At 41.3% G+C, this 72,089-nt stretch overlaps 1 protein-coding gene across 1 annotated transcript; it reads left to right on the top strand.

Moving 5' to 3' along the window:
* The first annotated feature begins 29,055 nt into the window (after positions 1 to 29,055).
* On the top strand, positions 29,056 to 55,878 carry LOC126412544 (uncharacterized). The gene is made up of 2 exons (XM_050082189.1): positions 29,056 to 29,263; positions 53,726 to 55,878. Exons 1-2 carry the CDS (start codon positions 29,099 to 29,101, stop codon positions 54,035 to 54,037), a joined length of 477 nt encoding a protein of 158 aa, XP_049938146.1. The 5' UTR covers positions 29,056 to 29,098; the 3' UTR covers positions 54,038 to 55,878.
* The last annotated feature ends 16,211 nt before the right edge of the window (positions 55,879 to 72,089 follow it).

Below are 72,089 nucleotides of genomic sequence, written 5' to 3'. Positions count from 1 at the left end.
AAATATTAGAACAGGAGCAAAATTTTAAGTATCTTGGAAGCAGGATAGACACTGACTGGAACGGCAGCACTGAAATTAAAACAAGGGTAGCAATGGCAAACGAGGCATTTTATAAGAAAAGCAGCAGTCTGGACAGAGAACTGAGGAAAAGAATCATAAAATGTTTTGTATAGAGTGTTCTGCCATATGACACTGAAACATGGACTTTGAGGAAGAAAGACAGAGAAAGGCTGGAGGCTTTTGAAATGTGGACGTGGTGGAGGATGGAAAGAATAAGTTGGATGGACAGAGTAAAAAAACAAAGAGGTACTGAGAAGAGTGGGAGAGAAAAGACAGTTAATAGATGTAATAAAAAGAAGAAAAAGAAATTGGATTGCGCATATATTAAGTAAGAATGACAGACTGATAAAAACGGTTTTAGAAAGTTATGTAGAAGGGAAAAGGAAGTGAGGAAGGAAGAGATTTCAGATACTGAATGACGTGACGGATGGTACAACGTACAGCAGCTTCAAGAAGGAAGCAATGGATCACAGAAAGTGGAGAGGCAAAAGACCTGCTAATATAGCAGAAAACTGATGATGATGACCAGTACCAGTAGTACACTCACACTGCCACAATATTAAGCAATAAAACTGTAGTGTACTGCTTATATGGAATGATTTTATTTCACTCTATTAGTTGAACTATTTTAGTATTCTGTTCCTTGCCACTTTGGTATAGGATGATGTATGTTCAAGCACTTATCGACCTTAAGTAGATTTGTGTCTCTGTGATTTTCTCTGGTCTGTCTGTAAAAATAATGAGCACATGATAGTTCATTTTATTTTAAAGAATCTGAATACTGTTTCCAGATAATTCAATGTGTAAGAAGATGACCTATGCTTTGTCAATGTAAAATGTAAAGCAGATGTCTGAAAAAATTAGTTAACAGTATCGCAAAATGACTTGGACCAGAAAATTATGGTGTTAAAGCACATATGTGATATAGGACCACAAATAAATCTATAGTGAATAAATGCTTTCAGTGAAAAGAAACAGTGATCTGTAAATTGGTAAAGAGAAGTAACTCAGCGTGTCTTGGCAGGAAGTAAGTGCAGGACCGTAAACGTGGTTCCTGGTGATGTGTTATAAAGACTTCCTCCAAGCGAATGGTATTTTTAGCAAGTTTAAAAGTTGTTTACTTTTCTCAGAAAACTGAAAACCTTTCAAATGAACAGGGCATGACACTGAATGGATCGGTGCATTTGCCAGCACAAACATTTCAAAGAGGACACCAAGACAAACTATCTAAAAGAGAAACTTTGTGTGAGTAATTTACTTCGTTTCCAACCACCACACGCCATCTAAGTTACCAGTGTGGCAAGAACAAACTTAGCATTGTCGATTGTCACTGAAGCAACATACATGATTGTACATTTAAATAACTGTGCTACCATGTGATTTTGGAAGATAAGTTATGATTCAGAGACCGTTATGTGGCTTACTGATCTTTAATTATTCTTGACAGAGAAAAGACTATCACATTCCAGCAGCGAGAATCTCAAATTCCACTGAAGACAAGTTATACTTGTACAGTAGGCAAGGTCAAAGTTTTGAAAATTAACTGCATAAGACACAAGAAACATGTTTTATTGTAAATAATTTTAAACTTATAGTTATAGTAACAGTAAAGAAAACTTTGTATGACTTACCTGTATGAATGTAAATAACTTTATGTATTTCAATTTATTATGTATGCTGAATTGTGCAATGCCTTCAAAGAGATTGATGCAGTGCTACAAATGTTCCATGTATTCTTGGAATCTGGCACCACTATAACTGTGCACATGAATGCTTGATAAACAAATCTATGAGATGACACTCCCCGTGTGGATGCAGAATCGCCAACGAGGCAGCTCCCCACCATATGGCTGATGATGCGAGACTGATGTCACACTTTGTGCTGTGCTGCATTATGCAACAAGAGGTCACAAGTGTTTAGTCTCCAATATGAACGAGAACTAATGGGTCACTCTTCATTTGAACCAGCATATACATGCCTACCACTGTTAAAAAATAATCCCAAACAAAAATAATACATTGAAACTACGAGGGTGGCTTGAAAAGTTCTCGGAACAGAATGAAAAAAAAGTACTTACATCACTGAAACTTTATTTATTTTTCAATGTTGTCTCCTTGTAGGTCAATGTATGTGGTCCAACAATGTAGCAGTGCCTTGACCCCATCTCGAAAATGAGTTTCCTCCAGGCCTGCAAAATAGTTGTCAACTCTGGCTATCAATTCCTCGTTTGAAGTGAATCTTTGAGCACCAAGAAAAATTTTCAGCTTTGGGATGAGATGGAAGTCTAATGGAGCCAGGTGAATAAGGCAGGTATGGCTACAATTCATACCTTAGTTCGGGTAATTTTGCCATAGTGACAGCACAGGTGTGTGGGCGCACATTGTCCTGATGGAAGATGACTTTCTTCCTCACTAAACCTGGCCTTTTTTCACGCATCTGTTGTTGCAATTTGTCAGGAGGTTAGCATAGTATTCTGTAGTAATTGTTTGCCTAGTGGCGAGATAATCTACAAACAGAATCCCCTTCGCATCCCAGAACACTGATGCCATGACCTTTCCTGCCAAAGGAATTGTCTTTGCTTTCTTTCGTGGTGGAGAATCAGCATGTTTCCACTGCTTTGACTGCTGTTTTGTCTCTGGGGTATCGTAGTGCACCCAAGTTTCATCCGTGGTCAAAAACCGGCACAAAAAACCTTGTTTGTTTCTCCTAAAATGGGCCAAGCAATGTTCCGATATGTCCATTCTTACGCGTTTTTGATCCAGTGTCAAGAGTCACAGCACCCATCTTGTAGATTTCTTTCCAATTCTTTAATTAAAATGTGATATACTCTTTCAGATGACATCTGACAAGCATGAGCAATTTCATACACTTTGAATCGGCAGTCCTCCATGACCATTTTGTGCACTTTTGCAATGATTTCTGGAGTAGTGACACATCTTGGCCGAATACCGTGAGGATCATGATTTAAGCTCTCCTGACCAAATTTAAATTCATTTGTCCACTTGTTGACTATTAAGGAGCAGAGTCCCTCAGTGTATTCCGGAAATCAGCATGAATGTCCTTTGCTTTCATACCCTTCTTTACAAAGTACTTAATCACTGCTCAAATCTTGATTTTTTCCATCTTCGCAAATCATTATGCGGGAACAACAGAGTCATGCCATCACCCCAACTCTCTTCCAAGAGCTCTGATGTGGCACATGTTTACAGAGAACAGTCCAATGGATATCATGTGAACAACTTGTTGCCCTAGCCCTGATCTTTCGTGGTGATTCCGAGAACTTTTCAAACCACCCTTGTAGAACCTCAAAGGTGAAATCAGGACACTGAATGGCTCCTCATCAAAACATGGACTTCATAGCCATTCAAGGGGTTATTTTCCCTTTTGCTGGAATTTAAAATGTTTGTAAAATGAATGCCAAAGATTAATTTGTATCTTAATAAATAACAAAAGGTCAGCTTTCACATATTTTGGGAGACAGCAAGACAAGTGCTTGCTGTCCTTCTACCTCTGCTGCATCTGATCAGCCATTTGTAGGTATTTGTTTTTTGTACTGCTGTGACTTCGTGATTAACTATAATATTTGAAGACAATTCTACTGTACTCATTATGTTACAGATACAGTCATATTCTCCTAAATTTTGATGTATTAATTTGTCAGTTTCAGAATATTTTTCAGATCAATTACTGAGAATATGCAAAGGGCTGATGTGGCTTCTGATCCACCATAGGCAGGATTTGTTAACTTGTTTAAAATTACCTTTTCATAGTACAACTGAACCTGAATCTTTAGCGAAAAAGTTGGAACATGTATCACGATTATTACAGCAGTAAACGATTAACATGTTGGGATTAGTTATTTACATTAACCCCATTCTAAATTACAATAGACCACATCAGGAACTTGTGTGTTTTTGAACACTTACTTGGAACAGCCACTAGTGAAAAGGTAAAACAACTTTCATATGGAGTTCAGAAATGGATAATTATTTTATTTTATTGAAAGGTAACATACGTTGAACAGAAGTACTGCCTAATCAATTACTCAGGGAGCTTCTGATTCTGTCCTCCCTTCTGCTTTGTTATCATTTGCAACATTATCATGAGGAGGAATACTCCTTTCTGTTGCATATTGTCACAGGTGACGAAACATGGTGTTACCATTTTGAACCGGAAAGCAAGCAGCGGAAACATGCAACTGCAAAGGCCGTGCACACCAGTTCTGGTAAGGTCATGATATCCTTCTTTTTTTGACCATAAGGGCCCACTGCTTGTCAAGTTCCTGGAACGGGGAACCACCATCAGTGCTCAGCATTATCAGGCCACTTTACAGAACCTTAGATGAGTCATCAAGTAGAAATGCTGAGGCATGTTGTCCAATGGCGTTATCCTCACTGTGTGAGTTTCATGTGTTCGGACCTCTAAAACAAGCTGTACTTGGACATTGATTCGCAATGGATGATGAAGTGTGTGAGTGGGTCCAGGTCTGTATACGACAGCAGCCTACTAGCTTCTTCAAGGATGGAATCGACCATCTAGTGTCGCAATGAGATAAATGTGCCAACAGTTTTGGCGACTAATTTTGAGTATGTGTACTGTGTATAACAACATTTTTGAGCTAATAAAATAACTACTGTTACTTTACACTAGTGACAGGTTTCATTTGAATGCCCCTTATATTATAAGGTTAAGTGTAATGAGGTATCTCAAACAGAATGACCTACTCCACATCAACCAGAATGGATTCCAAAAACATTGATAATGTGAAACCCATCATTCACTTTTTTCACATGACATACTGAAAGCTTTGGAACAAGGCATTCAGGCAGATGTGGTATTTCTTGATTTCTGAGAATCACTTGACTCAGTTCTGCATGTATGCTTCAGAGAAGATCGTCTGGTATGGGACAGCAGGCTGTACCACATAAAAGCAGTCTTCATTATTTCCTGCTGGAGGCAGAACCTATCAAGCACGCAGTGAGTTTATCAAAATTAAATAGCCAATCCCATGCCATACTGGAGTTGTACTATGAATAGAGTGTTTCATGCTTTAGTTTTTTTTTTTTTTTTTTTTTTTTTCCGTGAGTGATAAGATGCACAGAGATAGTTTTGTGGTGCAGCAACTTATTACAAAGTAAGTGTATTTATATATTATTGCTAGCACAACATTTATTAGAGCTTACATATACAACTCACGTGCTCTAGTTTCATTTGTGTTATTACAAGCTGGTAGATAGCCATCCATAGGTTGTGAGTTGTTTGGCTGGTTTCAGACAAAGTGTAATTGGGTGGTATCAGACCTCACACTGGTAAATAAACTTAAAGTTTTGTAATGGTTTCTGGTTCTTCCAGGAAATCATGGGGAAAATACAAGGCAGTTGGGACAGAGAAGATATAAAGCTGGCCATGGACAAAGTTATTTCCAAAGAAGTGACAGTAAATGCAGCCAGTGCTAGTTGTGGCGTTCCTAAGACTACATTTGGAAATTGTGTCAAAAAATCTGTTGGAAGGGAAAGAGGCAACAGCTAAGCCACACTGCTTGGCAATGAAGGTACATTTACTAGAATGTTCGATCATTAACAAAAGAAGATACTGTACAATCATGTTATGGCTTTGGGTAGTCAACTGATGCCACTAAGCAAATCTGAATTTTTAGAACTAGCTTACAAACTTGCTGAAAAACTAAAAATCAAACACTGCTTCAATGAAAAAAACATGGATGGCTGGAAAAGATTTTGTAATTACTTTATGAATTGACATCTGAACTCAAGGTGAGAACAGCCAAGTCGACAAGCCTGCACTGTGCTGTTGGTTTCAGTAGGGAAAAGTTCACCATATTTTTTGATAAGCTAAATCAGCTTATGGAAAAATACAAGTTCACAGTGTCATGGATATTTAATATTGATGAAAAAATTGTATCTTGTGTGCATGACAACAGACTTGTACAGCCTATAAAAGAGAAAAAACAAGTTGGGAAATTAACATTTGGGGAGAGAGGATGGAATGTGACTGTTCTGCTGTCAATAAATGCAGCAGGAGATCGGTTCATCCCTCCTTTGTTTGTATCCCTTCATGCAAGGATAGCCAATGACTTAAAAATGCACCCTCCACCACGAAGCACATTTAATGGGCCAATGAGTGAGTGGATCATTAAAGACAGATTCCTGAAATGGATGGAAGGTTTTGTTGAATGCATAAATCCTACTGAGAAGAGATCAGTCTTATTGATCACAAATGACCACAACAATATTGACATAATCCTCTATGCAAAACAAAATTGTATTCGCATGATGTCTGACACCTCGCATTTCCCATAAGATGCAGCTATTGGATCAGTCAATAATGAAACCATTTAAAAGTGCATGTAATGAAGCACATGGTTTTTGGATGAGGTAGTACTGTAACATGAAAATAACCCTGAAGGATATAGCTGGGTTGGTGAATTCCACTGTTCCAGAGTCTGTGAAAGGGAATTGGTACAATCTGGGTTTGAGTGCACTGGAATGTATCCATTGAATCCAAATGTGTTTTCTGACTTAAACTTTGTGGGGTCACTGACCAACTCAACTCCAGAAGCAGACGAGAGACCAAAAACTCAAGTTCAGACATCAATCAATCCTGACCAAGAGCAACTTCATTAGTCAGCTGATGCTTCAAACATGCCTAACAGACAAGAGCCTAACTCAGACAATCCTGCTGAAGAAAGCCCAATGTTCACCCAGACTTCAAATGCAGGACCCTCTCATACTTCACACTTGCCTGAGGCTCCATACCAAAACTGTGGCCAGTGCAAAGAAGTAGCTACTTTGATATTACTGAATACTCAACAGATATTGGCAGAGATTTCACCATTACCAATCAGTTCAAGTGTAAAGTACAAAGTAAGAGAAGTGGAATCCTAACATCTACACATTACAAAAACATGCTTGTAGCTAAAAAGGCACTTATCAAAGAGAAGGAAGCTAAAGCACAATGAAGGGAGATGAAACAAAAAATAAAGAAGGAGAAATTATAAAAATAGTGCAGATAAGCAGAAAATTATAGCTGCAGTGTTACATCTTCTTCATGCAGGAGAGCTCCATTCTTTCCAACTGTTACTACATCTTCTTCATGTATTCCCAACTGCATAATCTGAGGGCAGTGTTACAATGAAAATTTCATTCAGTGCAACACATGTAAAGGCTGGGACCATGAACAATGTGTCAATGTTGAAGACACATTATTTTGTCATTGTGATTTGTGTAAGAACAAAAAATAAGCACTACTGACTATTGTTTTTAAGTTTTTCACTTTTATTTTCAATCGTATTTCAAAGCCTAATAGAAAAGTATTTTATACGTTTGAGAATTCTTGTAACCCGACAACCAGGAAGAATCAGGAAGTTTTCTATGATGGAGAGTCATCGACAGATGCAGAAGAAAATTTGATTATGCCCCAGGGAAGTGGGTTGGGACCCTTGCGAACAATATTAATAGTAACCTTGTGTAAGAACATAAAGTAAGCACTACTGACTATTGTTTTTTAGTTTTTCACTTTTATTTTCAATTGTATTTCAAAGTCTGAAAGAAGCTGCATAAATATTCAGTCAGATCAGTGGTTTGCAAAGTATAGATGTAGATACAGATACTCAATGGTCTCTGTAAATCGGTACATGAGGTGATTACAATGGTATCATTCTATGCAAAGCAGTCTAGAGATTCCAGCATGACCATCACGGATTTGTGTGAACATTTACACATGTTCCCAGTGAACAATGGTAAGGTTTTACTTTCACCAATATAATACTTAAAGAGATGTATAGTCATTTGTTTGACCATATACAGCAGCTGTCAAAAGTGATTCCCTGAGTTTTCACCAATTTTGAGTCATAATATCTCTATCAATATTTTCTTGTAAGAAACAAAACTAGGCAGTCTTGTGCAACTTTTTGTGCTCTCCTAAGCAAAATACTAAAAAAAAAAAAAAAATCTTTGAGAAATTTTAATGTAGATAATTTGAAACAAAGTTGGTCAAAAAAATAGAAGCTTGGAATAGTTGAAATTTAGCTTTTTATATCACCAGAAGTAATTGCATAATAAACTTGAAACTTTTCATGTAACAATTTACCAAGACAAGGTCTTAGACTATAACTCTTTACTCTCTTACAGATTCCAAATAGTTTACAAATTGATGGCAAATTTGAAAATTTTTGTAAAAATGCAAAAAATCAGTATTTTTATCTCACTTTTACAAATAAGAGTCTTTTGCAAATTGTTTTAAATCGTTTTCATTAGAAGGACTATGTTCTAAAGCACATAAGAAACTAGGCTTGGTTTTGCACTGCAAGCATATCAGGCCCTAAAAAATAATGACAAGATGGTTATGAACTTCAAAATTTAACTGTGCATTACCAAGGCACCTGAAATCTTGGTAGTGAAATCATTGCATAACAGCTGCAGCACATATCGTATAAACTGCCTTCAGGTTTACACAATTGTCACATTCTGTAAATTTTGGTGCAGTTCATAGCAGTCCGCCTGACAATATTGTTGTTCCGTGTATCCATTCTGTTTAAAAACAATCTTCACATGATCAAACTCTTCTTTCAAATGTTCCTCATTAGAAATGGCATAAGCTCTTTTCACCAAAGTCTGCAAAACTCCACTACGTTGGTGTGGTGGATGACAGCTGGTCGCATGAAGATACTCATACTGACTGCTATATGCCATGCTCTGCAGTTTGGTCCATCGTGCAAGCCAATAGAGAATACTTTTGAAGCTGTTGCTTATTTACCTTTTGCGGGAAGTATATCATCCAAAATTTCAAGAATTTTAAGGAAATATGATATTAAAAGTGTTTTTATGCCAGTGGCCAAGACTAGAGCCCTTCTTGGCTCAGTTAAAGATAATTTGGGCTTGAGGAAGCCGGGGTTTATGAAATTCCGTGTCACTGTGGAAAGAAGTATATTGGTCAAACTATTCAGGACCGGTGTGTGGAACATCATTGGCACACTCGGTTGTTCCAGCCTGAGAAGCTGGCAGTGGCGGAACACTGCCTTAACGAAGGACAGGGGATGATGTATGACAAGACACAATTGATCTCTCCTGCTTCTCGCTATTGGGAATGTGTTCTTAAAGAATCCATTGAAATTAGAAAAGCAAGTAATATTATTAACAGGGATAAAGATTTTCCTCTAAGTAAGATATGGAATCCGATTTTGTCTGACATTAAACAACAACGGTCTTCTTTTTGATCATTGGATTCCTCTAACTAGTGCTGTTGCGATTTATCATTTCCACCATCTTCTCCCACCGGCGTGCAGCATGTCTACTTGCCGCCAGGAGACACTGCCCATCATCTCTCGTATGTGTGGTGCTCTGTCCGTGGTGTATAAAGGTTTCTGTTGTTGTGGCTGGAATTTAGTTCTGGCAAGGCAGTGCATGAGCATTAACTCACCTGAAGATGGTGGCCAGCTGGTCCGCCGAAATATTGTGTCTGGATGATGAAACGATCTGGCTGCAAACCTGTGAAGAATATCATCCCTTGCTGACGTTTTTCGATTTCTTTTTGACTTGATCTCATTTCTTAGTCATCAGGACTTTCGATGTTACCTTCTCCAGAGAGTATTAAACAACTGCTGAACATAATAAAAGACGTAATTTGATTACCAGCAGAGTAAGGGCACATTTGCAACGCACCTCCACCTTGTTGTAGTTGTTTAGGGCTCCATATGCTCTCACTGCAAAGCCAAATATAGTTATTTATGTAGTTTAGAACATGGGTCTTCTAAAATGGTTTAAAAGAATTTGCCGAAGATTCTTTTTTGTAAAAGTGGGCTAAAAATACCCATTTTTGGCATTTTTTACAAAAATTGTCAACTTTGCCCTCAACTTGTTCATACTAAGACCTTGTATTTGTAAGATTTTACAGGTTTATCCTGCAATGACATCTGAAGATATGAAAACCTAAACTTTACACTTTTTCAGGTATCTATTTTTTCAGCCAGCTTTGCTTCAAATTATCCATATTAAAATTTCTTAAGAAATCTTCTTTTATTATATTGATAATGGGAGTGCAAAAAGTTGTAAAATTTGGTCTAGTTTCGTTTCTTGTAATAAAATATTGCTAGAGGTATTATGCGTCAATTTTGATGAAAACTCAGGGGTTTAATGTTGATAGCTGTGCTATGGGGTCAAACAAACGACTAAATCTTTGCAAGTATTAGATCAGTAAAAGCAAAACTTTACAAATTTTCAATGGGACATATGTAAATGTTCACACAAAATTTTGACAAAATGACTGTGATGGTCATCTACGAACTTTTCCCAAAATTAGGCCAATTGGCATGGGATGGCCCTGCCCTTAACTAGAATAACAAAAAGAATTAAATATTTACTTACTGCTATCATATTCTTGAGGTTTAACATCATTCACACTTAGGTGATGCTTAAACATGGTTAGTATAGCTAATACATCTTCTATTATTGTTATCATATGCTTCACTGATTTCTTCTGCGAATGGCTGCCTTCACAGTACTAGAAAATTTAGTGGTTACATGGGATAATACAACAGTCAAAATTCAGCAAGATGTTTATTGACATGTACAAAATCATAAACAACAAGAGAAACTAAAGTGGTGAGGGTGACAAGCTGCCTAAAAAATTAAAGAGTACAACTCAGTTATGAAAATCTAAACCATAAAAAGGAGTTAATGGTAAAAACATATTTTTGATGCATTTAAACATAAATGGATTTTATATGAAACATATAAATGGTGGAGAAGAGGAGAAGAGGATCTATAAATTTATTTGATAAGAGGGAAAAATATATTAATTGTTTGCCCAAATCTTCATTTGGTAACAAATGGCTGCACCAAAATCCTTGATAAATTGAAGAGGTATGTTGTATCCAGTTGTCTTTGTATTAGTAACAAAATTCATGGGGGTTCCTGCATACTAACTAAAAATTTTCTAAATGATGAGGACATATTAGAAAATTGCTGTATGGAATTAATGAGATAAAATATTCTAATTATTTTGACATACAGAATCCCAGATAAAGAAGTAACAAAATTACTTATTTTTAAACTAAGGAATCTCTTACAGAAAGATGCTATGGTAATATTGGTATTCTTTGCAAAATGGTATTTATGACCCTATAGGGTCAAAATGGTAGAAGAGTAACTTGTCCAAACCAGTTTCTGATTCATAGTTGAAGTCTTATTTCTCTTAACAATTTGTTTTGTGTCCTTGTGGCCACACTTCAATATCTGACCTGCTGTCTAGGGGAAAATAAACATTAATGGCTTGCTTATGCCACACACACTTGGATATATGACCAGCCTAAAAACATGCTATTTGTAATAGTTGTAGAAATTCTTCCAGTCCATATGTGGCATACAGCAAACCAGTGCTTAACAGTATTGGTTAAAAACAGTCTTGGTTGCAATTTTTTCGCCTTATTTAGTCATCTTCAGGCTGATCTACATAGAAAACAGAGAACAAATGCATCTGTTTAAGAAATGCGATCACGTTGTGCAGACTTAGCTAACCTAAAAGCATGTATAAACAGATCAAATACTGAAAGAGCAAATACGTTAATTTGGTATTTCTTAAAACTATCCTTTAGGGAGTGTAGCCAAAGGGCATCATTGAAAAAATGGAAATCCGGAAAAAGTTTACTCGCATTACGTCCGTCTTCCATATCAGTGTGTATGTATAAGTGTAATAATTTTACTTGTATTTTATAAAAAAAATAGTTTTCTTGTTAGGTAGAAGTTATAGCTCCGAATGACGCAGTATTGAGCATTATATGGGGGGTTTCTTCATCTGAAATTACAGTCCTGTGTTTTTAATGTTCTTGTTCTAGTGGTATATGATACATAAAATCTGTTTATGTACTGCAATGTTATGTTGCATTATACACCCTGTTTTCTCATTTTAATTTACCACCTTCATTTGCATTTTACTTCATCAAAATTTTAGGATAAGTTACTGCACAGGTGTTGCTCCTAGTAATTCCATCTTATTAATGTTTTATGTGCATTACATTTATAAAGTTTTAGTGGGTATGTATATCCAGTTTACGATCTCTCATTCTTACCAGCAGCTGCATGGCAGCGCCACCTATTGAGGTGATTCCATATTAGGCATCAGTACTAGCACACAACGCTGTGGTGCATTATGCTTACTACCTGAGCATCACCTTATTCTGTTACTCATTCCTGTGAACAGAAATGCGTTATGTGGGTCTTGGAGTCACTCGCGTCCATCTAGAAAAGGTAAGGCCTTATCATAAGGCTTCGGCAATATGATTACATTTCTGAGTGTCCGATCACTGGTGAATTTACTTATCTGTTTTTACTATTTTATATTTCTAGTTTTTACTGAGTTTAATGAAGGCGAGGTTGGCCTGATGTATTCAATGATGCCCTTTGGCTGTACTCTCTAAAGGATCATTTTAAGAAATACCAGATTAAGGTATTTGCTCTTTCATTATTTGATCTGTTTATACATGCTTTTAGGTTATCCAAATCTGCACAATGCAATCACGATTTTTAAATAGATGCATTTGTTCTCTGTTTTCTAAGTAGATCAACCTGAAGAAGTCTAAAGAAGGCGAAACGCGTAGTTGGAAAAAAATAATTGCAACCAAGACTGTTTTAAACCAATGCTGTAATAGTTATTATTATTAGTCTGAATACTGATGTATTGTTGTTCACTACACTGACATATTAAAAAACAGTAATAATTTTTCTCAGTGAGATTCATACTTTCATCTCAGGTGCTAGTCTCTTCCTGAACAAGATTCTCACTACCACCTCAGGTGCTTGGCTCCACCTGGTCTTGATCACAGGTCCTTTTTTTTAAAAAAAATCTCCAACATTACGTTAGTACAATTTAAGGTGTTCTGCCAAATTGGCCCACACTACAGAAAGGAGTGATGTACTGGGTTCCAGAACAGCACATAATAGCAGTTATTTCAGCACGCTCAGTGACAGTGTTGACCAGACTAGGGTCTGAACTTATTTAAAAATGCAGTAAAAAGTACCTGTCAAACAATACATTCTGCACATTGAAGTATTCTTTCAGGGTATGGATCATTCCCCAGAGCAAATGTTATGTAAATGAGCCACATGTTCATCTGTCTTATTTAAGTTTAACAGTACAGAGTAATTCTGATGTAGGCTAAGTAATGGATGATTATAGGAAAAGTAAGATATAACATAATTGTTGAAATCAAACAATGGAAAATCCACGACAGAGTAACAGAGTAATGACAACATTATTAAAAGGATAGTTTACTACTCACCATACAGTGGAGATATTGAGTCACAGACAGGCACAACAAAAAAACAGCCAAATAAGTAAGCTTTGGACCAAAAGGCCTTCTTCTGAAGTAGAAAATGCACAGTCACACAAACACAACTCATACACACAGGGCCACTGTCTGTGGCCACTGAAGCCAGACAGCGAGTAGCTGTGCATGATGAGAGAGGCAATCTGGTTTTTGGAGGCTAGGAGGAGGCTGGAGCAGGAAGGGAGACGGATAGCAGGGTAGGGGTGGGGGGACTGTAAAGTGCTGCTTGTGGGAAGCATACAGAGGTGAGGAGGAGAGAGGGTAGATCAACTAGATGTGGTCAGGAGGTTAGACAGATGGAAGCAGAAGGTGATGGGGGGTAGGGGGTGGGGGTGGGGGTAGAGGGGGAGCATAAAAGAAGAGAGGTGAAAAGGCAGTAGGTGCTGGTGGAAGGTAAGGCTGTGTAGTGCTGGAATGGAAATAGTGAAGGGATAGGTGGATGATGGACAGTGACTAACAAAAGTTGAGGCCAGGGGAGTTACTGAAATGTAGGACATGTTACAGGGAGAGTTCTCACTTGTGCAATTAGGAAAATATGATGTTGGTTTGAATGATTCAGCTGGCATAGGCTGTGAAGCAGTCATTGAGGGGAAGGACAACGTGTTGGGTAGGATGCTCAGAGAATGGGTTGTCAAGCTGTTTCTTGGACACAGTTTGTCAGTGGCCATTCATGTAGACAGACAGCTTGTTGTTTGTCATGACTTGTTGAACACAGCACAGTGGTTGCAGTTTAGCTTGTAGATCACATGACTGGCTTCACAGGTAGCCCTGCCTTTGATGGGATAGGTAATGCTTGTGACTGGAATGTCAAATACATTCTCCCATGATACCTTCTCCAGTAACGGAATGGTAGAATGGTGTGTGGTTTCACCACACACGCAAAACTTTCCTCATCATCATGGTCTGAAGCCTAAAGTCCTACTTGGGATAAGACTGACAGTGAAGGAGTTCTCGCACACATATTTAGTCTGTAGCGAGTAGCTGAGGGTTTCAAGAGAATTAATCATGTCAGCATCCACACAGCCGGTTGTCCCTGAGCTATGTATTCAGTTTGCAGAATAACCCAGCATCAGAATGAGGCACATTCAGCCTACCAATTCTCTCATATATGGAGACCAAGAGTATTTGTGCACAATGGTGGTTAAAAGTCCCATGTGTGGCTTGGAGATGTTACTGTGCATCCATCACTCAATTCAGTATACCCCAGACCTTACAGGGTTACTTCAAGAAGAAGTCACAATTTCTCAGTTAGGCACCATTAAAATATTAGCATCTTTGTAATAGCCAGTGACTTGTGATGACATACCCTACATACACTCATTTCTTAGGTGTTCACCATGGAGAATATTCATAAATTCTGCCTAAATACTTTTATACACAATCTTGGAACTAGAGCCAGTTTGTAGTTACATTTATCCCAGGAAAAACAAACATAAAACTCAAAACTTATAACAGGGACTAAAATTGTATAAAAAGTTGCTAAAGGAAGTGAAAAAGAATGTTAAAACAAATTTGTTTGAAGAGGCAGCTACAATGTTCTTCACAAATAATGCACATTACTCAGTTAAAGATTGGTTAGAGGAGTCTGAGTAATGAATAGGAATGAAAGGGGATAACTACAGCACCTTGTCACATTTCAGCACTTGAATATTGTTTGCTACTTTTACAAGGATCTTCTATCAAGATGTATAATGCATGATAGTAACGTCCAGTGATTTAGTTTTTCAGGTGGACAGTAGCAGATAGTTGAATATGAGGTCTGGAATTGAACAAAGGGGCACAGTAGCATCTTCTCAGTCCAGGAGTCATTGATGCGTGTCTTAATGTGAGTAGCAATGAAGAGTGGAACTGATTTACATAAGGAGTGCCCAGAAGCAGTCCAGGAGTGTCTTCAGTGTGTGGGCAGTTAGGAGGAAAACTGTGTGTCATATTACAAGTTATTTGAAACATTTTGTGTGTAAATGAAGAAACACTATTCATCAGAGAATTATCAAATGAGGTAGTGCAGCTGTTAGGGCACTGATCTCAGTTTATGATGTAGCTGCTCTATCCACCCATCATAACTTTAGTTTTCTTTATTTTTCATGGATTGCTAAAGCAAATGCTGAGATGGTTCCTTAATCAAGGCTATTGCAACCACCTGTGCTATCCGTATTGGCTACCTGTTTATATCCTCTTAAATCATGTTACGTATGCTGTGTATTATATGTTAGCCCACTGATTGGCATTGTATTACCTTGACAAATCCTATATCATTGTGAGATGATCCTTGGATGAATAAATAAATACTGCATATATGCAAATAATTTGTACCATTGAATAATCAGCTCATCCTAATTTTAAGGGAGGGAAAAGAAAAAAATGAAATATTGGCTTTAATGTATGTGATATTTACAAAAAAAATATTCAGATTTAATGATTGTATTCATCTTCACATTCATCAACATCGTTTCTAGTGCAAAATAAATTTTATCATTGCCATCTTTCCATAAAGCATCGTCCTTGGTTCCATCCATTGAATTTGTGCTACCAAATGTTTTGAAGGATTTTTCCACCACTGGTAGTGGAATGGAGTTCCATGCACATTTTATCCACTCACAAATCTGGGACAAATCTGACTGCTTGATTTTTTTCTACCCAGCATGAACTTGTGGTTTTCATCAGCCAGCCATTGTGTATATCACTGTTTGAGTGCAGCTTACAAGGCCAATTTATACACGCATCTAGTGGCTTCAGGACAGGTGTTTGGTCTCCAGGGATAATGATCAAGTCAGTTTACCCTTTTTGAACTCTGTCTTGCACTTCCACCACTGTAGTCTGTGTACGCTGTCCAGTATCAACATGTTATGTAAATTCAGTTAAACACCATGGTGACATTGCCAAACATTCATCACCCAAGAAGAGAGAGAATTTACAAATTCATTAATTTGTAGCTACATATAAGACTACAGACATTTTGCTGAATCTTTATACATCATAGTCATCACATTACAGATGTAATAAATATGGTTTTTGCATTGACATTCAACCCGCTTAAAAATAAACTTTAGACACTCTTCATGTATTTATATAAATGTGCAGTGTATCTCTAGTCTTTGGTAGTGTCCACGGTGGAGCAGTCCAGTTTCAATGTGAGTGACAGGAAAATAATCCTATCAAAGAAGCTTTATCAATGTTTATAAATAAAATGTTCCTTGATGCTATATAAACTTTGGGTTAATATCATCTTCCTTAATTTCTATTTAAAAATATGCAATTTTTTCACTATTTTTTTTTAAAGCTAAGCACTGTACAGAGCTCGTGGAATACACAATACACTTTTCTGGTACAAGACGTATAGTGCTATCATCATATTAATGTGCAAGTTGCTATTGCAGAACTGTTTTAAAGATTGGCAAATTGTGTACATAGGTCATAAGTGGCACACATTTTAAAGCAAGAGAAGGCCTGATACCAATTAGCATAGATAAACATTTTGAATTGTCAGCTGTTGAACTAATAAAGCTAAGCGTGCACATAAAATTGATAATTCTGCACCAGTACTGCTCACCTAGTAATTTGAACTCTTTGTGATGACTACCATCCATGATTGCCAGGCTCAGCCAGCCACCTGTATTGTCACCTGTCAGCCAAGGTGTGAAATTACAGCACAGGCCAAAATGTACTGCTGCTAAAAGCCTTAGCTAACCTGTCAATTTACAGCATCAATTACTGTGTAGTGCTGCTTGTACATGGATGGGTCAGCCAACATAAAAGCAGAAATACATAACCCTAATGTTAAAGTTTGTTAGTGTGGTATATAGTTTCAACCAACTGTAGAGTCATCCCACGATATGCCCAATTTTGGGAGCTCAGCAGGGTTATCCAGCAGAGAAATCTAATGTGTACCCTTTGCTGCAAATTCACTGGACATGTGTATAACTTCCTCCATCCCCCCTACACACACTTGTTGGAGTGTGCTGGTTCGTTATGTGCACTGTCATGATACTGCAATTTCAGTGGTTGCCCTTGAAACAGGTTGTATAGTGACATCAGTTCTCACTTGCGCTGAAACAAATGCTGTGATTTCAGTGGTCATCCAAGGGAAAGATTTGGTAGTGCTATCAGTGGTTACCCGTGCGACAGGATATGCTGCAATTTCAATTGTCACTTGATTGGTGGCTTGTGTAGTTTCTTCAGTGGTCACTTGTGCAATGGTGATTGTGCTGGTCACCCAAGCAACGGATATTGCACAGTGTTTTCAGTAGATGCACTTGTGATGGGCCATGTCCGGTTGCACTGCAATGGGTAATGTTTTGTGACAGTGTGACCATTTCTGTCACTAGTTACTTGTATTGAGAGGGCTGTTACTGAATGTTAACTGAGTGAGCAATTGTGTCTTTTATGCACCATAATACGCCTGTTTTATGTAAATTATCCCAAAGTGATGACACTCAGCTGGTACTGATCAATTGCTTTGGAATTCCTTTACATCGTGATTAACTTCGATGAGGTCATTTCTGCCAATCGTGCTATTGCTGTTGACACTGCTGCCATGTCATCTCCCTGTGAGCTGTATTCTATGGTTTCTCACATCCCTGTCTGACTACCACCTTTCTGGCCTACCTGCCCAGCCCTCTCATTCAAACTGGTTGAGACCAGTTTCCATTGAAGTTGTGTAATGTCACAAAATACAAAGTACCACAATTGTGACATGAAGTCACATAGTGGATGGGTGACCATGTTGAAAATGAACAGTGGTACTGCATAAAGGCTGGATGGGTCACTAATCAAAAGATCATGCTTCAAAAACAGAATGACTTTGTTGCTCATACTATGACACATTTTGGACTTAGCCACCTTCAGATATCTGCCAAAAATTGCAAAGATTCATTATTCTGATTCTGTTTTGTGACTTCCATGTATCTTTACAACTTTTTAACTGATATCTGAAGATGGCTGAGTCTGAAATGCATCATACTACGAGCAATGAAGTCATTCTATTTTTGAAGCATATCTATTTGATTAGAAACCACTCCAGACTTTATGCAGTAGTACTGTCAATATTAAGTACATTTATGTGGTCAGCCAGCTTGATCAGTACAACACCGCCATGGTTGCCGACATCATCACTGCATCATCATCCACCGAGCCGTACCTGCACCTCATGAGGGAGCTCATATGCCACCTCTCCGTATCTCCAGCTGAAAGTGTACATCGGCTGAATACTGGCAATTATGTAAGTGACAGAACTCTGTCATAGCTCCAGCAGCACCTCAACAGCATGGTCAACATCAGAAAAGTTCCTCATGAGCTACTCCATGCTCTGTGGCTGAACTGGCTGCCTAGCCAGGCACGTGCAATCTTTCCAACTCAACAGTCACTTTCACTGCAACAAACAGCAGTCCTCGCTGACACCATGATCGAAGTCCTCACGGCAACCCTGTGTTCTGGTTGGGACTCATTTTGCCACTACTAGTGCTGCCTCTGACACAACAACTACACCGCCAGCCAGTATGGCAATGCCTAAGCACCCACACAGCAATTCAGGTTTTTGTGCTCACAGCGCAAGTATCTGCACTTCATGCCTGGTCAGCTGCTGCTCCCGCACAAGTGCCCCTTTTTCAGCTCACCCTGTTCCATCATCATGCTGAAGACTAGCATATGGTGAGTAAGCTTCCCCCTGCCACCACCATGCAACCACTGAAATATCAGCAGATTCATAGGTGAGCACACATAGTTGCTATTTGTGATAGATCTTATTTTGTTTTAGCCATAAAATATACATCATTTAATAAGTATCGGAACACTATGCAGGGCAGAGATGCAGTATAAACATGCTCATGTCAAAAAGGGATATTTACAAAAAGAAAGATGAACATATCTCTATATTGTAACGTTTCCTTAATGCGATATCAAATTTTTCACTCTTCAACAGTTGGTCTATTCCTGCCCATGTTTCTGGGTAGACATATTGCATGCATGTCAGACAACAAAATATATTTGTGTAAAACTTTTTACAGTATATCTTCTGGAAAGGGAGGCAGTTTCTTTCATTTCTAAATTGCTTCATCCTGAAGATGGTACCTGGATACACTGTAACCTGCATACTTCAGAACATACAGCGACATTATTTATAATTGCATTATACTGCATTCTTTATTACAGCTGGATGCTGCATCTTCTTTTTCAAGAAAGAGGAAGTACATATCACTCTGTTCAAAGGAGAGTTAATATATAAATCAATTTAGACTGTTACAGTGGTAACCGGAGCAAACATAGACATGTGAATTGGTGCTGGTGAAAGTATCCACCAGTCACACACCTCAAAATAATCCATGTTATTTGCACCTCTTTATGGTACCAGTACTTAATTACCAATATAACTGGTGACCGTAAAAAGGATGATAATTAAAACATATAAAACATGTAAAAGTTTTTCAGTGTATTAATTATCTTTTGTTTTCTTTGTTACAGGAAATGAATAATACTGGCAAGAGAAAGAGAGGAAGGGCCACAAAGAAGGATTTTCATGGATGGAGAATAAAATTTGTTTGGAAACTACCAGAAAAAATTGTTAAACCCATTGAGAAGGTACAAAAATTCTAACTTATAGCTTGCATGGCTGCACTTGGTAGTATCTCTCCACTCTCATACAAAAAATTGGAGCATTTAAAATTGTAGTAAAATAGTGTATTTATTAAAAATAGTTTTTTTTGCTGATAATTTTGAGTGAGTGTAAGTACAACAACAATGAGTTGCAGTATATGTTTGCAATACATCACAGGATAACTTAGAAAATTTTCTCAGATTAATTAAGAAAGGGTCTATTCATTTTAAAATTTTGCAATTAGTAAATTACAAGGACAGAAATCGATACAGTAGATAAAACCCTTGTTGACAATTCAGTAATTAATGTACTAGCACAGAATGATGCCACAGCTGACACAGTGACAATTTATAGTGAGAGTGAACATGTTGGTTATTCAGACAAGAACCAAGTATTATTTAAGTTCAACTACAATTGAGGATAGTTGTGATTAAGGACATGACTTTACTTACAGTAGATGAAATAAATTAATGAATATCACTGAAATAATTCTTTTTTTTCTTTCTACAGGAGGCTAGTGAAAGGCATGATAGCGCAATGGACCCGAATGTGATCAGATAGGATTCAGTAGGTGTTCAAAATGATACTGCAACATTAATACGAGTTGTGCAAAGGATGATGAAAATTGAAAATGCTTAATGGATTTTGTACTGAAGAAATATAAAAATTTAATGAACAAACACAAAACTTTAATGATCTAACACAAAAATTTAATAATTTAATACAAAAAGTCAAAGATTCTTCAAACAACAAACAAGCATTTATGATTTTAGGAATTGTGACACAAAAATTTCAAATGAACAAATGCAAAAATTTGATGACCTAAGTAAATACACTCCTGGAAATGGAAAAAAGAACACATTGACACCGGTGTGTCAGACCCACCATACTTGCTCCGGACACTGCGAGAGGGCTGTACAAGCAATGATCACACGCACGGCACAGCGGACACACCAGGAACCGCGGTGTTGGCCGTTGAATGGCGCTAGCTGCGCAGCATTTGTGCACCGCCGCCGTCAGTGTCAGCCAGTTTGCCGTGGCATACGGAGCTCCATCGCAGTCTTTAACACTGGTAGCATGCCGCGACAGCGTGGACGTGAACCGCATGTGCAGTTGACGGACTTTGAGTGAGGGAGTATAGTGGGCATGCGGGAGGCCGGGTGGACGTACCGCCGAATTGCTCAACACGTGGGGCGTGAGGTCTCCACAGTACATCGATGTTGTCGCCAGTGGTCGGCGGAAGGTGCACGTGCCCGTCGACCTGGGACCGGACCGCAGCGACGCACGGATGCACGCCAAGACCGTAGGATCCTACACAGTGCTGTAGGGGACCGCACCGCCACTTCCCAGCAAATTAGGGACACTGTTGCTCCTGGGGTATCGGTGAGGACCATTCACAACCGTCTCCATGAAGCTGGGCTACGGTCCCGCACACCGTTAGGCCGTCTTCCGCTCACGCCCCAACATCGTGCAGCCCGCCTCCAGTGGTGTCGCGACAGGCGTGAATGGAGGGACGAATGGAGACGTGTCGTCTTCAGCGATGAGAGTCGCTTCTGCCTTGGTGCCAATGATGGTCGTATGCATGTTTGGCGCCGTGCAGGTGAGCGCCACAATCAGGACTGCGTACGACCGAGGCACACAGGGCCAACACCCGGCATCATGGTGTGGGGAGCGATCTCCTACACTGGCCGTACACCACTGGTGATCGTCGAGGGGACACTGAATAGTGCACGGTACATCCAAACCGTCATCGAACCCATCGTTCTACCATTCCTAGACCGGCAAGGGAACTTGCTGTTCCAACAGGACAATGCACGTCCGCATGTATCTCGTGCCACCCAACGTGCTCTAGAAGGTGTAAGTCAACTACCCTGGCCAGCAAGATCTCTGGATCTGTCCCCCATTGAGCATGTTTGGGACTGGATGAAGCGTCGTCTCACGCGGTCTGCATGTCCAGCACGAACGCTGGTCCAACTGGGGCGCCAGGTGGAAATGGCATGGCAAGCCGTTCCACAGGACTACATCCAGCATCTCTACGATCGTCTCCATGGGAGAATAGCAGCCTGCATTGCTGCGAAAGGTGGATATACACTGTACTAGTGCCGACATTGTGCATGCTCTGTGGCCTGTGTCTATGTGGCTGTGGTTCTGTCAGTGTGATCATGTGATGTATCTGACCCCAGGAGTGTGTCAATAAAGTTTCCCCTTCCTGGGACAATGAATTCACGGTGTTCTTATTTCAATTTCCAGGAGTGTAGTTGTGCACTGACCTGTCAAATGATGTAACATGTAAGTTGTCCGAAATGGGAAAAGAATTAAAAGTGGAGTTATTTACAGATCTGTCTCAGGAAGTAGATAAGCTAGGTAAAAAGGTATCAGATGTTGACAAGGCACAGGAGGAAATGGTAGGTAAGCTGGAAAACATAAGCAACATACATATTAAAATGCATGGGGCTCAATCAGAAATTAATAAAAGTGTAAAGGAAATGAAAGATACTATTACCAAATTTCAAACTATATGTAAACATTTGCCTGAGGAAGTACAGGAACTGTCTCTAGAAGTGAATTATTTAAAACTGAGCAGTTAGTTCATAAAGAAAACCCAAGAAAGAATTGATAAGAATGCAAAGAAGTTAATGGTGAGAGCCGAATCATGATTGCTAGATAAGGGTGTGACACTAGCAGATACGGTAGCACAGGAGCATAAGACCTAGGTATCAGTGGTTAAGAGGTAGTCAAGGACAAGGAAAATTAACTAATTGCCAGGATTGAATCAGGTTCAAAGGCAGCAGAAGAAAAGTTGTGGAGCAGTTTGACTGGTAGTACTGATATCACAAAGGAGCCACTAATCACTAGCAATAAGGTGCAGTCAGGCAGAATAGAGAGATGCAATATCTATCTACCATTTACCACTAGTCCTTCAGGCAGAGAGGAAGGGGAGTATAAAATACAACAGACACTGCCAATGTCAATACCAGTTGCACCGGCATACAGGGGGTGTACCCATGTGCAGACAGGAGGTGTACCCACGTGCAGCCAAACAATGCAACATCAGTAGCAGACAGTACATCCTGTCTGTCTACTCATGAAGCTGATGAAGGGTTACTCTGGCATAGGCAGGTTCCGATTTTTTACTACAGAGGGTAAAAGAACAAACCTCGTGGTATTCATCAGAGCCTTCCATAAAGTGTTACTACAGAACTGGGCTGAGGCACAGAAGATCAGATTCCTTGTGGGGCACATTGAAGGTGATGCTTTATTATGGGCAGCTCATATGGCCAAGTGGTGCCATACTTATGAACAGTCTGAGCATGCCATTTTGGACAACTTCTGATCCATAGGAGTCCAAGAGAGGTTCCAGCAAGAGGTACTTAACACAGCACTGTTGAATAGTAAACATGGGGGACTATAGAAGTATTTTGAAAAATACCTGAACAATACAAGGCATTGGACAAATCAAGTGTCTCACGTGGATGTACTAAAAATGCTCAAAAGTCACCTACCAGCACATGTCAAGGAAAAATTGATCAAAATTCCCAAGAATGATGTAATTTTTTTTTATACATTCTGGACTCAGTTGGCCTTGTTTATGAAGAGGGGGAGTCGCAACTGCAGAACAATAATGTGCAAAGCAGAAGCAACCAATACAATGGGCAACTGTTCCATCTGCATAATAATAATCACACAAGAGGTAATTATGGCCCTGGGAAACTGAGGACACAAATGAGAATTTTAAGAGATACCACAGACCTGCGTACACCGAACAGAGGCGTTTCAGACTACAGATCCAAAATGTAACACCAGCAGATGGAAATAACCATTATAATAACTGGCAAGAGTTGATCAGTGTAGATAACCAGGCTGTCCTTCCCCTAGTAGCTACGATCAGCAGAACAATGTAGCGGGCAGAAGTCAAGATCAAACAGAATTTAATTCAAGGGCATTGCAAGACACAAACTGGCAAAGTCAAGTCCACACTGTGCACATTGTGGAGGTTATCTAAAATGAGGAGAATAACCCCCACCCCCGACTAATCAGGAAGACCGAAACATGTTGTGATAGGCCACCATTCATAGAACAAGAAAGGGGATGGGGTGCACAACTAATTTCCAGTTATTTTCTGGCATAGTACAAAGAAGTAGATATCAAGGAGGACTGTGTCAGAAAAATATGGACAATTTGGAAGCGAACAGAAGGGAGTCTGTACAGGCCTTAATAAACGCTATGATAGCTGATTTAGATATGCACATTGTACTGGATACAGGTGCATCAACAAATGTAATCTCACTAGGTTTGTTTAATGAGTTACAAAAATGAACTCACACACCAACCTTTCCTGTACAGGGCTGTAGAGTGCTGAATGCAGTAGGGAGCAAATTGAAAGGGGTGAAACTTCAAGCATTAATACCCGTAAGTATAGAAAATTTTTGTTTAAAACACATTTTTCTAATGGTGGAAAAAATTTAATTAGTTGTCGTATTGATATGGATACCTTCTGACAGTACAATATACAGACTGACATAGGACAGGGAAAGTGTTTCTTTGCAGAATGAGATTTTCACTTTGCAGTGGAGTGTGCGCTGATATGAAACTTCCTGGCAGATTAAAACTGTGTGCCGGACCGAGACTTGAACTCGGGACCTTTGCCTTTCGCGGGCAAATGCTCTGTACCGAGCTACCCAAGCATGACTCACGCCCCATTTCTTTCCAATTAACGAAAAAAGATTATCAAACAATGGAAAATATAGGATGAAATTAAATAATATTATGAAAAAGATAGCTGCTACTCACCATACAGCTGAGTCACAGATAGGCACAACAAAGACTGTCACAAAATGAGCTTTCAGTCAACAAGGCCTCTGTCAAAAATAGAACTTCCCCACAAACACACATGCACAAACTCACGCACGCACACGCACGCACACGCACGCATGCCCACACACACACACACACACACACACACACACACACACACACACACACACACACAAATGCAAATGCAACTCACACACACCTGAACACAGTCTCAGGCAGCTGAAGTCAGACGACAAGAAGCAGTGCATGATGCGAGAGGTAGTTGGGTGGGGGTTAAGGAGGAGACTGGGGAGGGGAGGGGGGGATAGCAGGTTAGGGGTGGGGAACAGTGAAGTACTGCTAGTGGGACCATGCAGGGATGAGGTGGAGAGAGGGTAAGGCAGCTATGAGCTGTTGGCAAGTTAGACGGCGGACAGGGGAGAAAGGGGGGGGGGGGGTAGCTGGCAGAAAAGGAGAGAAGTAAAAGGACTCGTGCATTGATGGAATAGAGAGCTGTGTAGTGCTGGAATGGGAACAGGGGGATAGATGGGTAAGGACAATGACTAATGAAGGTTGAGGCCAAGAGGGTTACGGGAAAATAGGATATATTGCAGGGAGAACTACCGTGCACAATTAAGAAAAGCTAGTGTTGGCGGGAAGAATCCAGATGGTACAGGCTGTGAAGCAGTCATTGAAATGAAGAATGTTGTGTTGTGCAGTGTGCTCAGCAACAGGGTGGTCCAGTTATTTCTTGACCACAATTTGTCAATAGCCATTCAAGCAGAAAGCTCGTTGGTTGTCGTGCCCATGTAGAATGCAGAGAAGTGGTTGAAGCTTGTACATCACAGACTGGTTTCACAGGTAGCCCTGCCTTTGATGGGATATGTGATGTTTGTGACTGGATTGGAGTAGGTGGTGGTGGGAAGATGTGTGGGACAGGTCTTGCATCTCAGTCTATTTCAGGGATATGAGCCATGACTGAAGGAGGTTGGAAGCAGAGGTTGTGTAATGATAGATGAGGATATTGTGTAGGTTCGATGGGTGGCAGAGTACCACTGTGGTAGGGGTGGAAAGGATAGTGGGTAGGACATTTATCATTTCAGGGCACGACGAGAGCTAGTTGAAACCCTGGTGGAGAATGTATTTCAATTGCTCCAATCCTGGGTGGTAATGAGTCATGAGGGGGATACTCCTCTGTGGCCAGATGGTGGGACTTTGAGAGGTGGTGGTTGAGTGGAAAGATAAGGCATGGGAGATCTGTTTTTGCACAAGGTTGGGAGGTTACTTAAGGTCTGTAAAGGCCTCAGTGAGACCCTTGGTATTTTTCAAGAGGGACCACTCATCACTGCAGATGCAACAGCCATGGGTGGCTAAGCTGTATGGAAAGGACTTCTTGGTAGGGAATGGGTGGCAGCTGTCAAAGTGGGGGTACTGCTGGTTGTTGGTAAGTTGGTAAGTTTGATATGGACAGAGATACTGATGTAGCCATCTTTGAGGTGGAGGTCAACATCAAGGAAGGGTGCTTGTTGGCTAGCAAACAGAGGAAAAGCTGTTGAGTTGCAGGAAAAATGTGGATAGGGTGTCCTCACCCTCGATCCATATTACAAAGGTGTAATCAATTAATCTGAACCAGGTGAGGGCTATGCTCTGCCAGGCATTTCATAGTGGTTTGCAAGGTATTGAAATAGATGTTGACTTTTTCTTGTGAATCTGCTGCATTCGATGCTTTGATGAAAAGGCTTGTATCGTCTGCTAAAAGCACTGCCTCCTCTCTTGTTTAGTGGTTTGGTAAATCATCTATGAGGACTGAGAACAGCAGAGGACCCTCTATTGAAGCCTGTGAACAACAGAGAACCCAATATAGAACCTTGGGCCACACCACAGTAAATTTTCCAGTACGTCGAGAAATACTGTCTGCTATTATGAGGCTTTTCGACTCTTGGATGTCTATCATATTGATATGACTTAAACTATTTGTGGACCAATCTACTGTGAACACCATAAAATATAATTTCTCTAGTAATAGGTCGTGGCTAATAAGAGCAAATAACTTCAATAGGCCCAAAAATAACCCAACATTTATTTCACCCTTTTGTACTGCAGTTAGGACCTGTTCCAAGAATTGATATGCACCCATTTCAGTTAACATGTTCTTTTTGAAACAATTATATACTCTGAGAAGTGGTTTGTATTTATTAATAAAGTTTAACAGTCCCTCACACATTATTCTATCAATTACTTTAGAAAAGCTTGACAATTGCAAAACTTGTGTGTAATTCTGTTTATTAAATGTGCAGCCTATTTTTTAATAAAAAAATTTATATAAGATAGTTGGGTATTTATCTTGTCTGAACTATGTTTAATTGAATAAGAAATTTTATGTCCAACTTGTTATAAACATGTTCTACCTCTGAACATGTTACTACGTATGTTTGTATTTATTTACTACCCATAAATATTCCATACAACCTTTTTTATGTGTGAGATGCTAGCATATGGAATGAGTCACAAAATATATGCAAATAACTTACATATAACATGTAACAAGACAAAGTACGAGCCCAAAACATTGTCTTTTTGTTTATGGCAACTATTATACTTTTATTATCTGTGTTTCCGAAGTTGTTAATCAGGTGTTACACTACCTATCCCATCCTTGTCAAACTAGACGTGTCCAATATTTTTGCAGGAGTGAGTAAAACTACTACTACTACTACTACACTGCAGTTGTGTAGTGATTATTAAATACACTAACAATCTAATGGGGTGTCTTAATAACATTTAATACTTCTTTATAATGAGCTCATTGTTTTTCGCTTTATATTTACTGAAGTTATTATTTATTGCCTTCCAAATTGATTTTGTTTTGTTGCTACCTCATCTAATGAATAAATCACTGTTTAACTTTTTTGCAGCACATTCAACATTCTATATTTTTCTGTAAAATCTGAGTTCTGCTACTGAGAATATGATCAGGTTCTACAAGTGGTAAATGGTAAATAATTAAATGCCCCCAGTTTGTATTTTCTGTGACCTATCTGTAAGGTATATGATTGTGTGAATCACACTATCCTCCTAGATAAACTGAGGTTTTATGGTATTTATGGTACAGCCAACCACTGGATAATGTTATTTCTACACAAAATAATGGAGAAAGTTGTACTTCGTAATTCAACCAATGTAATCAGGGAAGATTCTTCTGACTGGGGAGAAATCACATATGGAGTTCCCCATGGCTCAATGTTAGGTCCGTCATTGTTCCTCTTATATGTAAACAAACATCCAGCTAATATGCAAGAAGCATAATTAGTTTCTTTTGCAGATGACAGTCTTCCTGTAATCAATCCAAGCACACAAACAGCAACAGAAGAAGCTCTAAAAATGTGCTTAAGTGTCATCAACTAACTGGTTTTCTGCAATTACCATCACCCTCAATTTTAGAAAGAGGCAACATATTCAGTTCTGCATATCTAGGGGTACTACACCAATGAGAAGTGTAACACACAGTGAGAAAATAATAGGTGTGGTGAACAGTTTAAATTTTTTAGGTCGATATTGATGAGAATTTTTACTCAAAAACCACATTTTGGAACTCCTAAAACAATTTAGTTCTGCCACATTTCGATTTAGAGTATTTGGAAATCTTGGGGAGAGAGAAATCAGTAAGTAGACATGTTTTGCATACTTTCAGTCAATGATGTCATATGGAATAAGTTTATTCATAATTACGTTTTCTAGTTGTGGGTATACCTGTCCTTAATGCTTGACCCGTTTTAAATAATGGACGTAATTTTAAAAAAACGGTAATGAAAAAGAAGTTTTAATGTTGGCTAAGATAGGGGGCCGTTTGAGTGTAACAGCTTTCACCAAGAAGACATCAGGTTGATAGCCAACATATCATAATGAGTTTGACAATCTGTTTTTTTTATTTTATTTTATTTGTAGTGGTTGTTAAGTTACCATTAGTAGTCCTTTAGTTTCAGCTTTTGATTATTTCCACTAGCATACCTTCTCCGTTAAATTTCTTTCAGTGGCTTCCATATAGATTATTTCAATGGTGGTAGGAAACACGGAACGTCCTTTCCACCAGTGTTACCGAAGTACACTCCTAGGTGGCATTTATTGGACGGTGCTGCTGGGAAAGGAACATGCTACCACGGACAAATCGTGAAACACAAGATTAGTTCACGCAGTTACCACATGCAGCGCTAGTAGTCACAGCATTTCTTTATTATCATTCGCCCGTGCTGCTCGGGCTGCATTTCGCCATATCCCGCGGCGGTGTGAATCTGTTCAACGGGAAGCCTGTGCCGATATGCCGGTCGACGTGGTCACCTCGATGCCGGCGCGCTATCTAGCCAGGGCGCCGCCACCGCAGCCGTCGTCGCCAGATGCGGAACAGCGGCGGTGGAGTGCCGAGATGATGAGCGGACCTATAACATTAGTTGGGCCTGACAAGCGTCACAGCCAAGCAGTGCAGGTCAGTTTCAATTTTCGAACATCCTCTTATTTTGCTATTTACGGTGACACGTAAGCTCTCCTGCCTAACACAAATGCATTAGTAAACGTTGCAATTCCATTGTTACTCTCTTTTCACACAGTCCATTTATGTAAACTAATATTTGATTTCCTTCTATATTCCTGAATCCGGATTATAATATCGTTGATTAGATAAATTTCCGAGGTACACTGCAGCATCACAGCTACGATACTAGTAACTTTTCAGATAATTCGCTGCAATTATCCATTTCGCCATCACCGAAAAAAGCCTTTTGTTATAGTTTATATCGGTTTCAAAGCGATATTTTTGAGCTGTAAACCGCATAAGCTGTCTGAAAATCGCCAACCAAAGATAGTTGAGACACATGTTTTGGGCTCGAATCATTTCAGTAAAATATAGTAAAAATTACGAATAAAGATTTTGTTGAGATGTGATATTTAGTGTGATTTGAACATGCAGCGGAAGCAGTTCTGCATAGTATAAAACGTACTCGGCCAATAGAATACCTGCAAAAGTAGTAGAATTATGACCGTAATTATTTTGCGCCAAAATTTTCACTATGAGGTTGTCGCGCTCCCAAAAATATTATTTCGTTCATTGACGTAAGTTCCACGTCCTCTTTGTTGAGTCGTCGAGTATTTCAGCTCATTGATTAACGTAAAATTTGAGAGCGGGAAATGTTTTCCGTCAGCTCATTGATTAATGTAAAATTTGAGAGCGGGAAATGTTTTCCGTACATCGTGTTCCCGCATTCAGTCGTGAGATATTTGTGCCGTAGTATAATGAAGCTAAATAGTAATTCTGTAGGCTTGCGTTTTGAAACTTGCTGGTGATTCTTGAACGCCATGAAATAGATTTTAGCGCTTAGAGAACGATAACGTCCATCGCATTATGATGTGTCCAGAGGTTCAGGTGAGATAAACTTGATAGGTAAGCAGAACAATGGATATTACCTTCGCGGGCAGACGAACAGTAGAATATGTTTGCTGTTTTGTAGTATTGCATTGTATTTGCTCCTCAAACCGCGCGATCATCGATAAACGGGAGTAGTTTTATCAGATGGTTCAAATGGCTCTGAGCACTATGGGACTTAACTGCTGTGGTCATCAGTCCCCTAGAACTTAGAACTACTTAAACCTAACTAACCTAAGGACATCACACACATCCATGCCCGAGGCAGGATTCGAACCTGCGACCGTAGCGGTCACGCGGTTCCAGACTGTAGCGCCTAGAACCGCACGTCCACTCCGGCCTGCGTAGTTTTATCAGAAACGTCCTTGACCTAATAAGAAAGCGCCAGTGTAACTGAGGTCTGTTGCTTCGTTTGCGTCAAGGCTAACAACTCTCTCTAGCTATGCAATCTGTATTGTACAGTGTAAGTGGTAATTCTGAACCCAACCTTTTGCGCAAGTATATTGGCAGCCCTGTTGAAAAGAGCGTCTCGTGAGTTAGTAGATTGGTATTTACCGCTCTCAACGTGGAGCCATTCTAAGTTCGTGTCTGACGAGAGGAGCTGTTGCATTCTTAGGTCGAACTCAGTTTCAAACTATCACAATGGAACTGTCGAACGAAGTATCGAAGTGTATCTGCCATCTTACCCTACGCTCAAGAATAATGTTTGGGCTCTTAAAATTATTACAGCCAAAAATACGATAAGGTAGGGAGATTAGGATTCAGGTTCCAAGGTCATAATGTACAGCCAAACCTGGATCACCGGCGGGGATTTGATTGAACATTATTCCTCGTGAATTCGAGTCCAATGTGCGGTGTTTCTCTTGAAACTGATGTTGGCGTTCATTGTGACTTTTATGAATTCATTGATATTGGACTTCTAGGAAACACGATGAAACACCACATATCTGAAACTATTTAGTAGTAATTTTTCTTTGTCCTTCTTATATTCGTAAATATATTAGCTTTCTCATAGCGCTGAAATACATTTCTCGTAAATAAGCTGGTTCGATTGACAATTCTGAATGGAGAACAGCGTTAATAAATTGCGCTTATAGAACAAAAGGTCGAGTTATTAAAAGTAAGCAATGACTATCGTTCAGTGATGGTACACTCCAAGTTCAGCAGTATCAGAGAATATTATTTTCAGTCAATATGTTTAATAGTTTTAATTCTATGACTTTCAGTTAGTTTCAGATACAGGGATGTAAAATACTTAATATTCTTGAAATAAAATACGCAGAATTCATATGACGTTTTCTCCACAAATCTTCTCAGATCGATGTTTATTGTCTGTACGATACGTACGTAAATTTCACTCCGTCAATACGACGTAAAATGGACTATTTCCACTGGCGTCCTACTAGTGAAGGATACTAAACATTTTCATTTCATCAACTACAGACTCGATTGTAAAGTTTTTGATTTCAACTATTTTTAATTAATGTAGTAAAGCACAATGAGTCGGATCCATCTTCTCGCGGTGGTCATGACATTTGTGTTGACCTGCACTGCAAAGCTGCACGTCCACAAAGAAATTCCATGCCCGCTGTCACCATCTCGTAAACTCAACGTGAAACAGAAAACGAACAAAATTGTGTGAATATTTGGAAATAAATCTAATACAAATGGACTGAAATAAAATTTCATAAATATAAAAATGATTCAAATGGCTCTGAGCACTGTGGAACTTTAACATTTGAGGTCATCAGTCTCCTAGACTTAGAACTACTTAAACCTGACTAACCTAAGAACACCACATACATCCATGCCCGAGGTAGGATTCGAACCTGCGACCGTAGCAGCAGCGCGGTTCCGGACTTAGGCGCCTAGAACCGCTCGGCCACAACGGCCGGCTCTCATAAATATATACCTAACGTCACTCGGGCAGGAATGACATCAGTGTTGACGTCAATATTTGTAACACTAAATATGTCTTAGCCATTTCTCTCGGTCTGAATTTGGATGATTTTGCCGAGCTATTATTTGGTGTTTGTTGTAGTCTCCAAACGGCAGCTAGTGATTACCATTCTATTCTTTTTGGCAGTATGTCTATAGTTTGTTAGCTCAGTTCAGAAAAGGATTAGAGAAGAAACCGGTCACAGCTTTTGGCACTCGCTACTGAACTATTTCTCCCTGTTAGTAGCGTACGAGAGGGCAGGATGATTAATAACAGTGATACGTTTATCGTGCTTTCGTATAGCTCGGATTTTTTAAAATCCTCTTCGTTTTCTCGTTGCCGGCCAGGAGACATCGTTTTGCCTCTTCAAATTCTCTTCCTCTTCACTAACTTTCTGCAGAATTACTGGACATTTTGCTAGACAATGTGTCTCTAACTTTTAGCAAACTACCGAAGCTACTATCAGAATTACGAAAATCAGTCTGCGTTAAAAAATACTAAGGTTATATTAGCCAAACTAAACGTAATTTGCGAACCTCAGATATAATCCAAGTAACCGTGTTTCTACCTGACAAAGAACTAATGTACAGGCCGTAAGGTTTCCATTCATTCACTACAACTTTCAAAGATCGCGAGTTATTCTCAAAACTTACCGGTCGCAATAATGAGAAAAGATCCATAGTGTGGAAAAATTCAAATGAAATCATGAAAATGCTCATTCATCCCACACCCCCAAAGCAATCAACCGATAACCAGTAAGTTACAAGTCGTGAAATACAGGCGATGCAGTATGAAAATGTGCTCTCTCATTTCAATGTTCAAACATGGTCACCGACTAAATGTCCTTGAGTATAAGACAACAGGTCCGCACGCAGACGTCGAGTGTAGCCCTCTGTCGTGACTGTCACGTAGAACAAGTCCACATCTAGTCTTGCAGCAAAATACGTGCTTGGCAGGACGGCAAGTGTTACTAAATAGAGGTTTTTGAAAGTTAAGGATTTCACTCATAATGTAAAACACTGCAAAATCCGAAGGGAGCGTGACTTAAACATCTGCAGCTGCCATACAAATTTTCCTTTCATTAGGCCCGCGAAAGGCAAAGGTCCCGAGTTCGAGTCTCGGTCGGGCACACAGTTTTAATCTGCCAGGAAGTTTCAGGCCAAAAAATGTCTTTACGTTAGCCGACCCTATAGCTGCTGATCGTCCATTCCTTCTTTTGAAGGAAAATCTTCTATTTCTTCAGTTTTGGATACCAGGTCATGTAATCTTGCTTTGCTGACTCCGAAGATAATATGATTCATTCCAGCGAACTTTTTTCCTAGTTCGAATCACCTGTATCGTTCGCGTCAGCCTCCTCCGAACGTGAACTGGATGAGAGAGAGATGATCGTAACTATGGCATTGTTGGCAGGGAGGCCCCTGGCGGGGGAGTTCGGCCGCCGTATTGCAAGTCCTCTTTAGATGACGCCACATCGGCGACTTGCGAGTCAATGATGATGATGATGATGACGATGAAGGACACACAACACCTAGTCCCCTGTCGGGAGTCGCATATTACACGTCTTCTTAAACATATAAACAATGCATCTACGGAAAATATCAGGTTTTGGCGTCGAAAATGTCAGAAGTGTGATTTATTTTTCCTTTATTCATTCACTGAAGTCTTGTGATATCATACTCTTGGGTAACGCGTCAGTGAGGCAAAACCGCGCATGTAACATCGAATCGTGTAAGGATGTGTGGTGCCCATTCTAAAAAGTATTGCACACAGGTCTTGAGATCGTTGGGCATACTAACTGCAGGCTAACAGTATTTTTACTCAACGTGAATTTTGTTGTCAACAATCAGTCACAGTCCGAAAATCACAGTAACATTCATATGTTTGATACTAAAGGGAGAAATGACTTAGCATTATTAAAAAACTTTCTGGCAGATTAAAACTGTGTGCCCGACCGAGACTCGAACTCGGGACCTTTGCCTTTCGCGGGCAAGTGCTCTACCAACTGAGCTACCGAAGCACGACTCACGCCCGCTACCCACAGCTTTACTTCTGCCAGTACCTCGTCTCCTACCTTCCAAACTTTACAGAAGCTCTCCTGCGAACCAAGCAGAACTAGCACTCCTGAAAGAAAGGATATTGCGGAGACATGGCTTAGCCACAGCCTGGGGGATGTTTCCAGAATGAGATTTTCACTCTGCAGCGGAGTGTGCGCTGATATGAAACTTCCTGGCGGATTAAAACTGTGTGCCCGACCGGGCACACTCCGCTGCAGAGTGAAAATCTCATTCTGGAAACATCCCCCAGGCTGTGGCTAAGCCATGTCTCCGCAATATCCTTTCTTTCAGGAGTGCTAGTTCTTCTTGGTTCGCAGGAGAGCTTCTGTAAAGTTTGGAAGGTAGGAGACGAGGTACTGGCAGAAGTAAAGCTGTGGGTACCGGGCATGAGTTGTGCTTCGGTAGCTCAGTTGGTAGAGCACTTGCCCGCGAAAGGCAAAGGTCCCGAGTTCGAGTCACGGTCGGGCACACAGTTTTAATCTGCCAGGAAGTTTCATATCAGCGCACACTCCGCTGCAGAGTGAAAATCTCATTCATTAGCATTATTACTTTTTCAATCTTAGTGAGGGATGGAAAGGAGTTAGGTATTTAACCATAAGGACCTAGCATCTACGCAGTGATGTAAATAACTTAATAGAGAAAGAAACAAACTGAAATCGTATCTGCTTGACTACACATACTACGCCGTTGGAGAGTTTCTACTGTAATCAACTGATTCTGACCTCGTCAAACCGAGGATCGAAATTATTATCCCGGCAATACGCAAATAAGCAACATCTTCCACCTATTCCGCCACCTTCACCATCGTACAGACCTCTGACTTATCCCTGTCATCTGCCATATTTTGTGGATATAACTGACGTTTCCCACCTGCACCACGTAGGTTGACTTGTATTTTTTAAAATCTCTGAAAGTACTATCTACTCACCTGTAGCCCTCGTCAATATTTACAATGACTATCTCAGTACAATTTTTTCACTCTTTTTTACTAGGCACATGATCGTCAGAGTCCCAGTTAGCTAATGTTAACAATAACAGTAATGAACTGTATTTATAGGTATCATAGGGATATTGCGCCCATAGTTGATGCGCTATAGGCTGGATGTACTTAAGCACCTTAGGTGCCAGGTGTCTTACGTGGAACTGTCTAGTGCAGATTACTAATCAGGCGGGTATCTAGGACGGGAGGCGGGGCAGCAGGAGAAGGAGGGGTAAACACATTATTATGATTAAACATTCTTTATTTTTTTTTTGTTATTAAAAGTCTTAGACGTCTGTGGCACATTAAATGTTCGTGTGATGGTAAGCTGTATTTCTGTGTGTGCGGGAGTAGGGAGAGGGGGGGGGGGGCGAGGGCAGTGACATGTCTTCCCCCCAGCACTGAATCTGGAGCAGCACCTACAGTGAGTCTGCGTGTTGTGTATTATCATACCTTTGTTCCCGTTGTTGATAGTGGTGGTGGTAGGGAGGGGCAGCCTGAATTGAGTTAAAAACTGGGAAAGGGCTTGGAATGTAAACAGGACATTTGCTTAAAATGCGGTGATCATAATTCATACCTGCCAAATACTAAGACGAAAATATTGTCACACATTAACCAATGCTGAAGTTGCAATAGGATAAATAGTTTAGCTTAAAAGTTCATGTGTCAAGAAAACTTGAAGAACTGCATAATGACCTAAGATAATGCGGAGAACGAACCTATTGTACGTTCAGATGCAGGGGATGTTATTAGAACCGAAAGAAACTTTTATCTTAGCAACAAAAGTAACACAAAAAAATCGGTTAATAGAAAATATGGGTCATTTCAAAATTAGAAGAGACAAAGAAATACTCATCAGACTTCCGGACGTGTATGGAGGAGGAACTCAAAACATGACGACAGTAACTGAAATACAAAATCGAATTAAAAAATTATCTAGACGTTGTTGTTGTTGTTGTTGTCCTGAGACTGGTTTGATGCAGCTCTCCATGCTACTCTATCCTGTGCAAGCTTCTTCATCTCCCAGTACCTACTGCAACCTACATCCTTCTGAATCTGCTTAGTGTATTCATCTCTTGGTCTCCTTCTACGATTTTTACCCTCCACGCTGCCCTCCAATGCTAAATTTGTGATCCCTTGATGCCTCAGAACATGTCCTACCAACCGGTCCCTTCTTCTTGTCAAGTTGTGCCACAAACTTCTCTTCTCCCCAATTCTATTCAATACCTCCTCATTAGTTATGTGATCTACCCATCTAATCTTCAGCATTCTTCTGTAGCACCACATTTCGAAAGCTTCTATTCTCTTCTTGTCTAAACTATTTATCGTCCATGTTTCACTTCCATACATGGCTACACTCCATACAAATACTTTCAGAAACGACTTCCTGACATTTAAATCTATACTCGATGTTAACAAATTTCTCTTCTTCAGAAACGCTTTCCTTGCCATCGCCAGTCTACATTTTATATCCTCTCTACTTCGACCATCATCAGTTATTTTGCTCCGCGAATAGCAAAACTCCTTTACTACTTTAAGTAGTAATCTAATTCCCTCAGCATCACCCAACTTATTCGACTACACTCCATTATCCTCGTTTTGCTTTGGTTGATGTTTATCTTATATCCTCCTTTCAAGACACTGTCCATTCCGTTCAACTGCTCTACCAAGTCCTTTGCTGTCTCTGACAGAATTACAATGTCATCGGCAAACCTCAAAGTTTTTATTTCTTCTCCATGGACTTTAATACCTACTCCGAATTTTTCTTTTGTTTCCTTCACTGCTTGCTCAATATACAGATTGAATAACATCGGGTAGAGGCTACAACCCTGTCTCACTCCCTTCCCAACCGCTGCTTCCCTTTCATGCCCCTCGACTCTTATAACTGCCATCTGGTTTCTGTACAAATTGTAAATAGCCTTTCGCTCCCTGCATTTTACCCCTGCCACCTTCAGAATTTGAAAGAGAGTATTCCAGTCAACATTGTTGACTAGACGTAAGTGTTGTGAAAAATAAAACAGAAGAGGCTGGGGGGGGGGGGGAAATGGGAGTGTCTGCTTCCCGTACAAGAAGCCCTGGTCTCAAACCCTCGTCCTCCAATAAAATTTTCTAAATGCACCATTGTCTATCTTTTCTTAAGTTGTATTGTTTACACGTCCACTTTAATTTTGGTTTCAATTGTAATCAAGCAATTGTAAGAAAAACAAAATGTTACAAAAAAATGTCGAGCACCAATGCACATGCGTGTCAGCGACCTCGCTTACGGAGGTTTGTTGTTACGGCGTTCAGCCAGAAGACATTTGATGCAGCTCTCCGCGATAGTCAGTCCTGTGCAAGCCACTTCAGCTCCGAATTACTACTGCACCATTGAACCTTCTTGCTTGGTTCATCCCTTGGTCTCCTTCTACAATTTTTGCCTCCCCTCCCCCCTCCCAAACTATTCGTTGATGCCGGCCGTTGTGGCCGAGCGGTTCTAGGTGCTTCAGTCCGGAACCGCGCTGCTGCTACGGTCGCAGGTTCGAATGCTGCCTCGGGCTTGGATGTATGTGATGTCCTTACGTTAGTTAGGTTTAAGCAATTCTAAGTTCTAGGGGACTGATGACCCAGATGTGAAATCCCATTGTGCTTAGAGCCATTTCAATTTTATTCGTTGATGGCTCCGGGTTCGTCCTACCGACCGATCCCTTCTCTTAGTCCAGTTGTACCATACATCCCTTTTTCCCCAATTCGATTTAGTACCTCATCAGTGGCCACTCGAACTACCCACATAATCTTCAGCATTCTACAGTAGCACCGTATTTCAAAAGCTTCTAATCTCTTTTGTTGTGAACCGTTTTTCGCTCACATTTCGCTTCCGTGAAAAGGCTACATGCCAGACAAATACCTTCACAAAACACTTCCTAACATTTAAATTTATATCCAGTGTTAATAAATTTCTCTTTCTCAGAAATTCTTTCCGCACTGTAGCCGGTTCGAATTGTATATTCTCTCTACTTCGGCCATTAGTTGTTTTGTTACCCAAATAGCAAGGCTGATCTACTTACTGCTTCCGGTATCTCGTTTCCTAATGTAATACCTCTGGAACTGGTTTGAGTGTCGATGTCTTTTTCACTGGGCAAGTGCTGAGGTACAATAAAGCGACTGATTCGAGAAACGCGGCAGCCTTGTTGCGGGTGCGGGGGAGTGTCAGAAAGGTGGCCTTACCGGCTTGGTGCAGATCTGGCAACGCGGCCGCCTTTCACCGTAGCGTAGCGGGCCGTAGCAGGCGGTCCGCTTTCTTTTTTGCGCTTATGACTCACCGCAGAGACTCCCCACTCCACGGCTGCAAGCGCTACCTTGCAAGCCCTCTGGAAGCCCTTACTACGCGAGGAACCTGTGCTCTAGGTTGGCTACTATATGGCACTTTTCTTTTAAACAAAGATAATATAATTTTTCTTGCGGTACCCCCTCCCCCCTCCGTCTGCTTACAAGAAGGTTCATCTTCGGCGTTAAATGAATATAGATGATTGTAGGTACAACGACTAAGAACTCCCCTCAGTGTTTAGAAGGCTTAGGGGCAAGAAACAACATAGCCCCTCGCCTATTTGGTTTCATTCCTCTTCCGTCGCATTTATTTCCAGTACTCAGCTGGCAGAACTCAGAAGCCTTTGGTGAAATACAATATTTTCTTCGACACACGTCCGTGAGGACCTACAATACTACAGCGTAGGGTGACCAGGTTTCCAGAACCGAAATATGGGACCGAAATTAGACGTTGAAATGAATGTAAATCTTGTGGAAACTTTTGTTAATGCTAAAGGTGCATAGATAATCGTACCATTTTGTTAAAATTCGCACTGAAAGATGTGCCGACACGGTAGCTCAGCGTGTTCGGTCAGAGAGCTGGCTAGCCTCTGCAATAAAAAAAAAACTGAGTGAAAATAGCAACAACGAATTTCAACGGAAGTCATGTGACGTCCGCTAAGACGAAATACAACGGACCATAAAAAAAAATTGTCAGCGTGACGAACTGCCGTCCTAAGGGCCCCGGGTTCAATTCCCGGCTGGGTCGGGGATTTTCTCCGCTCAGGGACTGGGTGTTGTGTTGTCTTCATCATCATTTCATCCCCATCCGGCGCGCAGGACGCCCAATGTGGCGCCGACTGTAAGAAGACCTGCACCAAGGCGGCCGGACCTGCCCCGTAAGGGGCCTCCCGGCCAATGACGCCAAACCCTCCTTTCCACTTTAATGTCTTTCCTTTCCACTTTAATGTCTTTAAGTAGGGTAGAAAATGATTAATATGGATACTTATGTTTCACTCTCAATTGGCCTGAAAGTTTCGCTGTGGATTGTTTCTGAAAAATGTTTTTTTCTTATGTTTTGCAGAAGTTTGATATTGTCAAACGAAATTTTATAAAAATCAACACATGAAGCATCCTGAAAATGAATCTTAGTTATAATTATTTTCTTAACAGTTTACACACTAAACCTCTTGTTTTCATCAGTTCATGAAGTATTTGTGATTGAGAACATCCTTTCTGCAGTAGCAATAGTTCCACGTAGAGCTAGCACAAATGCAGTAATGAGCTACAAATTCTTGCAGCAGTTATCTTGAGATGTAATGTTAGTACTCATTCAGTTTGGTTTAATCAAAGAGCGTATTTTCTTTATTCTTTGGGTATAACTACATTTGTTCCCAATTTGGTTATGCTACACGTTTAAAAACACACCATTTCAAAGTATACGGGACGGTTAATGAAATACAAGACAATATAAGTCGCGTATGTATTTCGTCGTGATAACGAAACACTGAAGCTACATTAGGGACGATTCTGTTAAATGCGGGACGCCTAGTCAGCCTCCCGTAGCGAAGCAGCAGCAAGAACTTCACTGTCGAACTTGAATGCGCTGTGCAGGCAACAGCTGTATGAACTAAACACAGGTAGCCATATATGTGGTGTCACACAAGGTTCCAACTTAGGGCCCTTACGTTTTCTTGTGTTTGTCAATGACCTTCCAACAATAACATTACCAGATCACAAGTTTTTGCTTGTTTGCAGATGATATAAACATGTCAATAAATAGCAAACCAGATATAGGCTTAGATAGACCAACTAGTGAAATTTTCATGGACTGTAATAAGTGATTACCTGACATCGTCAGTGAAGCAGGAGCCAATCTTCCATATCTGTGAATGCAGTATCCTTTTAGAACTGTTTATTGCCAACACCGCAAGTCTTGTTACATGACGAAGTGCCACTGTGACAATAGCATGTGTTTGAAGTAACGGAACGAGGGAGAGGCTACTCCTCGCCAGCAGAAGATGGGAACACAGGTAGCAGGCTTACTTCTCCCGGTTAATTCATAAACTGTATTTCTTTTTTTTTCTGGTCAATTTCTCTCACCTCTCCGTGGGCATTCGTCCTTGGTGGCCCATTTCACCAACCCCTCGCTGGTGCCCTGCCCTGTAGGTAAGGGAACTTTACCATTGGTATATGTTCCCCTAGCATTGTCATTCCTTCTCCCAAATTTTATTTCACTGCTTCCTCGCCATAAATTTGAACGGTCGTGATAAGCTGCAACCCTGGCTTACACCCGTCTTGGACTTATACTTCTTTAGTTTCCACTTTCATTAATTTTGATTTTCTATGGGATCCACCTTGAGCAAAACACAGTTTTCTGTTCTTTTACCCAGACATGTTTCCCTGACGTTACAGCATCATCAGTGGGTTTTTATTTTCTTTCTTGTTACCATATGCTGTGGTTTGTGTTTTGCTCAAGGCGGATCCCATCCAAAACCAGATTTACTTGTAAAGAAGCACGGACACAAGAGCTTGAACCTAAAGATGAATATTCCGTTTTTATTATTTGCATTTGAGTTTCATGCGTGTTGCGGTTCATAAGCTTGCTTGTGTACGTACTTTAGCCTTGATGTATTGCTAACATCTTATTGCGTATTACATTGTCGAAGAAATTTCTCTAGGTCCAAATGCTAGAAGGGTATCCTGGTTGTGCTTTGTTCCATTAGTAAGAGCATTAGTAACAGCCAAACAAACCTCTGGTAATTTTCACTACCAATATTTGTACCGGTGCATAAATTTCACTCACTCGGCAGTAGATAAGTGTAAATTATCGCCACGCGGTTAGAGGCGCCAAGTCACTGATTGCGCGGCCCCTCCCACCGGAGGCTCGAGTCCTCCCTTGGGCGTGGGTGTGTGTTGTTCTTAGCATAAGTTAGTTTAAGTAGTGTGTAAGTCTAGGGACCGATGACCTCAACAGTTTGGTCCCATAGGAATTCACAAACATTTGATTTGATTTTATAAATTATCCTGCAGTTTTAAATGCAATACCCTCTGTAAAATATTTACCAACAGACAGAGGTCACGTTTCTAAAGATTTAACCTTGTATACAGAGAGCTGCCAAAGAGCTGTTTGTAGAGACGCCCAATGATACGGTGCATGTGAAACGTGTCACGCCACAGTACAAACTAGGAGCCTCTTCTTCCACTATTTCCATTAAATATAAAAAAAAAAAAAAACAGTGCGAACAGGCCACGAAAACGCTGAAGAGTCGGACGGTCACCCATCTAAGTGTTAACCAAGCCCGACAGCGCTTAACGGCGGTGATCTAACTGGAGTCGGGTGTTACCACTGCGGCTAGGCTGTTGACACATTGAGTATAACCTTTGCGGCAAATTGCAATTCTTTTGTCCTGAATGTTGCGTGCCTTTGTGGAAGCAGCTGACGAAATAAACGATGTAACGCCATCTTGTCTCTAGCGTGTAATGAAATTACTCTCCACCATGCTCTATCATAAACTGCAGTTACTAGCGGTCGTTCATGTAAAAGGGTAGACATCTAAAGCGGATAGTGTGACGTACATATTGTTCAGAGCGGAACGCCATTATTTCAGTTTTCAGTATCTTCGCAGTTCTGTCCAGCTATGCGTCAGCGCAGTAGACATGCGCCAGCAAAGCGCCGATAACCGCTTCGCTATCAGGAAGCCACTTCCAGGCTTCCTGTGCGTTTCGAGGAGTTGGCACAGTGGTCTGTGCGGGATATTTCCCAACGCTTTTCTGTGTAAATATGGGTATGGCAGATCGGAGATATGCAGACATAAGTGAATGGAGCGGGAAGAATATCTAATAACTATTACAGCGGAAAGTACCCTCTGCCATGCACTTCACAGCGATTTGAAGAGTATACGCGTAGACGTCAATGTCTAGTATGTCTCAGAGGGTGGCTGCTGCAATGTTACCATTATGCGTTAATGACTTTGCGGATAGCATTAGCTGCAATCTCAATTTTCTCAGATGATGCAGTTTTCTATCTGGAAATTCTCTTCGGTGAAATATGCATTCCTATCCAGTTAAATCTCGACATAATATTGTGCCCCAAAGACTACCTATTGGTTCTTAAGGTTAGGTGCCGAAGTTGTTCGCTTCACGAAACGTAAAACTGCTTTTCTTTGAGTACACCATTAATAAATCATAGGTATTCATTCGTGTCAGACGAACGTTTGGGAGCAATAGTTTGTATGGATGAAAAGTGGAACGACTATATATCCTCAGCTGTAGTCAAAATGAATGACAATCCATGGTTCATTGGTAGAGTACTAGGAAATTGCAATTAGTCCGCAATAGAAGAAATGCCTACAACACTTATTCAGTTCATACTTGAATACTGCTCAAATGTATGGGTGGATGGTTGACAGTTTTGTTTGACTGATGAGAGAGGACATCAGATACGTTGAGAAATCTATCCTGGCAGCCACTCGAATAAAACTGTCACAAATTTCGCGATAACCTGCTTTGAAAACGTCAACAACAGTCTTTGAGAGAAGAAAATACGAATATTCTTTACCCCCCTACATATCTAACCCGTAGAAATCGTGGAAATAATATTGTCCAAATAAGTGACACAAAATCCCTCATTTTTAGCACGCTTCAACCGTGAAAGTACGGGAATAATGATTTTTGTGGACTCTGCCCATAATTTATTAGTTACGGGTTGCAGAATAAAGCTGAGGAAATCACGAAAACAGTAAGAAATTAAGGAGATCGGATTTGGACAAGTTGAAGAAAAAATTCAGACTTGAGAGTTGCAAAGGGAGTGTTATGCAACTGAAAAGGGGAAAGGGAATGCAAGAGAAAATGATATCGTTTCTTTGATAGATGAAACGCGGAAGGAAGCAGAAAAAACCATGCAAAAAGACGAAGACTAAACAGAAATTTGTGGCTAGCACCTATTACTAAATTTGGTGCTGTAGTAGTAGATCGCTTTTGGGAAGGAATGTTCACTTTACATGTACCAGTGCAGCTTGCTTCGACTGTTCGTTTTGTTTTGCTTACAAGATAGCAGAAATTCTTCACTTTATCCATAATATTGGCCCCAATTATTTCTGTTCCTACTTAACATTGTATTATTTATTTGTTTACCTCTGAATCCATATTCTGTACTCTGTAGTGTTTTCAATAACTCAGCAGGTTCTGTAATGCTTCACTTCCACAGAGAACAGCAATGCAATCGGCGAATATTATCATTGTTGTCCATTCACCCTAAATTTTTATACCTGAACCCTTCTTTTATTTCCGTCGTTGCTTCTTAGATTCTAAAGTAAGACGGAAAAAAGTACATTCCTGCCTTGCATCATATTAATCCGAGCGCTTCCCTTTTGGTCTTACATACCCATTGTTACTTCTTGGTTCGTGCACATTTTACATATTACCTATCAAAAGCCGGCCGTGGTGGCCGTGCGGTTCTAGGCATTTCAGTCCGGAACCGCGTGACTGCTACGGTCGCAGGTTCGAATCCTGCCTCGGGCATGGGTGTGTGTGATGTCCTTAGGTTAGTTAGGTTTAAGTAGTTCTAAGTTCTAGGGGACTGACGACCTCAGATGTTGAGTCCCATAGTGCTCAGAGCCATTTTTGAACCTATCAAATACGTTTACTTTTTGCCTCTTTCTTCGTGAGATACATGTCGGAGAAAGCAATATGTTGGTTGAATCTTGTAGGAACCTATGTTTTCCAAATCTGAACATTACAGCAAGTTATGCTGCACAACGCCTCTCTCGTAGTGTCTGCCACTGGAGGTGGGTGGGCATCTTCGCGACGCGTTCGTTATTCCAAAACGAATCCGTTACGAAACGTGCCACTCTTCTCTGGATCTTCTCTATTTCCTCTATCAGTGCTACCTGTTAAGGGTTCCTGAATAAGGAGATAGTGTCGGTCGACAAGAATTTCGTAAGATGCTTCCTTTGTAGATGGACTAAGTTTCCCGAGGATTTTTGCAATGAATCATAGGCATATGTCTTTCCTATAATTAGTTTTGTATGGTCATTCCACATTAACCCATATGTGCCCACTGGATCGATAACGACCCTGCTGCGGCCCAACAGATTCATGATATTTTTTTCACTGATCAGGTCAGAAGAAGATGCGAGTTTTGTAAGAATAAAACTGTCGCGTGTAATATAAACTTTCATGACAAATGCTTTACAGAGTTTCCTGCACAATGATATTATGATTTAGATTTCTCATGTACACTGTGTGATCCAAAGTATCCGGACATCTGGCTGAAAATCACTTACAAGTTCGTTGTACCTTCCATCGGTAATGTGGAATTCAGTATAGTGTTGGCTCACCCTTAGCCTTGATGACAGCTTCCACTGTGGCAGGCATACGTTCACTTAGGTGCTGGAAGAATTCTTGGGGAATGGTTGCCCATTCTTCACGGAGTGCTGCACTGAGGAGAGGTATCGATGTCGGTCGGTGAGAGCTGGCACGAACTCGGTGTTCCAAGACATCCCTAAGGTGTTCTATTGAATTCTGTGCAGGCCAGTCCATTACAGGGATGTTATTGTCGTGCGTTATGAACAGGTGCTCAACTGTGTTGAAAGATGCAATCGCCATCTCCGAATTGCTCATCTACAGTAGGAAGCAAGAAGGTGCTTAAAACATCAGTGTAGGCCGGTGCTGTGATAATGACAAGCAAACCAAGAAGGGGTGCAAACCCCCTCCTTGAAAAACACAATCACACCATGACACCACCGCCTCCGAATTTTACTGTTGGCACTACACACGCTAGCAAATGACGTTCACCGGGCATTCGCCATATCCAAACCCTGCCATCGGATCGCTACATTGTGTACTGTGATTAGTCACTCCATACAACATTTTTCAACTGTTCGATCGTCCAGTGTTTGCGATCCTTACACCAAGCGAGGCGTCGTTTGGCATTTACCGGCGTGGCTTACGGCCGGCCGAAGTGGCCGTGCGGTTAAAGGCGCTGCAGTCTGGAACCGCAAGACCGCTACGGTCGCAGGTTCGAATCCTGCCTCGGGCATGGATGTTCGTGATGTCCTTAGGTTAGTTAGGTTTAACTAGTTCTAAGTTCTAGGGGACTAATGACCTCAGCAGTTGAGTCCCATAGTGCTCAGAGCCATTTTTTGTGGCTTACGAGCAGCCGCTCGACCATGAAATCCAAGTTTTCTCACCTCCCGCGTAACTGTCGTAGTACTTGCAGTGGATCCTGACGCAGTTTGGAATTTCTGTATGATGGTCTGGATGGATGTCTGCCTATTACACAATACGACTCTCTTCAACTGTCGGCGGACTCTGTCAATCAACAGACGAGGTCGGCCTGTACGCTTTTGTGCTGTACGTGTCGCTTCATTTTCCCACATCACCATCACATTGGGAACAGTGGACCTAGGGATGTTTACGAGTATGGAAATGTCGCGTACAGACGTATGACCCAAGGGACACCTAATCACCTAACTACGTTCGAAGTCCGTGAGTTCCGCGGAGTGCCCCATTCTGCTCTGTCACGATGTCTAATGACTACAGAGGTCGCTGATATGAGAGTACGTGGCAATAGGTGGCAGCACAATGCACCTAATATGAAAAACGTTTGTTTTTGGGGTGGCCGGATACTTTTGATCGCATAGTGTACCAGGTATGATTACTTAATAGTTCATAGTTTGTAATAATAAAAACCAATTATCTAATTCTTCATAATAAACACCGATAACCGTAAAATATGATTTATTTTGATTATTCCTGTTCCAAGTAGTGTACAACTTTATGCGCCCTTGGTGTCAATGTCGACTCACTGAAAAAAAACACCCTTTTGCAATTCACGACTATAAGTTACTCTTACAGCTGTTGTCTATGGCAAATAATAAGCAACATTTGTGAAAATCATAAAAATCAGTGTTGAAAAAAGTTCTAAGCATGTATGGGATAAAGCTCTCCTTATGCACACTCCTAGATATGTAATGGATTTGACTGATTCCAGTGATTGTTCGGCAATCGTGTAACCACACAAGCGGTCTTCCCGCATTTTTACGTGCAGTACGTTAGATCTTTCTATGCTGAAGGCCGGCTGTCAACCCCTCGTCTTCAAACCAACATCCATTCTGGGTTAGTCATGAAGTCTTTATCACCTCACAATTAAATCAAGCTGCGACCGTGGAACGTGGTGAAGGTGTTAGTCATCCTCTACGTAAAGTGATGAGGAAAACATTATGAGCACCTGCTTAACAGCTTGTTTGCCCGTCTTTGGAACGAAGTACACCACTGATTCTGCGTGTCATGGATCGGACAGTGTTGGTAGGTTTGCGGAGATATGTAGCATTAGATGTCTACGCGCAAGTCTCGCAATTCGCGTAAATAACGGGCCGCTGATTTGCGTACAAGGCGATTGCGCCCGGTAGCGAAATAGATGGGCTCCGTAGGATTTACACCAGGCGAATTTGGTCACCGAGACATCAATGTGAGTTCACTATAATGCTCCTCAAACCACTGTAGCACGTTTCTGTCTCCGAGACACGGACAATTATACTGCGGACTGCAAGATAACGTCGCCGTTGGGGAAGACACAAAGCATGAAGGGATGCAGGTGGTTCGCAGCTGCCAGCGTGTCTTCTATTACTACCACAGGTCCCATGCAAGCGCAGGAAAATGTCTCCTACAGCATAATACTGCTCCCACCAGCCTGCGTCCGTGGCGCACTGCACGTTTCGAACCGCCCTTCACCTCGGTGACGCCGTTTGCGGAGACGACCAACGACCGAGAGTAGCAAAAATGTGATTCACCCAAAGAGCCGACACATTTCCCTGGATCGACGGTCGAGTCCCGATAGTCCCGTACCCACTGCAGTCGTAATTAACGATATCGCTGGGTCAACATGTGAACACGTAGGGCTGGTCTGCTGCGGAGCTCCATGTTCAACAATGTACGATGAACAGTGTGCTCCGAAACACTTTTGCGTGCACCAGCATTGTACTCTTTCGGCAGAGATGCCACAGATCACCATCTATCCTACTTTGCAGAGCAGACAAATCTCTGAATCCTACGTTCTGTGAAGAGTCGTGGACGTCCAACCATTTAGTGTCTAGTGGTAATTTCGCTGTCCTATCTCTTTCCGCAGAAGCTCACGACAGTAGCACGTGAACATTCGACCAGCTTCGCCTTTTTCGAGATACTCATTCACAGGTTCCGCGCAGTAATAATCTGCCATTTGTCAGAATCGTTAATCTCAATGGATTTCTCCATCTGTAACCCATATCGTCGCTAGGATGATCCCCGTCCGTGTCTGCTCCGCTTACATACTTTTGCTATCGCGAAACGTGCCTGCAACACTACCAGGCGGCAGTGGTCATAATGTTTTGACTGATCACTGTATTCACCATTCAGTGAGATTATTTTTCTGTACGATGGAAAACATAGCGGAGACCCTGGGTCTTAGTTTCGATCGTTAAGAGCACGTTCCACCTAGAGTCACCTCCTCCGTCATTCTGGGAGTGCGTGCCATACAGTGGTTTCTTCGTCCGAGTAAAGAATAATAAATCACTAGGTGTCAAACGAAGAAAGTACGGGGCTGGAGCGGGGTGGGGGTATGGGCAGAATTTGATAGTCCAAAGAAGCAGCATGTGTGTATGTGCCCGGTACAAAATGAGATGGGGCATTGTCGTGGACCGAGAACAACACCCTGTACAACTGGTTCCCGCGACGCTTTGCCTTCAAAGCCTCCCGTAATCTCGTCAGGAGGTTGATCACTAACACCGTCATCTTTCCTTATGATGGTTGGGCCTCCCTCTTTTTCGGCGGTGGTGAATACACTTATTTCCACTGCTTGCTTTACCACTTTAACTCTGGTCATAGCGATACACCCACAACGCATCCGCGGTGATTCAGGGACTAAAGAAGCCTTCTGGATTGGCCTGACTCCGTTGCAACATTTCCACAGCTCATTCAGTTCTGCAGGTTTTTCATGATTATGAACAGCCGCGAAACCCAACTGGCGGCGATGTCTGTCGTGTTGAAAAGGTCGTGCAAGATTTTCGAAATCAAACCATGACTGATATTCACCTTTTCCACTAACTCTGCGTTTATGATACGCCCCTCCTCAAGCACCAGGGCTTTGACTTCTCTTGACGTTTCCTGTTCTTGGTTATATCGACTCGTTGTAGGGATGGGAAATACCTCTCGATTAAAGCCGACACCGGTATTTTAGTTCAAAGAAACCGGTATTTTTTGGTCTCGGCTATAACATGTACTTTTTACTACTAACGGGATAAAAATACCGAAACATAAATTAACCATAGCAGCAGTGCTAAAATTTTTGATTTTTCAATAAACCTTTTTTGAAAACGAAGATTTTTATGTGTAAAACTTTCAGTACTTTGAAAATTGCGTTATTATAGAAAATGTGAAAAGCGATCAGTGCTATTTTAATAACAGTACCGACAGGAACGAGCAGTAGACACATGGCACAAGAATGTGTATTAGTGGACAACAATATTACTGCACTTGGGGGGGGTGAGGGCACTTTGGTCGGATTATCGTGAGTTTTTATCGTGTTATTTCACGAAGAGATGCTGAAACACATGATAGTATACACATAACTGTCTTGTAAGCATTCACAGCGCGACGCCTTTTCCTTCGTCACCACCGTACTTGCTCACTGTGACGTCACCGCGTGTTACCGGTAGCGGCCACGGTAGGCTAGGTGCAGCAATATCGTGGTTGAGTAACACAGCACTGATGAGACAACAGTGCTCTTGTTGGACGAACTACGTTGTCAGTGTTGCCGGTGTGATAGCTGCACGGGACGCCTCGATGGTTTCTCGTAGCTCATTCAGTGTAGCTGGCTTCTGTTGATAAACTTCACTTTTCAAGGTTCCCCATAGGTAGAAGTCAAGAGGTGTAAGTTCTGGAGACCATGCTGGGTACTCAACAGCTGCTCGATTTCTTCATCACCCACATAGATTTTCATGCAATTTGGTTTGACGTCTCTGTGGTAGTGAGGCGGAGCGCCATATTGTTGTAAGTAAAATCTTTCATTCCCAAGCACCTCTCGGATGGCAGGTAAAATCGATGTTTGCTGTATATGAAGATACCTCACCAGTTACGGTACCTTCAAAGAAGAATGGGCCAATCAGACCACGCGATGACAGACAATGCCACACGTTAACACCTAATAGATTAATAATATGTTCGTTCACGTGAACATGAGGATGTTCAGAGTTCAGTACACGTAGATGTGGCGATTTACAGTACTGTTCAGTTTGAATTACGCCTCGTCGGACAAGATTACCATTTCTGCAAACCGTTCATCCTTGCGAAGCGTAACTTCAAACCATTTGCAGTACTCCATCCTTCTATACGGGTCGGCCTCGTTCACAGCGTCCTGTGATCTCAGAATGTTCACTTTCCACCTTGCGGCCTTCGGAATTAGTCTGCGCTTGATCGGCTTACCCCACTTTCACGTGTACCCTACTTCACAGATTTTTGAGATGATCTAGTAAAATGTTGCAACGCTGCAGCGCTGGAAGCTGGACTTGTTGATGTTTTTGGTCAGCCAGACCTTTCCTTATGCACATACTGAACAGTACCGTCAGCTTCAAATTTATCGCTAGTACGAAAAATTGTTGTATGTGTTCGTGACTGAATTCCATACACATTCCGCCATTGCTGTTATGCCTCCATCATGTTTTTGTACTTCCTGTACCACTTCAATACGGTCTAGCATTGCTCAGACGACAGTCGTACTTCATTCATTGCTGCATTGTCATCTGGAAAACGTGCACCAAGATCAGTTGAGAAAACAATGGACTACTCTGCTGCTCTTTGTTCCAAAGATATTAACTATCAAAGAAAGTCTACATTTTTCTGGGCCTGTCTGTAGTACAGTGTGGCATCGCAGGGAGCGCTGAACAACGTGTCACAGCCTTTCTATGTATAATCTCTCCCTTTGATTAAAACTTGATGATTTTCCCTCTTAGTGTCGGTGTAGAGCACTTTGAGATAAGAAAGTTTTCGCGGTCTGTGATACTGAATGGCGCACCCTTAGTACCCCAAACAAACTCCGTGTTATCGAGGAGACAACAAATGTGTGGCGGTCATCCATGCGAGCTACTCGCAAGGACTCAGTTGTCCTTTGCTGGCTCCGCAACGGCCATACTTTGCTGATCTCCTCCGTCACGAGGCTCCACCTTGGTGTCGCTGTGCCACCCATATAACTGTCGTTCACCAATGGACTGCCCAATTTCAGCCCCTCTATGGCGAAATGTTAACCTTCCCAAAACCCTGCCTACGGTGTTGGGCGACCATGCGAAAATGGCTGATTTAGTTTTACGTTTATTCGTTAGGGTGGTTCTTATCATACCATCTAAGGTTGGGTGTCTGGCCTCCTCTCCCAGGCCACCAACCTCCCTCTCCTTTACCTCTTCATCACTTTTACTTTGGATTTTGTTTGCCTTGTTGTTCGTCTACATCTGCATCTACTTATATACTCCGCAATCCACCATAAAGTGCGTGGCGGAGGGTACCTCGTACCACAACTAGCATCTTCTCTCCCTGTTCCACTCCCAAACGGAACGAGGGAAAAATGACTGCCTACATGCCTCTATACGAGCCCTAATCTTTCTTATCTTGTCTGTGTGGTCTTTCCGCGAAATATAAGTTGAAGCGGTAAAATTGTAATGCAGTCAGCCTCAAATGCTGGTTCTCTAAATTTCCTCAGTAGCGATTCACGAAAATAACGCCTCCTTTTCTCTAGAGACTCCCACCCGAGTTCCTGAAGCATTTCCGTAACACTCGCGTGATGATCAAACCTACCAGTAACAAATCTAGCAGCCCGCCTCTGAATTGCTTCTATGTCATCCCTCAATCCGACCTGACAGGGATCCCAAACGCTCGAGCAGTACTCAAGAATAGCTCGTATTAGTGTTTTATAAGCGGTCTCCTTTACAGATGAACCACATCTTCCCAAAATTCTACCAATGAACCGAAGACGACTATCCGCCTTCCCCACAACTGCCGTTACATGCTTGTCCCACTTCATATCGCTCTGCAATGTTACGCCAAAATATTTAATCGACGTGACTGTGTCAAGCGCTACACTACTAATGGAGTATTCAAACATTACGGGATTCTTTTTCCTATTCATCTGCATTAATTTACATTTATCTATATTTAGAGTTAGCTGCCATTCTTTACACCAATCACAAATCCTGTCCAGGTCATCTTGTATCCTCCTACAGTCACTCAACGACGACACCTTCCCATACACCACAGCATCATCAGCTAACAGCCGCACATTGCTATCCACCCTATCCAAAAGATCATTTATGTAGATAGAAAACAACAGCGGACCTACCACACTTCCCTGGGGCACTCCAGATGATACCCTCACCTCCGATGAACACTCACCATCAAGGACAACGTACTGGGTTCATCTTTTCCCTGTGTGTTCTTCTCGCCTTGTATTTTAGGCTGGCGATTTTAGTATGTTGCAGAGTGGCTGGCTCATCCTTTATCCTTGTGAGCAACCAGCCCAAGCCATCTGCTATATGATTTTAATACCTTCCTCTAACCTTTTCTTGTACGTTTCCCCCTTTGGTTCGGTTCTTTCGTTTTCTCTTTCGGTGTGTTTCCCCGTTAGTTTTATCCCCTTTACCTCCCCAACACCTTTGTATTTAGTTGTTTTACGAAAGGCTATTTACAATTTGTACAGAAAGCAGATGGCAGTTATAAGAGCCGAGGGACACGAAAGGGAAGCAGTGGTTGGGAAGGGAGTGAGACAGGGTTGTAGCCTCTACCCGATGTTATTCAATCTGTATATTTAGCGAGCAGTAAAGGAAACAACAGAAAAATTCGGAGTAGGCATTAAAATCCACGGAGAAGAAATAAAAACTTTGAGGTTCGCCGATGACATTGTGAATCTGTCAGAGACAGCAAAGGACATGGAAGAGCAGTTGAACGGAATGGACAGTGTCTTGAAAGGAGGATATAAGATGAACATCAACAAAAGCAAAAGGAGATAATGGAATGTAGTAAAATTAAGTTGGGTGATACTGAGGGAATTAGATTACTACTTAAAGTGGTAAAGGAGTTTTGCTATTTGAGGAGCAAAATAACTGATGATGGTCGAAGTAGAGAGGATATAAAATGTAGACTGGCAATGGCAAGGAAAGCTTTTCTGAAGAAGAGAAATTTGTTAACATCGAGTATAGATTTAAGTGTCAGGAAGTCGTTTCTGAAAGCATTTGTATGGAGTGTAGCCATGTATGGAAGTGAAACGTGGACGATAAATAGTTTGGACAGGAAGAGAATAGAAGCTTTCGGAATGTGCTACAGAAGAATGCTGAAGATTAGATGGGTAGATCACATAACTAATGAGGAGGTATTGAATAGAATTGGGGAGAAGAGGAGTTTGTGGCACAACTTGACAAGAAGAAGGGACCGGTTGGTAGGACATGTTCTGAGGCATCAAGGGATCACAAAGTTAGCATTGGAGATCAGCGTGGAGGGTAAAAATCGTAGAGGGGAGATGAATACACTAACACGGGAACCTCCCCATCGCACCTCCCTCAGATTTAGTTATAAGTTGGCACAGTGGATAGGCCTTGAAAAGCTAACCACGGGACCACAACGCTCCTGAGCTCAGGCTATCATTGATGTTGCATATCTTGCACATGGACTACTCAGTTTGTATATTTTGCTTATTTTTTTCATAGTTACACACAGCTTCTTCCTGTTTTCTCGATTGATCTGTGTTCAGTTTTTCAAGGCCTATCCACTGTGGCAACTTATAACTAAATCTGAGGGGGGTGCGATGGGGAGGTTCCCTTGTAAGCAGATTCAGAAGGATGTGGGTTGCAGTAAGTACTGGGATATGAAGAAGCTTGCACATGATAGAGTAGCATGAAGAGCTGCATCAAACCAGTCTCAGGACTGAAGACCACAACAACAAATGGTTCAAATGGCTCTGAGCACTATGGGACTTAACTTCTAAGGTCTTCAGTTCCCTAGAACTTAGAACTACTTAAACCTAACTAACCTAAGGACATCACACACATCCATGCCCGAGGTAGGATTCGAACCTGCGATCGTAGCGGTCACGCGGTTCCAGATTGTAGCGCCTAGAACCGCTCGACCACTTCGGCCGGCCAACAACAACAACCTTGAGACTTGTTTGCTTGTGGAAAAAAGGACGGATTACCTTGTACTTTGGTCCCTTTATACCACAGCCTAAGCAACCAAACTAAGAGCGCCTTCTGCTGTTGCAGGTGAAGGTGTACCGCACGTCGCTGGAGCACTTCGCGGTGGTGTTCCCGCAGAAGAAGGTGTGCCGGCCGCTGGGCGTGGTGAACCTGCGGCACGCGACCGTGTCCCGGCCAGAGGGCGCGCCGCTCGCCTTCAGCGTGCGCCACAAGGGCTGCGACGCGGCGGATGCGAGCCTCACGTTCGTGGCGGCGACGGCGCGGGACCTGGACTCGTGGCTGGAGGCGTTCAGCCCCGCCGCCCCCTCGTCCCCCAGTGCAGCGGCCGCCGCCGCCCCCTGCCCCTTGCCTGCCGTCGCCGAGGACGAGGAGTTGTAGTCCGCCCGAGACGACATCACCCCACACTACCTGCACTACTCTCGCCCCGGTGCACATCTGCCTGCAGCCTGCTCGCAACTGGAGAGTCTGCCGAGGTCCTACGTGTCGTCACGTGCGCGGGGATGCCCCGGATAACTCTCTATTGCACGTGAAAGAGTCGTCGTACAACTGTTTTCCCTTTCCTTTAGCCCATCTGTGTCGCACGAGAAGAGTGGATCTGTGGCAGAGGGAAGGTAGCTTATGCGAACTATAGTCAGCCACTCACTTATTGCATTCCTGAGTGTAGGGACCGAGACCCGCAACAGATACACAGCCCAGAGGATTTGGCAAAGTGTGTAGCTTGCCACAATTTTTTCTGCAGTCTTTCTAAATGGAATGTGGTGTATCAGGGACACAAAAAAGAGCACGGAGCTGCGAATTTGTGCAGGAATAATATAATAACTGCAGATTATATCAGACTAAGAAGAGTGAGCAGTTATTTTACAGTGTGAAATTGATGTAACAACAAGGCCACAGACAATATGCATGTCATGATCGAAAATTGAAGGATTATGCAGGGTGCCCCAAAAAATCAGACATACTTTAGGTACAGGATACTTAATCCAAAACACTGAGCATTTGTTCAGTAGATGAGATGTGTTTACAATAGTGAAGATGAGCAAATGCTCACAGCTTTTAAGGTATCCATTTTAGAACCCATGTTTATTAGACATTTTCTAGTTAAGGAACCTGTCCCTAATGTTTGTTGACTTTTTTGGTGTACACTGGATATGCTCCCATCAGGCAATGTCTTATTGGGTACTATTATTGTGTAAATTTTACCAGTGAGATGGTATCTGATTAACTTTCCATACTCTCCATTTGATGAACCACTTAATGGCAGAAACACAAAGAACAAGAACTGTTATCTGATACTCTATCAAAAAAGTTTCAGTACAAAAAATGGTTCAAATGACTCTGAGCACTATGGGACTTAACTTCTGAGGACATCAGTCCCCTAGAACTTAGAACTACTTAAACCTAACTAACCTAAGGACATCACAAACGTCCATACCCGAGGCAGGATTCGAACCTGCGACTGTATCAGTCTCAGTACAAAAACTGTTATTTTTATCTGATATTCCCTGTATGTCTCTAAATTTCAGTAAACTGTTCCATTCTCATTGTACAAGTAATCATAGACCTTTATTACATGATCATAAAGGAACACCAAAACTAAATTTAATTGGCCATTTAACTCAACTCAAGAAATGGTAAATACCAAAAATGTTACTGTGGCACTGGAAAACACAGCAAGGGGAAGATTCATGACCTGCACTTCTGTAGTTCTGGTAAGGTAATTCATATATATGTGGTCCTATTGTTCACTCTGTCCCCCACCTCAGGAATGCTCTGAACTGACCTTTTACGAAGTGCTGCGATAAAAAAATCTGAAGGTGGTATAAGGCAGAGTCTTATCTCATTGTTAGTGCAGCAGAGAGGCAGTTACTTCAGATTTCACAATAAGACAAAAATGCTGCAAGTACCTACTGAAGAAGGTTGTAAACTGATTCAAGTGTTTATCAAAGATGTGTGCTTCCATACTGAACTGCATTTGAAACACTGTTCATTTCATTCAGATAAGATTATGTGGATGACATATCTTAAAAATGTGTCTAATGTATCTTGAATTCTGTAAATGGTTCTGAGCAAATGTTTGTCATTAACACTCACTATAGTATATTGTAATATAATCTTATAGCTTCATCCAATTTTCGTGATGTGCAAGTTCCAGATCTTTGAATGGTGAACTTGGCATATTAGCACTGACAAAGGTCTCCCCCTTTAACTCTTTAGTTGACATTCATAGAAGTGAAATGATATATTTATTGAAAACCTTTCACAATTTCTGAGAGTAATTTTGAAACAATATGTCTGTGAGTTATTCAGATCAGACCAAATTCCAATCTCATCATCATTTTGCTACTGTAACATTTGACTTAACTTGTGGAGTCCCCAGCATTTTTCAAGTAAAACCTTACAGCAGTGTTAAAAGTTATTTCTGTCAAATGCAAGTTCATGTTAAACAATGCAGTTAATCTGTAACTCTTTGTGCTGACTACGACCAAACCACTAGTAACTCTGATGTAGTGTTTCATTTTGTATAAAATACTCTTGGTACAACACTAAGTTAAATAGTAAAATGATCTATATACTATACATGTATCAGTCAGTACTGTTTATTTTGGAGGTCACTTTTTCATAGATTATACAAAAAGAAATGTATATAGCATTTATATGAGGAGACTAATTTTATAGTTGAAAATCTCCCGACCAAAACAGGTATGTTTTCTATAGGAACAATATTTTCTGTAAATTTTCGACCAATGTAGGTACATTTCTACATGACTGATGTTTTCTCTCTACTAACTTGAGTATATAGGAAGGGTACAGTTATTCTATTGTACATAAACAAATTCTGTAGGTTGATCACATGCATGTTCCTCTGTAAGGTTTCAGACTTCTATTCGAAGGTGAATTCAAGTTACGTTGACAATGCATAAATTGTATAAATTTAATTTGTATGCTATTGGGATGCAACCGAATATCTGATGCTTTCTCACTAATACATATATACTTTTGAACTTCAGTGCAGTTAAGTAATTTTTACAATTTTTTGTAATTTATATTCAGCAATTTTCCACTATCATTTGTGTTTAATGCAGTACTTCATTGCTGTGATTTGTACTGTTTTAGTTTATTAGCACTTCACATGAATACAAACATGTGGTCTGTCTGTGATAATTTTTTTAATAGATTATTTATCATTATGTTGAAGTAGTTTTGATATTTCATGTTTCTGTAGAAATCCTCAGTGGGCTGTCTTTCTTTGTGGTGTATGGAATTTCTTGTCTTGCTTGTAATAATGTCATCAGTATTTGATTTTTTGACTGTTATGTGTGAGAGTTATTTCTGCCACTGAAAGTTAAAATTTTGTTATATTTATGCCAAAGACTATTTTTGTTGTTTATTTATTGACTTCACTGTGTGTTTTGACCTTTAGCAGTCAACTTTATACTTCAGTGAACACTTGAATGCGTGATTGTTTGTGTAATGTGAATTTTATGGTGTATGTTTTATGTTTGTGAAAACTTGTGCTTTTTATTGTGTAATATATGTATCTGTTTGTCATTAAATCTGTATCAAAAACAATTATGTTTTCATTAAACTTTAAATACAGGACTGGAACTCAAATATATGAAAAAATTTCATTGATAACATTTTGTACCTCTGTCCATTCCAAAAGAATCACTATTATTGGATAGCACTGTAAAATGATGTCATTATAATACAGCTGAGATACAGTTTTGTGTACAATTCAAACTGATAAATGTATATAATGGTTTTCTTATTTTTAAAACTAATATTAAAGTAATAATTTCTTTTGAGTTTTCTGTTTGCTATTTTTGTGCCTGATTTGGTGTCTGTTTCAGAAAATCAAACAGTTGAAATAATTAAAAGGAAAGTTAATAATCCTGCCACAGAATTAATATGGCTAACTATGAATACAGCAGAAAGAGCAGACAACTTTTCCCAACTTACCAAATACAATTTGTAGAAATGTACTTTGCAATTAAACAGCACTGAGCGCATTCTCTAACGAGAAGTCATATTTTCCATATGCGCTGTAAATGTATCATACACAATGATCTTGTCACTTATCTAAGTTCTATTGTCAAAGGTATTTCTTAATAAATAATGACTTCGAATACCAAGTTAGCAATCTCGATTTAGAATACAAAGCACACTGTACACTGGAGTATCTATGCAATATACAGGTGACATATCTGTCAAAAGTCAAAGTATATTGTAGTTTGATGACAACTGTCTCCATTGCACATGTGTCACATTAAAAACTGTTACAGAAGTTGTAATTAATCATTTTTGATTTGCAGAGCATCAATTAAATTACTATAAAACCACCTGAATTATCAAATGAAGTACAAATAGAATACCTATGACATTTAAATGATGCGAAGAGCATATTACATGCATTACTCTCGGGCCATCCTTTTGATACATGAAATTGTGCAGCCTCAATGATATAACTGCGTGTTCCATTTTTTTCAGATGTCACTGCTTTTGAAGACTCTTCAGAATATAATTAATAATGGAATTAAACTGAAAATTTGTTTTATTTCTACCACAAACACTATAAGTTGATTAGAAAGTATGCCGATTTACCTCAACTGCAGAAATGGTCCCAGGAAAAGTAACTTAACATACTGCGCTTATTTTAATTCTCTTACATCTAATAGGATAATATTCTGGGATAACTCCTCACTCAGCAAAGGATTTTCATCATACAAAAGAAAGTAATTGAACTTATGTTTGGGGTTCATACACATATGTTTTGTAGACATCTCAATAAGCAGCTGGGAACATTAAAACCAATACCTCACATTACATTTATTGACTTGTGTGATTTATTGACTGCTTCTGAGTTTCAGAGTAACAGCATATTCACAAATACAGTCAGGTCTGGTTTGAGAACTTTTTCCACACAAGTGACTTGTCATTTGGGGCTCTTTCTCCTCACTCACTTTCACCTGTGTCAGTTTTCACTCTTAATTGTGGCACACACCGTAGCTGTACAAAAAAAAGTTTTAGTAGGGTGCTCCTTATGCCTCTGAGCTTCGTGCCCTAAGTGGCCACTGCTAATTCTGTTGCATTCTGCACAAAAATCTTGCCACTGGGGCCCAAAACCAGCCCTGAGTACAATACTACAAGGAAAATAGATGTGTTACGTTTTTAAGGAAATCACTCTTATGCAGAGATGGGTGAAATAAACACTTATAAAACTGATTGACAGTTTATCCATGGAAATAAATTGGTTGCACTTTAATATGTCATAGCAAGGCTAGACATTCTACATTGGACTTTCTGGTGGGTGTCGAGAAGCTTCTGCAACATTTAAATATCATTAGATCAGTTTCAGTAAACTGCTTTAATAATTAATTCTTGTCTTTAGAAGACATCAATATGTTGGACGATGTTTAAGTAGAGTTCCATGCAGTGGCAATGTGCAAAACTTCCTGAGGGTGTGCCTTCGTAGACATCTCTCATTCATGGCTGCATCTGGCAGTGACTGTCTTTGGCTTGTGATTGCAACCTGTGATAGCATCTTTACCATGGGACGCTAATCTTTGGATGATGCCACACGTTCCACTTCAAGTTTATCAAATGTGATCTTTGGAACAAGTAACTAACTAACTAATGAAACATGTTTGAAGAAGTAATTCGGGATAATGAATAACTTATTGCAAATTCTGATAATATTTTTCCATATCCTGATGCTTTCATTATCTCGGATATTAACACGTTGATTGCCATGTGGCCACTGGAGGCCTCAGCAAAGCCTAAGGCGTGACGGCATGTGCCTGCCGAGGCCACAAAAGAACCTCACGCCGTGTGCCTGGCTTGACCTGGCAGCGGAACACCCATCACAATGCATAGACTGTCAGCGTGTTAAAAATATGGAGTTTACAATTGTAAGCATGCAAGCTGCACAGGTTAGGAAGATCTATAGCAGGTGTGTCCAATCCAGGGGCCGTATGCGGCCCAAAGCAAGTATCAATGTTGCCCAAGAATGAGCATCTATCACATGATGAAGGAGAAAGAAAAATTCGTGTATGTAAACTTATTGATAAATTGAATATTTTCAGTTTGAATCTCCTGCCACATGATGTTATTCTCTCATTGCCATCGGAGTCTTGTTCCTGCAACCGGCTGGTCCGTGAAATGTGCTGGCTTGTTATCTTATGGCTACTTCAGTTGCAATACAATTGTGATACAGAACCTTTTTCACTGTAGTTCTGATCACTACCAGGTGGTAGAACTTAGAAATCTTCATATGGATTGCAATTATTGTCCACGTTTTGCTGTCTGACAGTACAGTAATTCTCTTATATCAGGTTTAATTAACTATCACATCCATTCCTACAAATAAGAACTACGTTTGAACATTAACGTCTCTGTAATGGGCTTTCACGAAATCGTTTTACTTTTGCGTGCAATTTCTATCATGGCAGATGTTTGGTGCAAGGGGATGAACTTTAATTTAATTCAGTTTCTTCATTCGACAGCCCACAGACTAGTTTCCTATGGGACTGAATCATTAATTGCAGGAATTCCTCAGAAGCTTGGATGCAGAGTATGGTGATATCGTATATTTTATAGAAGTAAGGCGACTGAATTGACGCCAGATGTTGAAAAGATTTTACACTTTGATTAATGAAATCCAATGGTTCGTGATACCAAAAGCAAAATCCATGCCAGAACTTGACGATACCTATTGGATAACAGATTTAGTATGTTTGATAGATTTGACTGCTCATGTAGGTAACTTAAACAGGCGTCCTCAAGGTTAAATCCTATTTATCAGTACGTCTTAAAAAAAAAAAAAAAAAAACACCCATTTCAGTGCCTTGGCCAAACATAATCCCAAACACGTAATGAAACGCGCAGCCATACTGTTCGATTTGATGCAAGAATCTGAAAATGGATTTCAGTAGTTCCGAAAAAATAATCAAAATTGTTGTATTATGCGACATCTTTTCAAATAATATAATTACGTTGCCAGAAGATTTTCAGGTGGAATACACAAAGTTGCAGTCTGACATCCATCTAAACGAAAAATTTGCTCTAGTATCTTTGTGGAACTTCTACAAATCGTGTCCTCTCAGAGACATATTCCTTACTGTACAGTCATGGATTATACAAGTCATTTTTGTTTGGAAGCATGTACGTTTGTGAACAGCTACTTTCAAGAGTAAAAACACAAAAACAGTAAAAATAGAACGAAAATCTCAGATGGACACCTTCAGAACATCCTGAGAATAGGAACCACTTCGAATTTGGTATTGATACATTAGTTTCACAAACTGAACGGCAAATGTTACATTAATTCTATGATTTGTAATTACACATGTATATGAAATTATTAATGAAATCTCACATATAAAATATTAAGTTAATTTTGTCTTGATTATTTAGAACAAAGAATCATACTTTCTACATTACTTAAATGTGCTAACTGTAGATCTTCGAACGTTTTTTCTTTATCGTCATTTTTATCTGTTTTCCGTCCTTTCCTTATTTGCTCTAAATTCGTCAAGCTATGTACCGTGTATGCTACTTTTTCTTTGACCAGCAGTTGTTTATAGTGTTAAGTGAATTATGTGTGGCTCAAACATAATCACCATCTTCCAGTGTGGCCCAGCTATGCTAAAAGATTGGACGCCCCTGATCTACACCATTAGCTCAGTGTGATATATGAAATTGATTGTGTGTACAAGGCAGTCAGAAGCAGCCTGAAAATTCTGTAAGGCTATTGCACGGTATGAATGTTAAGAAAAAAATTTTATACGTTGTGCTGTTTTCGATTTAATTAGCATTGAAGTTAGCCAAAGAGGTCGTTGAACGGGCAAATTCAAGTAGCCTGTTACTGACAACATGATCAAACGCGTTCTTCGTTTGGTGTCCTAACTTAAATTGGTACCTTGCGGAAACGGCATATTACTTAAATGTGCTAACTGTATAACTTCGACCGTTTCTTCTTTAACCGGCGGTTGTTGATAGTGTTCAGTATATTATGTGCGGCCCAAACATCCTGACCTTCTTCCAGTGTCGTCCAGGTAAGCTAAAAGGTTGGACACCTTTGTGATGAGCATACGAAAAAGTGGAACTCATGGATCCAGAGGTGTCTGTCCATTACTGCATTTGAGCTCGTGAAAGTGCTTGAATTTCGCAAGCGGCTAAATTCAGTGCTTAATAACTCGGAAACGACGCAACATATCGAACTTTTTTCTCAACAATTTTTTCTCAGCACAATCTCACGTGCAACACCCTTTCAAGCTTTTCAGACTGTTTCTGATCACCCTGTATATGAGTCTCTTTAAAATTAATATTAGGGCCATTAATGGACACACTCCCACACACACCAGAATTAGTTCCACCACACAGGAAGGAGCCCATTGGAGTCTAGTTGTGGTTGAATGCTTTATCAGTAAATAACTTGCATGATGGTGAAGCCCCCAACCAGCTGGAAATAGTTGCAATACTTATGACACATGACCTGATGTCTGATCTCCACAAAATCTGCCACAAATAAGTATGGCTCAGTTACACTAAGTTGTGATACTGATACATAAAGATTTCTACTTGTCTGATGGCTGGAAGACCAAGAATGAAGTGCTCGGATTAAAATGGGTGTAAGGCAGAGGTGTAATCTTTCACCCCAGCAATTCAATCTGTATTTCGAATAAGCAATGATAGAAATAACAGAAAAGTTCTAGAGTAGGATTACAATTCAGGGTGAAAGAATATTAATGATAAGATTCGCTGATGACATTGCTATCCTCAGTGAAAGTGATGAAGAATTACAGGATGTGTTGAATAGATTTAACAGTCTAATGAGTACAGAATATGTATTGTAAATAAATCGAAGAAAAATAAAAGTAATGAGAAGTAACAGAAATGAGAAAAGCGAAAAACATAACATCAGAATTGGGACTCACGAAGTTAAGAAATTTTGTTAGCAAGCCAGCAAAATAACCTGTGACGAACGGAACAAGGACGACATAAAAATCAGACTAACACCGGCAAAAGAGCATTCCTGGCCAAGAGAAGTCTCCTAGTATCATACACAGCTGTTCATTTGAGGAAGAAATTTCTAAGAATGTGCGTTTGGAGCGCTGTTTTGTATGGTAGTGCGACATTCGCTCTGGGAAAACCGGAACAGAAGAGAACAGAAGAATTTGAGATGTGGTGCTTCAGAAAAATGTTGAAAATTAGGTCGACAAATAAGGTAGGGAATGAGAAGGTTCTCCACAGAATAGTCAAGGAAAGGAAAATATGGAAAACACTGACAAGAAGACGGGACAGGATGATAGGACACGGGTTAAGGCATCAGGGAATAACGTCTATGGTACTAGAAGGAGCTGTACAGGGCAAAAACTGTAGAGGAAGACAGAAATTGGAATACACCAGCAAATAATGGAGGACACAGGTTGCAAATGCTACTCTGAGATGAAAAGCTTGGCACATGGGCGGGGTTCGTGGTGCGGCACATCAAACCAGTCAAAAGATTAATGACTCAAAAAGAAATGTGTCCGATAACCGCCTCTGTTTCAAAATACCGGGAGGTTATAATTAAACTTTTCCTATTTAACACATTATAACACAGAAACCTATTACTGAATGAGATCCAAACTTGGTAGCATTAATGTGAAAGACATGGGGAAGAGAAATACTGCAGAATCATTTCAATTGAAACGCGTTTAATGTGCTGCTACGGTACATCACACCATTACATACCGGTATCATTACCGCTACAAAATGGCTCAATGTGGCTCCCATCGGTGTCCAGAAGAGTCTGAAAAAACGCAGGATTGCATTCTGCACAGTAGAAAGAAGCATGTCCGCAGGTAAGTTGGCTACCTCTTTTGATATGCTGCGTTTCAGATCAGCACATGTGTGACTGTCCTCCTGGTAAACCCTTTCCTTCAGGTAGTCCCGCAACCAGAAATCACAGGGAGTCAGGTGACCGTGCCGGCCAAACATTTGGAGACGATAGTCTGATAATTCGATCGTTTCCAAACGTATTTCGGAGAAGCAGGTGAACTTCACGAGCAATGTGCGGTGGAGCCCCATCTTGGATGAAAATTGTTGAGTTCAATGCGTCTCTCTCCTGTAGGGCGGGTATGACATGCTGGCGAAGCATATCGCAGTTACGCTGGCCAGTCACACTGCACGTCTTTGGTACTTGAGTGCCAACCTGTCCAAAAAGGAATAGGTCAATGATGAACGCGGCTTTGAAGCCACACCATACGGTGAGACGTTCACCATACAGAGGAGCTTCATGTACAGTGACTAGAGATGAAGATCCCCACACTCAACAACTCTGTGTGTTCACCTCGCCCATCAGAGAAAAATGAGCTTCTTCTGTCTATAGGATGGTCCAGGGCCAGTCCTCATCAACTTCAATCCTTGCGAGAAAGTGGAGAGCGAAGTCAATAAGTCGTTGTGCGTACTGTGGTGAAAGCTGCCGTACAGCATGGATCTTGTACGGATACCATTTGAGAATGGCTCGAAGCACCTTCCGTACAGTGGACCACGGGATGTTCAACTGCCGTGAAACAGCACTCGCACTGACTGTCAATCGGGAATTGCGCGCAACGTTGTCTGCCACAGCAACAGTGATTTCATCAACCACCTGTGGTGCAACCGGTCAGTTCTCCAGTTGATTCGAACTTATTCATAATGCTCCGCACGGCAGGTGGAGAAAGAAGGCCCTTCCGTAATTCTTTCAGCCGGCGATATTCTCGAAGTGCAGCTGCAGCATTACTGTTGTTTTGATAATAGAGCTTCACCAACAACGCCCTGCTTCTTTTGTCCAAGCTCATGTTAACACGTCAACAAGTGCACTGCGACTCGTCAGATGTGTGAGACTATGAATCGCGATCACTGATCACAGCACCTGGTGACTACAGCCGGAACTGAACGATGGCACTGTGATGCATGGAAATCATGCACCCCATACTTTGGACATTAATGATACCAAGTGTGGTACTCATGTGGTAATTAATTTCTGTGTTATGATGTGTTAAATAGGCCAAGTCTAATTATAACCACGAGGTAGAAAGTACCAGTAAGTACAGATGCTCCAGGTTACCTGTTCCAGCCGGCCGCGGTGGCCGAGCGGTTCTAGGCGCTTCAGTCCGAAACCGTACGACTGCTACGGTCGCAGGTTCGAATCCTGCCTCGGGCATGGATGTGTGTGATGTCCTTAGGTTAGTTAGGTTTAAGTAGTTCTAAGTTCTAGGAGACTGATGACCTCAGATGTTAAGCCCCATAGTGCTCAGAGCCATCTGAACCAGTTTACCTGTTCCAAAGGCTTAAAAGTGGCTTCGTACGTCTACAGTACCTTATGAAAAAAATTGGTACCAAATCTGACTGATGAAGTGTTAGTTCACAAAACTGGCTCTGTTAATTATCATCCTACAACCCCACACCACAGACACGAAATGGACACCAAAGTGTCGTATTCACTTAAAATCCGTGTAAATCAACAGTCTGAAACGATGTGTTGCGCCCACGTCACTGTGGAATCGAAAAAAAATTATTTGTTCACGTTGCTCATTTTAGCAAAAGATCTCGCTACTATGGTGTGTGGCAGCTAAGACAGGCCACCCCAAATACACACTCTCACAATAAGTGAAGCACCCGGAAGGGGGAGCGAACGAAATGAAATTTCACGATTTGAGAGGATATGTGATCTTGGTCAGAGATTCCAAAATCGAGTCAAATTTACAGGTCTTGACAGTATGAGCTCACTTACCTTTATAATCTCGCGGCCCCTCTGGCCAGGACACACGCACTCAATCAACTGCTGCGGGCGTATCATACAGCCATTACATCCTCTCCTGAGACAAACTGACTCACAACTGTTGTATCTTTGACGAAATTAGAATTATACAGGGTGGTCCATTGATCGTGACAGGGCCAAATATCTCACGAAATAAGCGCCAAACGAAAAAACTACAAAGAACGAAACTTGTCTAGCTTGAAGGGGGAAACCAGATGGCGTTATGGTTGGTCCGCTAGATGGCGCTACCATAAGTCAAACGGATATCAACTGCGTTTTTTAAAATAGGAACCCCCATTTTTTGTTACGTATTTGTGTAGTACGTAAAGAAATATGAATGTTTTACTTGGACCACTTTTTTCGCTTTGTGATAGCTGGCGCTGTAAGAGTCACAAACGTATAAGTACGTGGTATCACGTAACATTCCGCCAGTGCGGACGATATTTGCTTCGTGATACATTACCCGTGTTAAAATGGACCGTTTATCAATTGCGGAAAAAGTCGATATCGTGTTAATGTATGGCTATTGTGATCAAAACGCCCAACGGGCGTGTGCTATGTATGCTGCTCGGTATCCTGGACGACATCACCCAAGTGTCCGGACCGTTCACCGGATAGTTATGTTATTTAAGGAAACAGGAAGTGTTGAGCCACATGTGAAACGTCAACCCCGATCTGCAACAAATGATGATGCCCAGGTAGGCGTTGTAGCTGCTGTCGCGGCTATTGCGCACATCAGTAGCTGACAAAAATCTCAAAAACGTCGGTGTTGAGAATGCTACAGCAACATCGATTGCACCCGTGCCATATTTCTATGCACCAGGAATTGCATGGCGACGACTTTGAACGTCGTGTACAGTTCTGCCACTGGGCACAAGAGAAATTACGGGACGATGACAGATTTTTTGCACGCATTCTATTTAGCGACGAAGCGTCATTCACCAACAGCGGTAACGTAAACCGGTATAATATGTGCTATTGGGCAACGGAAAATCCACAATGGCTGCGACAACTGGAACATCAGATACCTTGGCGGGTTAATGTGTGGTGCGGCATTATGGGAGGAAGGATAATTGGGCCCCATTTTATCGACGGCAATCTAAATGGTGCAATGTATGCTTATTTCCTACGTAATTTTCTACCGATGTTACCACAAGATGTTTCACTGGATGACAGAATGGCGATGTACTTCCAACATGATGGATGTCCGGCACATAGCTCGCGTGCGGTTGAAGCGGTATTGAATAGCATATTTCGTGACAGGTGGATGGCCCGCACATTCATCGGATCTAACGTCCCCGGATTTCTTTCTGTGGGGAAAATTGAAGGATATTTGCTATCGTGATCCACCGACAACGCCTGACAACATCCGTCAGCGCATTGTCAATGCATGTGCCAGCATTACGGAAGGCGAACTACAGGCTGTTGAGAGGAATGCCGTTACACGTATTGCCAAATGCATTGAGGTTGACGGACATCATTTTGACCATTTATTGCATTAATGTGGTATTTACAGGTAATCACGGTGTAACAGCATGCGTTCTCAGAAATAAGTTCACAAAGGTACATGTATCACATTGGAGCAACCGAAATAAAATGTTCTAACGTACCTGCGATCTGTATTTTAATTTAAAAAACCTATCTGTTACCAACTGTTCGTCTAAAATTGTGAGCCATATGTTTGTGACTATTACAGCGCCATCTATCACAAAGCGAAAAAAGTGGTCCAACTATAACATTCATATTTCTTTACGTACTACACGAATATGTAATAAAAAAGGGGTCCTATTTAAAAAAAGCGCAGTTGATATCCGTTTGACCTACGGCAGCGCCATCTAGTGGGCCAACCATAGCGCCATCTGGTTTCCCCCTTCAAGCTAGACAAGTTTCGTTCTCTGTAGTTTTTTCGTTTGACATTTATTTCGTGAGATATTTGGCCCGGTCACGATCAATGGACCACCCTGTATATTAATACCTTCAGCTGCTGACGGGCGTTGATATACACCAACGGGGACAGGTGAAAATGTGTGCCCCGACCGGGACTCGAACCCGGCATCTGCTACTTACATGGCAGACGCTCTATCCATCTGAGCCACCGAGGGCACAGAGGATAGTGCGATTGCAGGGACTGTTTCACGCACGCCTCCTGCTATACCCACTTTCTCACCTTATATGTCCACTCACTACATTCGTAGTGTCCCTACCCAACACACTCATTACTCGTGGAAGTCATTCTTACCTAGTCCTGTAAGAGTTTGGGTAATATGTGTGCATCCACACAGAAGAGGAAGGTCATGGCCGGTATTGCCAGAACTATATACTTATATGGATATGGTGTCTGTTCTTTCGGACATGTAAGTATATAATTCTGGCAATACTGGCCATGACCTACCTCTTCTGTGCATATGCACGCATATTACCCGAACTCTTACAGGTCTTGGTAAGAATGTCTTCCACGAGTGAGTGTGTTGGGTAGGGACACTACGAATGTAGTGTGTTGCCATATAAGGTGAGAATGTGGGTCTTGCGGGAGGCGTACATGAGATAGTCCCTGAAGTCGCACTATCCTCTGTACCCTCGGTGGCTCAGATGGATAGAGCGTCTGCCATGTAAGCAGCAGATGCCGGATTTGTGTCCCGGCCGGGGCATACATTTTCACCTGTCCCCGTTGATATGTATTAACGCCTGTCAGCAGCTGAAGGTATTAATATATAATCGTAATTTCTTTCTAGACGGCTGCAGGCCATCAATGGTGTCTCGTCTTTCGGACATATCCGAAAGAACAGACACCATATCCATATAAGTATACTGTTGTACCTGGTCCTTAATGTCCTGGATACTGGCACCAGAATATATTTGACATCTGAGCTGGTCCCACACATGTTCTATAGGTGACAGATCTGGGAATCTTGCTGACCACAGAAATACCAAAACATCGCGTGGACAATTCGTAGAGACACGTGACATGTGTGAACGTGCATTGACCTGTTGATACGTGGCACCACAGTACTGTCACATGAGAGGTGATATATGAGGACGCAGGATGTCCATGTCACCAGAGTTTCCTCAATCTCTACCAGCTGTGTCCTGAAATACGAAATGGCTCCCAACACCATGAAGCCAAGAGTAACGCAGCTGTACCTCTCCAAAACATTAGAAGAAAGGGACCTCTCCCCAGGCCGCCGCCATACTGGTTGGCGATGGTCATCACAGGTAATGGAGAACCGCGATTCATCGTTGGACACAGTGCGATGCCTTTCATCAGCAGTCCATGTTTCCCAGTCCTGCAACACTACAAACATTGCCGTTTGTGTTGTGGTGTCAATGGCAGCCTACACATGGGAAGGTAATTCCCTAAAGCGGCTGCTGCAGGCTCCTACCCCATGGTGCGGGCTGAAACACAGTGTTGCAATTGTGGTGATCAGACGTGGTCGGCTGGAACCTTGAAGGCGAGTATGCCTGCCAACGGGTTCCCAAGTAATTCAACCTCAGACCAATGTCCACACTGAATTCCCTACAAATCTTGACATCGACCAAGTGGCCAAATGGAGACTCACAACGAGGTTCCTTTCAATCTATGCCAGGTGCTGATAACGCTTTCTCACACGTGTACTCGTCATCTCCATATCCTTCACAATGATCACTTAACACCTGACCCTGCTCGCGCTGCTTATATACCCTGTCAGGCCTGGTAACAACATTAAACAGGAACAACACTAATGCACTCTCGTGGTTGTTCTGTTACAGAGGATTACAACTCTAACCGTTTACTTACCTGCCGATGGTGTGTTCGTGTACGCAGTTACTTTGATATCCGGCCATGTTTTCTGTGTGCTTCACAGTCTACATCCAGAAGAGTAAATCCACTCAAGCACCAAATAAACTGGTACAGTCATGTATATTCAAATGCAGAGATATAAACAGACAATACGGCGCTGCGGTCGGCAACGCCTATATAAGACACCAAGTGTCTGGCGCATTTGTTAGATCGGTTACTGCTGCTACAATGACAGGTTATCAAGATTTCAATGAGTTTGAAAGTGGCGTTATAGTCGGCGCACGATTGATGGGACACAGCAGTAGAGATGATGTGGGGATTTTCCGGTACGACCGTTTCACGAGAGTACCGTGAATACCAGGAATCCGGTAAAACATCAAATCTCCAACATCACTGCGACCAGAAAAGGATCCTGCAAGAACGGGATCAATGACGGCTGAAGATAATCGTTAAACTTGACACAAGTGCAACCCTACCGCAATTTGCTACAGATTTGTATGCTGGGCCATCAACGAGTGTCAGCTTGCAAACCATTCAACGAAACATCATCAATAGGGGCTTTCGGAGCCCAAGGCCCACTCGTTTAGCCTTGATGATTGTACGTCACAAAGCTTTACGCCTCGCCCGGACCCGTCGACAACGATATTGGACTGCTGATAACTGGAAACATGTTGTCTGGTCGGACGAGTCTCGTTTCAGATTGTATCGAGCGCATGGAAGTATACAGGTATGGAGACAGCCTCATGAATCCATGGACGTTGCATGTCAGCAGGGGACTGTTCAAGCTAGTGGATACTCTATAATGTTGTGCGGGGTGTGCAGTTGGAGTGATATGGGACCCCTGATACGTCTAGACACGAGTCTCACAGGTGACACGTACATAAGTATTCTGTCTGCTCACCTGCAGCCGTTCTTGTCCGTTGCGCATTCCGACAGACTTGGGCAACTCTAGCAGTACAAACCGACGCCCCACACGACCAGAACTGCTACAGAGTGGCTCCAGGAATACTCTTCTGAATTTAAACACTTCCACTGGCCGCCAAACTCCCCAGCACGAACATTATTGAGCACGTCTGGGATTCCTTGCAACGCGCTGTTCAGAAGAGATTTCCACCCCCTTGATCTCTTTCGGGTTTATGGACAACCCTGCAGGGTCCAAGTTCTCAATTGCATCCAGCACTACGTTAGACATTAGTCGAGTCCATACCACAGCGTGTTGTGGCACTTCTATGTGCCCGCGGCGGCCCTGCACGATATTAGGTAGGGGTACCAGTTTCTTTGGATCTTCAGTGTAAATAGAAGCGTGTTTCCGCTAAGTTACAGTGGACACTTATGTCTAATTTTTGGACGTGCGCGAATAATAATAAATTTATAACTGCCGAAGTATGAAACCAACTCTTTTATGGAACTGTATACTTTATCTGTAGCATTAGAAAGAATCTTCAGAGAGGACTTCAAAGACATAAAATGCATGGAGCTGGATGAAATATTAACAAGAGTGCCTTCAAGTATTGTCCCGCTGTTAGGAGAAGAGATGCTACGAATGTTTGCTCAACTACACCAAATGTAAGTAAACAGTGACAGAGGTTCGGTTCGTTTACCTGTGTGTTTGAAGACCATCAGTCTATGATATGCTGTTGTAACAACGATTCTACTTGCTCGTCCAGCTGTTTTAAAGTTTTACGTCATGTGTGGCAGTCGGAGAAGTGGATTTGGTTTTATCCGTGTTAAAACATGCAATCCACATACCACTACACGAAGCAGCTTGAATGGGCGAGTGGGATCAGCCAAAGCAGTTTTCTGCGAAAACTTTGTTGCAACGCATTTCATCCGTGGCGGTGACATACAAAACCGGTTACAGTTCTCCGAATTGTGTCAACAAAAACGACAGAGTGATGTGAAGTTTTTACATGGGGATGGACAAAAATATGTAAACAGCGCGATAAATGCGTGCTTCGTCATAAATCCACATTTCGAAAGAGAGACCGACCCATCCGCAATAGGGAATGGAAATAAGTCGATGGCGAAAGTTGAAAACTTGTGCCGGACCGGGATGCGAGCTCGGATCTCTCGCTTTAACCGTCTCGGCCATCAGACCAAAATTCTCAATTTGCCACGCGCTATTAGCGTCCACTGTCCATTCACGCATTTGCTCGCAGCGAGTCCTGTGTTCACAAGCTGCGACAAGGTGCCGGCCGATGTGGCTGGGTGGTTCTAGGCGCTTCAGTCTGGAACCGCGAGACCGCTAAGGTCGCAGGTTCGAATCCTGCCTCGGGCATGGATGTGTGTCATGTCCTTAGGTTAGTTAGGTTTAAGTAGTTCTAAGTTCTAGGGGACTGATGACCTCAGATGTTAAGTCCCACAGTGTCATTTGAACCATTTTTGCTCAAGGTCGCGAATGGAGCAGTAATCCAGAAAAGTGTAGAATAAATTTCTTTATTTCCGTCTTTGATCACAAAATGATAGGTCCTCGGTCTACCGGTTTCAGTGGGCAATGACCATCATCAGATTTGCAGCAAAACATGGGGAACACCAAATGTAGCTAGTAGGTTGTCTACAACTTAAAAAAATAAAACAGGCCATAATGAAAAGTATTACTGACATACAAGTGGAAATTACGCGCTTTAAATATGACGAGGCATACCTGTTTTAAAAACGTGTCCCAACGTAATGGAGTCATAGTGGCACCGTCAAAAGATAAATACAAAATCAGCTCAGCATTGTCACACATAAATGAAATATCTTATACACTAGAGTCATTTTGTTAACAGCGCTATTGTTAAAAAAAACTGCCGTACAGTAGCTGCAAAATGTTCGTGTTGCACGCTCGTCAGTTGTCACTACTATAGGCGTACACATATTCTTCA

The sequence above is a fragment of the Schistocerca serialis genome, chromosome 7 (assembly GCF_023864345.2).
Source record: "Schistocerca serialis cubense isolate TAMUIC-IGC-003099 chromosome 7, iqSchSeri2.2, whole genome shotgun sequence".
In the NCBI taxonomy this organism is placed as follows: domain Eukaryota; kingdom Metazoa; phylum Arthropoda; class Insecta; order Orthoptera; family Acrididae; genus Schistocerca; species Schistocerca serialis.
This window is presented reverse-complemented; position numbering and strand designations above follow the sequence as displayed.

Coding starts and splice junctions, on each gene's coding strand:
- LOC126412544 (XM_050082189.1), top strand. CDS start 29,099: ATGCCGGTCGACGTGGTCACCTCGATGCCGGCGCGCTATCTAGCCAGG. Junction 29,264..53,725: donor GTCACAGCCAAGCAGTGCAG/GTCAGTTTCAAT, acceptor CTGCTGTTGCAG/GTGAAGGTGTACCGCACGTC.